General features: G+C 38.7%; 3 protein-coding genes across 6 annotated transcripts; 1 reads left to right on the forward strand and 2 right to left on the reverse strand.

Moving 5' to 3' along the window:
• Nucleotides 1-9521: 9521 nt before the first annotated feature.
• LMBRD2 (LMBR1 domain containing 2) lies at nucleotides 9522-33124 on the reverse strand. The gene is made up of 18 exons (XM_039710044.1): nucleotides 31365-33124; nucleotides 28833-29059; nucleotides 28307-28386; nucleotides 26076-26171; nucleotides 25051-25218; nucleotides 23995-24205; nucleotides 23510-23584; nucleotides 23094-23207; nucleotides 22340-22523; nucleotides 21832-22013; nucleotides 20924-21057; nucleotides 20609-20714; nucleotides 19825-19922; nucleotides 17937-18040; nucleotides 16343-16389; nucleotides 14458-14560; nucleotides 13161-13290; nucleotides 9522-10636 (listed from the first exon to the last, which is right to left on the reverse strand). The coding sequence occupies exons 2-18, from the start codon at nucleotides 29004-29006 to the stop codon at nucleotides 10576-10578; spliced, it is 2067 nt and encodes a 688-aa protein (XP_039565978.1). The 5' UTR covers nucleotides 29007-29059; nucleotides 31365-33124; the 3' UTR covers nucleotides 9522-10575.
• Nucleotides 33125-35481: 2357 nt separating this feature from the next.
• SKP2 (S-phase kinase associated protein 2) lies at nucleotides 35482-47505 on the forward strand. Of its 2 annotated transcripts, XM_039710046.1 has the most exons (10): nucleotides 35482-35713; nucleotides 36407-36663; nucleotides 38153-38264; nucleotides 38549-38692; nucleotides 39180-39314; nucleotides 40531-40629; nucleotides 42092-42219; nucleotides 43786-43837; nucleotides 44490-44597; nucleotides 45560-47505. In XM_039710046.1, the coding sequence occupies exons 1-10, from the start codon at nucleotides 35706-35708 to the stop codon at nucleotides 45771-45773; spliced, it is 1257 nt and encodes a 418-aa protein (XP_039565980.1). In that variant the 5' UTR covers nucleotides 35482-35705; the 3' UTR covers nucleotides 45774-47505. The 2 variants fall into 2 exon arrangements, with proteins under 2 accessions (XP_039565980.1, XP_039565979.1); XM_039710045.1 differs by lacking the exon at nucleotides 35482-35713 and having other exon boundaries at nucleotides 36312-36663.
• Nucleotides 47506-48038: 533 nt separating this feature from the next.
• Nucleotides 48039-66119, reverse strand: NADK2 (NAD kinase 2, mitochondrial). 3 transcript variants are annotated; one of them, XM_039709769.1, is made up of 12 exons: nucleotides 65942-66119; nucleotides 65291-65379; nucleotides 64800-64888; nucleotides 63206-63287; nucleotides 61812-61895; nucleotides 58698-58834; nucleotides 57840-57918; nucleotides 55457-55600; nucleotides 53316-53371; nucleotides 53180-53233; nucleotides 52595-52718; nucleotides 48039-50821 (listed from the first exon to the last, which is right to left on the reverse strand). In XM_039709769.1, exons 4-12 carry the CDS (start codon nucleotides 63274-63276, stop codon nucleotides 50683-50685), a joined length of 888 nt encoding a protein of 295 aa, XP_039565703.1. In that variant the 5' UTR covers nucleotides 63277-63287; nucleotides 64800-64888; nucleotides 65291-65379; nucleotides 65942-66119; the 3' UTR covers nucleotides 48039-50682. The 3 variants fall into 3 exon arrangements, with proteins under 3 accessions (XP_039565703.1, XP_039565701.1, XP_039565702.1); XM_039709767.1 differs by lacking the exon at nucleotides 65942-66119 and adding an exon at nucleotides 65828-65852; XM_039709768.1 differs by lacking the exon at nucleotides 65942-66119 and adding an exon at nucleotides 65828-65851 and having other exon boundaries at nucleotides 55457-55552.
• Between the last annotated feature and the right edge of the window lie 4648 nt (nucleotides 66120-70767).

Consider the following 70767-nt stretch of genomic DNA (forward strand, 5'->3'; position numbering starts at 1 on the left):
TTTAAAGTAACAGAGAAATCAAAAGTATCTCAAGTGTACATATCCAAGGAAACAACTTTTGAATCTAATACTATACTGTTGGAACCCAAGAATAATTTTGCAGACTGTGATAATTTATTGTTCTCTGCAATTGCTAAAAGATTTCCGAGCAAAAAACAAAAGCTCAAATCTCTTCATTGTGACATTGGGCCAGCTATTCTGAGTCTTCTTCCTGAGCATACTTTTCTGGAGGGATGCTGGTTTAATATTTATCAGCATATCTACTCCAAAGTAAATGAAGTGTCATCTTGCCCTATGGTAGATAAGTTCAAATTGCAACACTGAACTTGGATCTCTTTGAAGGATCAACAAGCTCCAATGGATAGAATCTATAGCTAGTCTAACGACTGGTTTAATATCTGTTCTTTGTTCAAATATACTAATGAGCTCAGTCAAGCCCATTAACAGTTCCCAGAGAAATAACCACCTAGAACATGGTTTGCTACTGCTGCTGACAAAGGCCTTCATTTCAATGAGAGCAGAATCAGGCTTATTAATTCTTATAGCTCATTAGTAATTATGGCTCCTGGCAATTCCTAGAGCTCATTAGTGTTATTGTTCCCAGTAAATTGTGATGGAATAGCTGATTATATTTCAGCAGCCTTTCAACAGGAAACAAGTTCATCCTATTTTCGGGAAGTGTTTTTAAGGTTTTTTATTTATTTCTAGCTCTAAATTAATTCCAAATTACGAAAGGGGTACACTCACCATAACTCATGCTGTCATCCTCTCTAGCAGAAGGCTTCCACCTCTGTGGGTACGGGGGACAGACCCTGCTGCCCTGAGCATGCAGATCCCAGTCCTGCTGTTCTGTACTTGCTTGGCTACTGCTTTACACTCCATCAGTGTTCTTTAAGTAGAGTCTCTGCAATGTTTATTGCTCAGGGAAAAGTTTCTGGTGATCTGTGAAGCCCTTCTAAGCATTAGCTCAGAACGCCTGACTCCCAGTGTGTATGTCTTCCCAACCCAATACTGAATTGTCTGAGAGGCAAACCCACAAATATTTTATTTTGGTGCTCTGAATTGCATGATTGCTCACACTCCTAAATAACTTCCTCAATTTCCCTGTGTCAGGATATCCCTAACTTCAAGCCATGAACTGTGCTTGGGTTTAATACCAGAAATGAAAGGCAAAAGCTACAAGGTGGTGGCATGGTATGAAGCCCAACACAGGCTTTTGTCACTCCTCTGCAGTGAAAGCTGCATATTTTTAGGCCTTAGGGGCCAGAAAATACATGGTGAGGCTGGGAGCAGCAAAAGGTGATAAACTCACCCCAGGAGCCAGCAGAACTCACACCTCCCTTCCCACCACTGCTCAAACACGCCCCCCTATGCTTCACTTTGCCTTTCAACATGCTTCCTTTGTCCTGTCTCTCTCTGCCCTAGGTTGGCTTAACCTCATTCCTTTCCACACACGAGCTGTCTCTGAAGGGAGTGGTGCTATACTGCACTGGCTGCCACGGGCCTCATGCAACAGACCTGTGTTATTTGTGAAACCTGGGCTTGAAAGCTGTAGCTTGCTCACTGGAATGTGTTGGGAGTCATACACCACTTTCACATTATCTTCATGATTCCCACAGATTTTTGTGGCAGTGCACCCACTGCCATTCCTTTCCAGACTGCAGCGTGATCAGAGAAATGCTTGTTAGGCCTTTCCTTGAAAACACCACCTGGGCTCAGCTCTTTCTGAGCTTATCAGAAACACTGTCTGTTCCCAGGAACTCCTAACAAGCTTGTTTTTCTCATAACCAGCCTTGGAAAATATCTCTCGGGCCTGAATGGCATAACATTCCTATTCTCACACTTTCAAAGAAAGTGCCGACCCAAACTGTGGCCAAGATGAAACATTGTTATGACTAAAGCCTTTTTTGCAACCCAAATAGCAGTCCAAGACGGGGCCCTTTGAGCTCTCCTGGACCGCAGCGGGCCTGTGACCAGCAATGTCCCTCTGAGGGGGACGCTCCTCAGAGCCAGCAAAATTCCAGGGTTGCTATACCTGGATGATCACTGAACCACCATGTGTCCTGGGCCGATACCCTCACTCCTCAAGGCCCAATCTTTCTCCTGTCAGGAGATTCAAAAGCATCCAAAGTGAGTATTTTCATTGAGCTCTGAGGAAGATTTTTCCACAGCTACCTTATCTTGCACTGACTATGTCTGCCTGCATACCTTCTGCACATATGCTACAGCAAATCTGGAAGTTAGCTTAATTTACAATTATAATTTAGACTAAATGCTAGCAAGTGATTTCTCTCTTAATTGTTAAAGTTAAGATATAAATTAAGGTATAAGTTAAGCTAAAGCACTGTCAAGTTAGTGTTGTTAAACTTTAGGCCACATTCCTTTTCATCTTTGTTTACACTGTCTTTACACACACACACATGCACACAATACCCCCCTATGTAGTTTTCAATTAATTTCTGTTTTGATTGCCTGGATTTTGTTTGGTTTTGTTGTTGCTTGCTTTCCCGTGTTGTGCCTCAGTTGTCCTTTGTAAGTAGAGTGAATCTTATCAATGCATTTATTGTGCTTTGTAGTTCTGACTTTTGCTCATACCCTTGTTGGTGGTTTTTTTAGGCAATCTCAAGCATGTTTGTTCAGGACAGATTTTAAACCAGCAAAATCTTCCAAAATAAAAAGCATGAGTACAAATGCTTATGAAAGGAGCAGCCTCTGGGGGAAAAGATGAACAGAAAATTCCTACCAGCATCTGGTCTTTATGAAGTTTACTTAGAATAGATGACCTTTCCTAAACTCTGGAAATTATTTTTTTGACTATGGATGATTTAACTATAAGCATTCACTTGGATTTCAAAGGCTTAGCAGGTTTCCACAGACATGCCTAGGCACTGGCTCAATTACAGCACATCTTGCTGAGCAACTCGAAACACAAATTTTAACCAGACATTTCTGTGGGAGGAACCTGAGAGCTTTTCTTGTGTTTGTGTGCAGCCCACATTCATAAATCACTCCATTACCTGACCTCTGTCCATGAGCTGAATCTCTCTTTGCAATCCAGGTCATGCTGCCCGTGAAGGGAAATTGTCTCCTCTCTCAGCTGGGCCCTGACCAACTTTGGCTTTTTGATAAAGCTCTCAAAAAATCCCAAAGGCATGGCAAGTAATGAACCAATGCGGAATACGATGCGAAAGACAGGATGTTTATGGAGAGAAAGGGTAAAGATTTTTATCACACCATGGAGAGCAGACACCAGGATGAACAAGCACCATGGCACTCTGCAGGTGGAGCTGCAGAGGGAAGGGTAGAGTTAATTCAGAAGCCTGGTAATTTCACAGTCAGGCAGATGGTATTTCAGAAGATGTAAAACCCACCGAACAATCAATGTAGTTTCATTAGCAACTGCTAACAATTAAACACCAGAATTTATATTGTTCTCTGAGCAAATAAACATCTGACAACAAATAACTGAAAGTTAGTATTGAATAAGGACAATTCCCATCAACTGAACTGCATAGACAGATTGGTAGATTTAAGAGTAGTAACTTGTCACACTAAGTCTGGAGGAAGAGTGTGGCTGGTTAACCATCTGGAAAATTATTCACTTCCCTATTCAAACCACTTCTAAAAAAATATGCACAGATCACTCACAGAATCACAGAATAATTTGGGTTGGAAGAATGTAAAGGTTCCAACTTCACTGCAATGAATGTGAACACCTTCAGCTAGATCAGGGTGCTCAGACCACCCTCCAGCCTGATCTTGAAAGTTACAAAGGATGGGACATCCACCACCTCTCAGGGCAACTTGTGCCACTGTCTCACCACTCTCATTGTGAAATACTTAAATTTTTCTTCAATCCACCCTCTTTCAGTTTAAAACCATCATCCCTTCTGAGCCCTATCTTAGTTGTAAACCTCACAGAAGTATTGAAAGGCTGCATCCTCCTCTCCAGGCTGAACAAACTCAACACATCCTTTCGTCACAGAGGAGGTGCTCCAGCTTCCTGACCGTCTTTGTGTCTCTCCTCTGGACTTACTCCAGCAGATCCACAGCCCTAATGCTGGGGACCACAGAGCTGGATGCAGCAGTGGTGGGTCTCACCAGAGCAGAGCAGAAGGGTAGAATCACCTCCCTCAACTTACAGAGATAGTAAAATATTTACATTTTTTAAAAAAATTCTCTTCTTCCTTTACCTTTTTTTTCTTTTTTTCTGTAGGGAAGATAAAAGCAATAAACGTGTAAGCATTAGAAAGATGAGATGTAGTCAACTCCTTTGCTGTGCCCATCTCCTCACAGCTGCAGTGGATCAGTATCTTCTTTTATTCTCACCAGTGGCCTGGATGAACTAGAAGGAATTATGTCCTAGTATGAGTTCTCACAGAAAACAAGAAGAGATGTACAGACCCTACCTTTCATCCCACCTTATGCCCCACAGGAATACTCAGTGCCAAGTCAGTCCCAGAAGCACAGAGGGTACTCACAGGTTTCCCTGACAACACCAGGTATGCAATATTCTTCTTGATTTCCTTTCTAAATCTGCCTTCAAGAAGATTCAAAATGATAACCAAAACAAGGTTGTATTATCTTCTAAAGTATGAATATACTTTTAATAAAAGTATAACTTTCACCTGGAAAAAAGAAATAGGTCAAGTTCCTCTAAAAGACTACTTCAGAGAAGTATGAATATCTAAAATACACCAGGGAAAATGTATTGCAGAAATTATTTATTTCATGCCAATTTAATTATTTGACTATATATATTGTAACACACATTTCAAAAATATAATCCAGTACAACAGTAATTCAGAACACTAAAAAGAAAAATGTTTAACTCTGTGAATTTCAAAACAAGGTCTTTATGCATACATACTTGTATCATAAGGCAAAAGAAGATAGTCTATCCATAAGCAGCACTCCTACAGCCTATCTTGATATACACTGGAGAATGGAGGTCTATTACTAAACCTCTACTTACAAATGAATTCCCTTACCTTCCAGATACCTCTACAAAAACATAATGTATTTTTATTGAAAATAATGAATTTCTACAGTGACAGCTAAGGTATCACTCTGAAACTACTAGTTCACAGGAATATGTCAAATATAACAACATTATCCTGAGAAAATAACTGAAGCTGCATACTAAAACACACACATGCACACAAAAGCATGCTGAGGACTTTGTTCCAATGCATTCTAAGAGAAACGAAGAACAAACCTGATTGGGCTTATGATATGACCCAAACAGAGGGTACCAAATTTTTTTTTTTTTTTTGCTAGGAATGCTGAATTTCTGTTAACATAATCAAATGGTGTAGGAGTGTCTCAGCTTCAGATTAGACTACTTAATTAGAGGCACAGCTAGTATTAGGTGACTGCCATGAAGCAGCACATATTCCTGCAGAGCCCATTAGGAAAAAGGAATGTAAAAGTTTCAGAAAGTTTACAAGATTCACAACTAAGCTGCTCTAAAAAAGGTAACAATTTTTTGAATTTCAAAGAAAAATTAAAAAGCTAGGACACGATATATCCCCTTAGTAGTGTTATTGTTAATAATTAAGATGCACCTATAGGTCTGCAATAAACCAGTCAGATTTTCTAAGGAGCTTCATAAAAAGTTTTCCTTCATAAAGTGTTCTCTATTTGGTATTATGAATGCCCCATAGATTTCAAGTAATTAAAGCAATAATGAAAATTGAAACTAAATGTAGTATTTTTCACATAATATTTACAGCATTCCAAGGCAAATTTAATAAAATACAAATTACCATAATAATAGAAAATCATAGTAATATTTTTTAATATTTCCTATGTAAAAATCATTGTTCATGTTGTATTTCAAAATAGCACAAATAAATATTGAAAAGGCAGCAGCTTTCCACCATTCCTGTTAATACTGTTAATGACTACTTTACATGTGCTTGATTGCAAAATAAAGTCAGATTAGATACCATCATTTTTCCAGTAGTGTAGTTTATAGAAGCAAAAAGTTTCTTTTTTTCTTAACACTTTACTGTAGTTAAATAAGAAGCTATGTCATCCTTTGCCCAAAGCAAACTATCACTATGAGCACAGATTAGAAGTTACATATCTTTTACCTTCCCTCATAAAACACTGCCACTGCCTCCCTTCACAGCTGACAGATGCACCCCTCCTTAGCTGAGTAGGGCACATATTTCCCAATATACGTATCAAAATATGTATTAAGAAAAAGAGAACTACAAATCCAGTAGGAGTAATAAGTTTGACTACAGCTTTTTGCCTATCCATACTTTTTAAGAATTCCAACACTGATTAGGTACTGTTTTCACACTGCTTTTTGAAGCTCATTGTGACTTGCACACATTATTTTACTAATTTAAATCTTTGACAGGAAGACATTCAAACATTTGTACTTAACTTGGGTGGGATTTCTCATGTTTTGGTGTTCACTGATAGAGAGAAAACTGCAGAAATTATGGCAAGAAGTATACACTAACTGCTCAGTAATTCAGAAAGTGAAACAATAAAGAAATATATAATTGACATTCTTTAGCAGCAAATAAGTATGACTCTATATATACACTGACAGAAAAATACATTAACACTCAAGTTTCCAAAAGCACAGTTTGCAACGGAATTGTATTTAAAACCACCTAATTTGGAACATCAGAAGTGATGGAGGAACACTGTTAGTCTAGAGTACAGTCACCGCTTAAACATATCAAAGCTAGTTTTAACTTCATTTAGCTGCAGGACTACTGGGACTGGAGCTGCAGCAGGGAAGAACCCATCAACGGTTGCCACAATCTGTCTGAGAAGCACCATGGAATCCCAGAACAGTTTGGGTTGGAAGGGATCTGTAAAGGCCACCTAGCCAATGCTCCTGCAACCAGCCAGCACATCTTCAACCAGAACTGAGTGCTCAGAGCCATGTCCAGCCTGGGCTTGAACATTTCCAGGGACAGGGTATCAACAGCTCTCTGGAGTGGGGTAAATCCTTAGGGACACAGCCCCCAGCCAAGTTCTGCATTTTTTGTTCTAGCAGTAACCAAATTTGTTTGAAACTAGCTCAAGTGAACAGCAAATATTATTCTTCTACAGTTGTACAACATATTTCTTTATTGAAAGCATTCCAGATTCAGTCATATGAACCCATAATGAATTTTCAAAACATACATTAAGTTAGCCAATAAACAGCATTTAATTAGAGCCTGGATAACTCCTGGTCAGCAATACATACTACGGAAAAAAACTTGACTTCACTTATCAACTCCTTGTTCAGCTGAACAGCATCCAGGGAGTATGTGACACCAAGCATGATACAGAGAATTCTTTAGAGCTTTTCAGCGCTCAAAAAGCAGCCATTGGTTCTCCCTTACTCCACTGCAACATCAAAAATGTTCAGCTCAGAATGTCTATGTTAGAATCTGAAATCCCACTGCCATTAATTTATACAGTTAACTCTTCAAATTACTATATTCCAATGAAATCTGCACTAGGGACTAATTACCTGTTATATATAAAATCTTGACCATGTTTCCCCTGAAAATTCTGTTTGCAGCCATTTCACTGAGGGGGGGGGGGGGGAAACAGGCCCCAAGAAGGCTCAATCCCATTGTCTGGTCACCAGGGAGTAGGTAAGGTTATTTCACAGATTTTCAGAAAACAAGACTCTCCTTCTAATAGCTTTTCTACTGGCCCTGAATTAGATCCCTTTGAAGTGACATCTCAAGAGTTAAACAAAGAGTTTGAATTTTATTTCTGCCAAAGATTTTTATAAATAAACTGCTGATCCAAATTTTTTAAACAGAAATATAGAGTCTAAGAATATTCATGTGGATGGGTGCCCAAGAACATATACAACACCTTTCATATAAGGATGAATTCAAGATAGCACTACTAAGTAGTTAAAAAAGAAATTAAATAGGTGCTACCATAGAATTCCTAAAGAAATCTCTGAATAAAGAGACTAACCTTCTCAACTTCCAGTCCCTGATAAGACTCAAGCCTAAGACTTGGAACAAGCTTTTACAAACATAAAGTACATAAACTAAAAAGTGACCTCATCTGAGTAGTCTGGAAATTGCATGAGCTTGAATGCCTGTGGGTATGGCTGACATTCACCTAAGAACAAAACTGACAATTATTGTATGTCTGCTAATTTATTAATATAATTATTTCTATACAAATATTTTTTTTTCCTTCATAATAACAATTCAGTGTTTCAAAACAGGCAGATCAATGTATTACAAATACCACTACTGTTACAACACATGTACTAAAATCACAGGAGGTAGAGTTAGATCCCCATTAACAATTACTTGAGAAAACACAGACTATTTAAAAAAATTACTAGAATACGTCATTCATGAAAACTTACTTTTCAGAATAACTCATTCCTAGCTGCTTTAAGGGATGTGTTTTTTAAGCATGATAAAGAATGTATGATAAAAACATGTTCTCTTTTAGTTTTCAACATAACTTTGCAATAAGCACATAAGAAAGCTCCCAAGTGGTAAAGATTTTAGACAAACTGGAAAAAAGCAACATTTTAAATTATTCAAATTACCAAAGTTATCATGAATTTGACCGCATCTTTTACCTTATGATTATATTTGAAAATTCATACAATTAACTATGATTTAAAAATATGCCTACACTAATGAAATTAATGTGAAGCTTTTTTACACTGTTAATAATTGGCATTTTTGAATGGCAAAGTATTACTCTTTTTGCAACAACTTACTTCAAAATACAGGCACCTTAAAAACTGATACATAATGCAACCAGGGTACTTAGGATATTAGAAGTGTTTACCATTACCTAGTCATGCTATGTATTTCCCTTCTTTTAAAAAAAATACTCTACAGTTTGAAGCCGTGCCTGAGGTGCGTGCAAATTATCATATTTCAGTATTTAAGTTCATCTTCATAGTATGTTTCTTTTACAGTTACAAAAACACTAGAGTGCCATGATTTTGAATCATTACATCTGTAAAGATCTTAAGCAGACATTGTATCTTCAATAATGCATTCTTGCTATTGCACATATGTTCATATGACAGTGACACTCGGGTCCATATTCAATTTCAACTATTTACACATGCTAAAATCATATATCTGCATATAATGTTGGAAAAGAAAAAATACAGCCTTTTTTAACCAACACACATTGCTCCAAAATTTATACCAAAAAAGATTCATGGAATCACAGAGTATCAGGATGGGAGGAACCTCAAGAGCTATCTGTTGACACCAAGCTGCATGGTGCAGTTGATAGTGGAGGGAAGAGAAGCCATCCAGAAGGACCTGGACAGGCCCTACTTGAGAGGTCAGTCTGTGCAAAGTAAGGACAAGGTCTTACGCCTGGTCATTGCAATCCCAGGCAAAGCGTACAGGTTGGGCAGAGAACAAATTGAGAGCAGCCCTGCCCAGAAGGGCTTGGGGAAGCTGTGGCTGAGAGGCTGCACATGCCCCGGCCATGGCACTGCCAGCCCAGAGAGCCAAACGTGTCCTGGGCTGCATCCAGAGCCCCGTGGGCAGCAGGGCAGGGAGGGGATTCTGCCCCTCTGCTCTGCTCTGCTGACACCCACCTGGAGCACTGCATCCAGAGCTGGGCTCCAGCACAGGAGGGACAGGGACCTGCTGCAGTGAGCCCAGAGGAGGCCACCAGGTTGGTGAGAGGATTGGAGCACCTTCCTCAATGAAGACCAGCTGAAAAAGTTGGGGCTGCTAAGCCTCGTGAAGAGAAGGTCGAGTTCCTCACAGGAACCTTCCAGTGTCTGAACATGCCTAAAGGGATGTAATAAACTGCATTTGGAAGCACCACCTGGAGTCCCACATCTCTCATTTAGGTTCTTAGGGAAATGAGTGAAAATTAGAAGAGGACAGATTTAGATTAGTTATGTTAAGAAATTCTTTACTGTAAGGGTGGAGAGGTACTGGCACAGCTTGCCACATAGAACTTGTGGAATGGATGCTCCATTCGTGGGTGTGTTCAAGGCCAGGCTGGATGGAGGGCTGAACAACACCAGAAGGTGTCTCTGCCCATGGCAGAGGGGCTTGAAATTAGATGATCTTTAAGGTTCCTTCCAACCCAAACCATTCTGTGACTATGATTTTACAGTCCAATCTTTCTTGGCAAAAGCACAGATGATATAACTGCACCTTGGATGCATCAGTGTGCTCTCACAGCATTGAATTAAAATTAAAATTTAAAAAAAAAAATAATTAAAAATTCCAAAAATCTCTTCCCCTAACTTCGACTGTTACAGTTCAAGTTGAGCCCTAGGTATATTTATGAGTTTACCATCTATTAATTTTAAATAGTTTTCTCCTTTTGGTCATGACACAAAAGCCCACACTGATGCACAACAGTATCTACAACAGCAGAAGCATATTCCTATCACAAGTGGTGAAGTTATCATACACGTGCATCTCCAAAAGAGTTGTTCCTTCATGTTTTTTTTTAAAGAGTCTTTAAACCTGATATATCAGGTTCACTGATGGTTCAGTGATATATCATAAATACAGTATTTTCCAAGCAATGAGTAGGAGCTAGATGACCACTGTATTTTCCTCAGCTTTGATAAGCTTAGACATCATCAAATATTTTGCTTCGAGACATGGACAGGTATCTTCCACCAGGCTGGTACCTGCAGAATCAATTTCAGAAGTGAAAAAGTGTCACAGGAAATAGAAAAATAAAGACCCATTAACTCATCTAACTCTCTTTGCAATCTTACTCCTTAACTCCAGTGAATGATGAATTTGATGTTCGACTAAATTAGTTTCCATGAGAATTTGAGAGACAGTCATTAAATTAAACCTCATGTGACCAAGTTATATGAATACTGAGAGTCTTAAAGAACGATATTTCCTAAAACAAAGGAAAGAAGTTGGATGTTTTGGTTGAGCAGGACCTTTTTTGAAAACCCCAACCACACCAACTAAACAAACAAACAAAAACCCAAAACACAATAAACCTAAACAAACAACGGTACCCCTAAAGTAGCTGTGGATGCTGTTTAACAGTACATATCATGGGGTATTCTTAGAAGAAATACAGTATCAGTATACTGATACTGTATTTCTTCTAAGAATACCCCATGATATGTACTGCCTGCATCAAACAAATACCTGCATGCTTATTGGTAAAAGAGAAACTTCACAAATTGTTGATCAAATATATTTTAGAAACACTTTAAAGTCCAACACAGGCACAATGAAGCTGCTCACTGTAGTATTTAGTAAAATCTGAATGAACACAAAGCCAAAACCTGGTGTCCTAACTGTCCTTGTTGTCCAAAAATGTTCTATTTACTGCAGAAGCTCCAGTTTTGAAAATCAATGTTACATAAGCTACTTCTAAACTAACTGAAATTCCATCTGCAATGACTTTTGACTTATTGTTTCCATTAAATGAAATGAAGGTTACAGGGCGAAGCTCAGCTAAGCTTTGAAGCTCCTGATTTTCTTTTTAAAGAAGAAGTTTAGAATGTTCCACTTTGCAAAGCATGTATAGATTCCCAAAGACTTCTGACACTGTGCTTGAAAAGTATTTGCTCCAGAATAATTATATATGCATACTCCTCTTTTTAGTAGACAATCCCTTTTACACTGCATGGAAGCCAACTGCTGACAGAAATTCTAGGGTAGAATATTCTCTTTATAAAAAACTTTTGTGTTTAAAAACATACAAGTGTTCAAATGTGGTGATGAGACTAAACCAGTTGTCTGAATCAACCTGTGAAACCTGGCAGTGCCATTTTGCAGCATTCTTTACATGTTTCTGAGCTGGCATTTGTTTATTGACATTATAGATAGAAGTCCACTGAAACAATTACTTTCTGTGACTCTTTTTGATGGGGGTAAAATAGTTTTAGCTGAAAAACAATTAATTATAAGTTTTTATATGTAAATTTGGAATTATTTTTCATTTCTACACTATAACCACCCCTCCAAAAAAAAAAAGCACCCATACAATGTATTGCTTGTTTCTTAAATATAAGCACAGCTTAGCAGTTACATAAGGTGCTCTGTGACTGGGGAAATTTGATGTTGCAGTCACAACCACAGAATCACAAAATTCTCTGCTACAGACAGAGCTACATAGTGCTATATCAATGACATACTCTGTTCAGGAAGTTCAGATTTTAATTTATTTTAGTAGTTCCAAGATCTGATTCCCAGCTGTATTCCTGCAGCAGATCCTCTAACATTCCGTTTTCTTTCCTGCTGCCCTTTCGTAATGAATTTTATGCTGGGAAATCAAGTGAGCTTTCTCCAGCTAAGCTTTGTAGGAAATCCAGGTAAACCTTACACTGTATATCTGTCTGTTGAGGCATACATCTAGACCTGGTTGCTCTGTGTGCAGCCGCAGGTTGTGCCCTGGATGTCAGGAAATGGGAGCCCCAGGCAAGGTACCATGAGCAACAAACAAAGGGCACAGGGAACTTTGTCCCTGCCACTGGACTGGACACTCGTAGAGCGTGCAGGAGCCACGGGCTCAGCTGGAAGAGTCTGGATTACAGAGCACATGGGCTGTGAGGGTGTAAAAGCTCAGGGATTCTTCTGTTTGGGGTTCCTCCCCAGAGGCACCAATTTGAGCTGTTATACCGTCACCTCACCATGATTAGAGGAACCAGGTATCCGAGACTTTGCTATGGGAAACCTGCGGTCAAGCTGGAAAGAGAAAATTTTCTGACTGCGAGAGTGGGGTGAATAGGGAGGGAAAGGGGGGCTTGGTCCCCCTGGGTCCTTGGGTTATTGGAGCTGCCTGTGGTGATGGGGCTTCAGTCCCAGCAGTGGAAGTCTGGGTGGCACAAGTGTGACGCCCCCCAGACTGTGCCATGAATGGTCACACTGGGATGTGTCCTTAAGATGCATGTCATTCGCTAGTTTTATATGCTGAGGATTTCAATTATTCCATATATAACATTATATCCAGCTCAAATCTTACTCTGACATTTCTAAAAAACCTGGAACACATTCAGGTTTTAATAGGTCTTAAAATTATTTCCTTATTATAGGGGAAAAGAAAGAAAGGAAAAAAGTTAGATGAAATTATAAACTTCATTTACAAAACTCTTATTATGAAACATTTGATACAGCTGTCATAGGTCAGAAAACAGAAGACAGTAGAAACTTTTAACTGAAATTACAGAAACTATTCCTCACCTTCCCGAGTCCGATTCAAGGGGGTCATCATTAACAGAGTCTGCATTAAAATCCAAAGGTTCTGCATCCTGGAGGAGTTCTATTCTATCTCTTTCAGTCCTACCATTTGAACGGGTATATTTTGATAGTGCTGAAAAGTGAAAGGAGTCAAAGACACTTATTTTTTTGTGAACAGCCTGGAGGGTATGGAGACATCAAATTTTAAAAACCATTATGAATAACAAAGCAATCTCACCCACTACAAAAGTGCAATTATTTAGAGTAAATTTAATATTAGGCTAAACTTGCTCAAACTATTTCAATTTTGTATCTCCAAAGAAATGCAACTACAACTTTCACCCCTCCAAGAGGTTGAGATCTATCTTGCAAAGAATCAAGGAAAATAAGAAACTACTGGCAAGCATTACTTTAAAATCATCCATTCATCCTCCCAGCTTCATGCTTTTACTAAGCTGTTCAGACTGTTTTTTTGTTTGTTTTTGTTTATTTATTTTTTTTTAAATCAATCTCATGAGTTGTTTTGCAGTTCACTCTGTGACCTTCACTAGGTCAGTACCTATGTCTTGTTTTAGAGCTGGAATGCTACATAATCACATGATGAACATTAGAATGCAACTGCAGTTAGTCTACCACTAAAAATTTGCAACTTTGTACAGAGGAGAGAGAAATCTACCAGTGTTTCTTAAAAGCATATTCAAAGCTTCCCTCCTCCCCTTTTTCCTCCTTTTTCTTCAGTTTCATTTTACTTGTTGTAAGCTTACAAGAGCACAAAAAATACAGAAGAAACCATACACATTCTGACAGAATTTTCTGAAGTCTAAAGCATTCAAAAACAAAGTATTTTACTAATAGACATTATTAAATGAAGGTATATACACTTATGTGATGTTACATTTGTTGGTCATCTGATTACTCCATTATTCCAGTCTGGGACAGCTCACTTGAAAGCAGAAGAGGTAAATTTTAAGATTTACAACACCCAGCTTCAGGATGTATAATGAAGTTTTTTTGTTGACAACTGCTACTCTAATGGCAATCATTATATATCCCATAAGACCAAGTAATTGGTCTGAAGAATAGTAAGAATCTCCGATCCCAACTAGTTGGAGATGGAATGAAATATAGTACTCTTCTGAGTGCCTTAAATGGGAAGGTGACAATGAGCTACAGAAGCGAACATTATCAGCACAGCATCTAAGACAAAAGGAATATTTGAAACTACTTTCACATCCAGTGCTGTGAAGAAAATGCACTGAAACAAAACAAAACGAAATTCCCTCCAACCCACAAAGCTTACGTCTGTTGGTGTTGGTCTCTGAGAAGCTGGATTCTTTCTGGTCTGTGTGGACACCTCTGCTTCTAGTGGAATCATCTCTATTTCCATACCGCTCCTTCCATTCCTGGAAAAAACCACCAAGAAAAATGTAAGCTGGGAGGAAAAAGGAACACAGTGACTGTTCAGTATCTAAATACAGGAAGAATTTTTGTTTCATTTTAAACTCAAAATGTGCTCCTTCACTAAACCAGTTATCAAAATTGTTCTTAAGAAAAAGACTTTTATAAAAGAAATTGCATTCCAAATCTGCTCTCAAAGTTCAGCCAACTGCTCTAAATTACGGTGGGAACTGCTGCTTTTATTGATCACTACTTCCATCTACTGGCAAAATGGAAAAATAACAAGATGCACATAGCACAGAAGAATTTGTAGCATAGTGTCAGATCATTTCACTGTATATTAAATGTATCATACACTTGCTATTTTGCTTCCTAACGAGTTCAAGTTTTAAAACTACAAGATGGAGGGAAAGGATCTGTTCTAGGGTGATGCTATGATGCTTGTATCCCCAACTGTGTGTTCTGTTTATGCTGGGTATTATATTCTGCGCCTTCCAGACTGGCTCTGAGAATGAATGCAGGGAGAAGAAGCACGGAGTTTGTTATCAGGGACTGCACTCACTCACTCACTCCTCCACATTCAGTGGGACTGTGCTGTCTGGGCAAGGACAGGGCAGAACAGGCCCTCCTTTGCTTTTTAGTTAGTTTAGCTGGCTGAGGCAGAGAAGCTCCCTGGACTGGGGCTCTTTCCCTTTTCTTGGAACCATTCAGACCTGCTCCAGACGGGCCCCGGAGCACCAGAGCTCGCACTCTGTGGCCTCCGGGGCCTGCTCTGGGCAGGGCCTTTCCCAGCGCCCCAGGCCCTGATAACAGAGCGACCCCACAGGAGAGACTTTCTGAATTTCTCATCTCTTCAGAGCAGTGGGTGAGTTTTGTCATCTGGTATTGTTCATTTTGTGTGCTGGGGAGTGCTTGGCCTGTTAAATAAACAGGTTTTTTCTACTTCTCTCCAATGAAATTTTTCCCAAGCCAGTTTTGGGGAGGGACCGTGTAGGTTTGCTTTCTGGGGGGGCCCCTTTTGGAGGTTTTCAACCAAATTTGCCCTAAACCAGGACAGGATCAAAAGAAAGGTCTATGCAGTACTGGCTGTCATCTAGGATTAAAGTATACATGATCTTGGAAAACCAAGAGGTTTTAGTCCCAGTACTGTCTTGCATGCATCCTTTCTCTCATCTGCCTTTTATTGTGACTTTCTAGACTAGATTTTGTTATAAACTAGTGAAAAACTACAGCTTCACAAATCTTTCCATACAATATGCACAGAAAACATGACTTTAATCAAATATTTTGTTTGTTATTCAGTGGAAATTATGAATTCTGTCTTAAATGTAATTCCCTCCTCTGGCAAAAAATAAAATAAAACCTGTGCCTATGACTTTCCAATCAGCAAACAAAACAATAAATTTGGGAGGAGTCCACATTTCAGTATGACAACTCTGCAACTGCAGTTATTTCAAGCAGAGCAGTATCAGTATAAGAGACTGGTAATATGCCATTCTAGATTATTCTGTATCCTAGTAATCAGGACCCTTTTTAATGCTTGTTGTACATATTGGCATACACCACATCATCACTAAGTAACAGTAGTGTCCAAGTAGTGTAATTAAAATTGTCCTCTAACCTTCTATAAATAACTCCTAATCAAGACTATTCAGCAAGATTAAACTGATTCCATAAATTATTTGTGACTCTTTTTTGTGAAATAGGTAATTCTGAATTAAATGTCCATGATAAATCCTATCAAATATTGCAGTATAATGTTATAATGAGCCAAACAAATCTCATACCCTTCTTCTGTTTTCACCTTCCTCCTGCCTCTGTCGTTTTCTTTTCTCTAAAAATGAAAAAAGAACTTTGTCTGAGCTCCATATATGGAAAATCATTAGCATTTAAAAAAATAAACAATGAAAATCTGAAGTCAATTAATGAAGATTCTTATTGAAATACATGACTTTTACAATTAAACAAAAACAAAAAGCTGCTTGTCTATCATTATGGAATTTCCCATCCAAATTATTTTGTCATGATGTTATCTTGGATCACAGCATAACATTTGGATACCAGCTGGCAAAGCAAAAAAAAAAAAGAAGAAAAAAATCAAACAAACCCTTAGAAATAACTGGGAAAGTGTGATATTAAGAAAAAGAAATTAAGGAAAAACTTCAGCATTTTTGAATCAAAAACTTCATGAAATTCTGTGAGGCCCAGCTACTTTGGGGGATTACCCTGTGACCCAATTACTTTGTGTCCTATCTGTTATAAAGCTGGAAGTATAAAATTACATATCAATGTCATCACCTCTTATTTAAGGGAATGAAACTTTGGTCTTTCTCCAAAAAAAACCATACTACTATAAGTAAACCCAGGTTTTGTTTTTCATCGACTGTGGGAATAAAGGTATTCCATAATATAGCACTGTATCCAGAAATTTTAATTTCTAAACATTCATTCAAAAATTACAATGGCTTTTTGCAACTTTTTAAGAAATACTTTCTTTTGCAACTTTAAGAAATACATGGACAGACACAGGTCTGTGGGGCCAGATGGGATCAACCCAAAAGGACAGAGGGAGCTGGTCAAAATGCTCACCAAACCACTTTCCTTTAAATTTTCAATTGGGTCACAACAACCCCATGCAATGCTGAAGGCTTGGGACAGAGCAGTTGAAAAGCAGCCTGTTGGAAAAGGACTTGGCAGTGCTGGCTGAGAGTGGCTGAGCATGAGCCAGGGTGTGCCCAAGTGGCCAAGAAAGCCAATGGCACCTTGCTTGTATCAGCAGGAGTGTGGCCAGCAGGACCAGGGCAGTGACTGTCCCTCTGTGCTGGATACTGGAGAGGCCAAATTTCAAATCCTGTGTCCAGTTCTGGGTCCCTCAAATCAGGAAAAATATTGAGGTGCTGGAGTGAGTCCAGAGAAGGGTAATGGAGATGGGGAAGGGTCTGGAGCATGTGTCTGATGAGACACAGCTGAAGGAGGTGGAATGGTTTAGCCTGGAAAAGAGCAGGCTCAGGGGAGAGCTTATCACTTAACAACTCCTTAATAAGAGGGTGTAGTGGGGTAGGGGCTGGTCTCCCAAGTAACAAACAACAAGGTAAGAGGGAATGGCCTGAAGTTGTGCTACAGAAGTTTGGGTATTAGGAAAAAAATTCTTCACTGAAAGGGTTGTCAGACATTGGAATAGGCTGCTCAGGGAACTCTTGAGTCACCATCCTTGGAGATATTTAAAAGATGTGCAGGTGTGGCATTTGCGGACGTAGTTCAGTGGTGAACTTGTCAGTGCTGGATTAAGGGTTGGACTCTATCTTAGAGGTCTTTTCCAGCCTTGAGGACTCTATGGTAGTATAATTTTACAGGGAGATTATGACAGAAGGCCTAATTTACCTCTTCTGATTAGCTCTTTTCCTTCATCAATCAAATCAGAGGTCATTTCACTATCACCCATGAACTGCTGGAATCCCAAAAGATTCAAACAACGAGTTCCTAAACTGGTAAAAGAAGAAGCAATTTCCTTTGTTAGTTTACAATTAGTAGTTTATATACATTACAGGACACAATGTAAAACAAACTATTCAGAACTGTATGAACAATCCAAGTAAGAAGGAAAAACAAAGAAGGAAAGATAGACTATTATACCAGCTGAGAAAACAGAAAATTCAGAACTCAGAACAGTAACTGGTGACCTAGAACAGCAGGATGACCTAGGTGACCCAGAACAGTAGCACACTCCTAAATACAATTGGAAGTGATAGAATAACCCTATTCGTACAGACATTAAAATGCATATAGTCTGAGAGTAGTGCAAATGACACTTGCTTTAAATGTGTCTAATGTGAGACGCTTGCTTTAAATGTTCCCAGATACGATAGAATTTGTACCTACAATATGTCATCAACTCTTCTTTGCCAGAATACAATTACTATAAAAATTCTCTTTATTCTAACTTCTCTGTTTTTCAAACAGTAATAATACAGGAAATCCACTTTCACCTCAGGGTTTCACTCAGGAGAACGTGTTCTGCATACTTTTAAGCTGTAGGGATGCTGGCTGCCCTTCTGGATACCCATTGGCAGCAGTCAGATAGCAAGCTTGTTCCACCTTTTTAAAGCCAGTCCTGGAACTACATAGCATGAAATCACTTCCATCTTTTCAACTTCACAACAGAAAACACAACTGCTGTTTTAGTACTGTTTTCCTTCCTCCAAACTGGAGTATTGATATATTTTTTTCCTTATACTACCTTAAGACTACTGGATTAAACACAGGAGACTCAGCTTTCCTCAACAGATTTTAATTCAACCTTTGTTTTTGCATCTATCTTTACTAGCAGAAGTCATTAAAGCAACCCTCTCTCCTTTAATTTCTATTCTTCCTTTTCACTTTGGCATTCAAGTTCCAGGATGATCATGATGGACAAGAGGTCAAACTTCTCTTTTCTTGCTATTTGCTTTCCTGTTTGTTGTTTGTTTTGTTTGTTTTTTAGCTCCACCACCACTTTTGTCACTTAAATTTAAGGTAAGCAGGGAAAACTCACAATTAGATACTTGTTACTTACTATCTATAGATATACGTACAATATTAATGCATAACCAAGGTATTTCACTACATTGTACTTGACTGAAAACACAGAGATTGCTTCTGACTGAATGGTAATGTAGAATTGAAGACAATAACATAAATGTGTATTTCAGCAAGATCAGACTAAAAGTATCTCATCCCTTACAGTGATCAAAAGCAGACATTTTGAAATTATAAAGCAAGAATGTACAAATGTTTTCCACAATTACCCTTCCAGCCTCCAACAAACTGTGGTTTAGGGAAACAAGATCAAATTACTTAATACAGTATGTGTTACCAGAAGTCTGATAACATCAGAAACTTGATATGAGTCTGTTAGAAAGTTCAATATCTAAAACTGCTGCTAGTGGTCCTTAATTTATTAGAAAACTTTGGTGAAAACAGCTTTCTCATGATAATTTTAATCTCAAAAGCACAATCTAAGTGTCCCCAGGCTCCAAAGTTTGAACAGATCATCCCTTAAAATCTAGCAATGAAGTTTAAATTAACTCAGTTATGAATTAATCCAATCTGTATTTTTAAATGCACACGTTTCACCTATATAAATAGCAATCTGTGGATTTAGGTTTTGCATTTTTGTTAGAATGACACAACTCAACTGCTGAAAAAGGGGTACTGAATCTCTTCCCGAGTTAGATTAAACTAGTTTTATAACGTAAAGAAGCATGGAGGCTCTATCTTGCAAATCACTTACCTGAAGTATGTAGCAATACAAAGAATGACAACAAGCATTGGGTAGTATATATAGAATCCATCTGCAATGAAGGACAGCACTCTCATGGATCCCATTATCTAGGGAAAAAAACACACAAGAACAAGATCTAATTAGCTATATTTTACATAAACCCATGAAGATTGTGCCTTCTCACATAAATACACAATCCTTCACAGTAACTAAAACAAAGGCAATATTATCACAGATCTGCCTGGGAATAAGCAGATGAAAAGGTCACCTCCAGCACTCTGAGGTTTCTAAAATGCTAGACAGTGTAGTCTCACTCACTCTTGAACAAGGGCAAATCTAGTGGATTTTTTTCATCTGCTGTGAAGAGTCTCTAGACAACACAAAGAATCTAGTTACTAACAACAAAGACATGAGACATAACTTGCCACAGAAACCAATAAAACCAAACTCACTGGTTTTCAATAGGAAGTTAGGATTCCCTATCTATAGGAATGCCCTATAGGCTAAAGCCACTAAAAGCTAAAACAACGGGATTGATATTAGGAAATTAAGAACACCCTAAATTCTAAAATACAATACTTTACTTTCTTAAGATAAAGAGAAAAAAAAAAAAAGCTATTGATGACTTCTAGAAATCATTACTAAACTCCTTGCCTATAACCAAGTATTTTTTACCCTGTTGGAAAAATTGAAAAGATTTGAATATCTGAATCTTACTATAACATGTATTTAAAAATACTCTGTCTATTCTCCAAACCATAATGAAAGCTCAAACCCATATTTTCTTACTTACAGATGTATAAGCAGTTGGCTGAGTCTTTTTGTGAGAGATTGTTGCATCCATATGGGTCAAGCCCAGAAAGTTCAAGCACAATGGTGGAGTAAGACGGCAAAATAACCTGCACAAATGCAAGAGGCAACAGCATTTAAGAGAGTTTCTTACATAACCTACAAAATCATAACTGGATCTATCATAAAACAACCATGTAGAGCTCATTAGGAATGACATTCATAAATTACAAATTAAAGGATGTAAATGACAGTTTCATGGACATTTTCAATTCAGAATTTGAATGGAACACCTGTAAAACATACACCAAATACTCACATGCCACTGAAAAGGAGACTGTATGCATCTGTCTGATGATGTGAAGCTAAGTAATAATAGTTAAATACACGGATCCTGAAGACAGTAGAGTAAACACAGATACTTAAGAAAAAGATGGTAAGAAAACAGGCCATCTAGGGGGAAAAAAAAAAGTGTTGTTAAGTTGCTTAAATGCTGCATTCCATTAAAGGTTTTAATGTGTTCAGCAGATAGCCTCTCACATGCAGAGACCATCTCCAGACTTTATTTTTCATTTTTCACCAACTCTGAGAATAATTTTGGGAGTTTTTCAGAACTATTTAAACCAGAAATTCTAATAAGAACATTCTACACATAAGCTAACACAACTGTCCCTAGAAACATTCTACTATTTCTTGTTGATGTAAATAAAATTGCTGTTATTGCTTCAATAATTACCATGACTGAGGTAGCATTTAGTCCCACAAAAAAAGGCATAAACCCAAGTGTTTTCAAATCAGCCTTTGCTAAGTATACTGGAATTTTTCAGCTTGGTATCTTTACTGATAAATTTGTGCACACATATGCTAGCCACACCTTTGACTGGATTCCTGGTCATTTGCAAACTCCTGTTTAGGAAACTGAGGTCACACACATGGATTTTTAGACAGAAAGTCTAATTAACACCTATCTTCCAACCTAATGTTTCAGAAATTACTCTACACGATATTCAGGCCAGCTGCGTCATGCCTGCACCTGGTATTTGAGTTTTAACAAGTGGGAAAAGGCAGACTTCCTCCACACAAACAAAGTCTGGTATTATATATTTAGAGACCTTGTGAAAGTTGACAGATTATTTAGAGATTTATTTTTAATTAAATTTTATCTACTGCTGTTATCACAACCATTGATCTGAAAATAGTTTTTTCAAGGGATTATCTCCAACTTACCTCTATGTATATATAATTGTATGTCTTTTCTGCCAGCTGTATGAAAACTGCAAATAGTGACAGAACTGGTTTTGTGCTGAAGAATGTGCACTCTGACCACACCACAATTACAGAGAACGTGGCCAGCACAACTGCAAGCACTCTGTAAAACCATGGTCGGAGAAGGCACTCCCAGTACCACTCTGGAAAAAACAAACACACATATGTATCCAGAACAGGTTAATGAAAATTATACAACCAGAAACAGAACTCTCTCACAACAGGCTTCAAAGTTTGCTGTTGCTTTATTGCAACACATAACTGCTACTGAATTTGTAAATAAAATTGAGGCTTATGGCCAAGAGCATAAATTATTATCTGATAGCTCTTCCGTTACATAAATACATTAATATTGCGGACTTGTTTCACTCTGCTGTAGCTGAACTTTTTACATAAAACAATTGGTTCTTTTTACAGAATGGTATCAGTTATGCCTTAACATACCTAAAATCTGCATGACAGCACTTACCAACCGTTGGTGTGTAGAAATACTGAATAATTTTATTTTCTGGTTCCTGGGAATGAAAGGTATGAACAAACTGTCGAGTTGCACTGCTTTCATTTTTTGCCACATCTTCCAGGTAAAATGCTTGCTCTAAAAGAATTTGCCACTGGACCTGTGTACGACGATGTCTCTGCACTGAATAGATTACCTACAATAAATTGCAAGAAATTAGGGTTTCAAGGTACTTGTTTCAAAAAATGGTGGAAAATCCTTGCAAAATCCCTTGAAAATGTGTGCATTGCAGAACTGTAGAAACTGTATCTTCAAAAAAGCAGGTAGGTAATTCTCTAAAATACATAAATCATGGAAGTACTACATACGCGATTACTGAGTTTTGCAGCTCAGTCATCACAAACCACCTGCAGCAGTTAAATCCTACTCTTCCCAACCTACCACTTCATTTTTGCATCTCAGTAAATATCAAGCTTTTACTGTAATTTCTTTTTCAGAATGCACTGTCAGTCAACCATTACAAGGCTTATTCACAGACAGCTATAACAGTGTGAAGATACAACACAAGAACACTATTTACACATCCAGAACTTTGATCACTTGGGATATTAAATGTCTGTGCTTTCTCTCACCAAAAAAAGTTTCTGTTAAGTAGCATAAATCCACTGTACTCAACAGTCCAGATGAAGTGCATTCAAAATCCTTGACCAGCATTTACTCTCACTACAATAGCATAAGTGAGGCATTCTCCCATCTATTTATATACCTGCTTGTGAAGTTTGGCCAAACTTTTTTCACTGGGATAACTGTTTTGTCTTTCATCAAAATCTTCATAATCATCCATGTTCCTACCCATTCTTTCCTGGTACTCAGTAGGGCACTGGAAGGAAAAGGGAAAATTAACTGGGAGACAAAAGAGTAGCAAGCAGCTTTTATTTGTAAAAGTTTGGGGCATTTCATGCAACTGAAAAGCTCACTCTAAGCTTTCCTCTCTTTCTACAATGCTATGTCAAAATACATCTGATTCCATACGTCATAAGGAAATATTTCAGTCTCAACAGAAGATGTCAACTAGAGATTTTATATTAAGAGCAAAAGAAAGTAATGTACAAGTATTCTGCATATGCAAGAAGCACCTCCTCCCAGCTGAATAATTATGGTTGAAGATAAATAATTGGTTACCTTTTTCAGTATTGTATCAACACATTTCCTCAAGGGGTGGTTATATTTGATACTCTCACTTACTTTACGGACTTCCTGTTGAGAGAAAAAATAACAGAGTAGTTTAACTATGCCATATTAAAAATGTCAATTAAAAACATTTTTCATTAACCATAAATTTTTACTGGTCAATTAGAGTTGCAGCCCTCCCAACAGACAGCCATCAAAGCTTAAAAAAACCACAGCTTCCTAAAAGCCATAGTTTTACTAAATGTCTCATAAAAGGTAAGTGAACTTGCTATGACTTTTAAGTTCATCACAGCAAGGACTACTTCTGTTTTGACTTTTGCATAGGATTGAGAGTTATAAAGTGGCACACTGTGATAATTTTCTTAGTTTACAGATATTTCGCAGTAAGCTCACGCTACAAGTGTCCAACACCAATGAATTTAGACACAACTAACAGCAGCCTTCACTTTTTTCCACAGGTAAAGCTAGTTACTTACCTCCATAATATCCTCTAAATTCTCCTCTGCATCTGCTTTTTCAGTCATCAGTTTGGCAGCTTTGAAGTAAGTCTTCATGAGAAGATAACCCCTCTTGGCCCCATTCCAGTGAGAACGAGGGATTTCCACCAAACCATAACCCAAAAGCAAAACAAGAAGGAACAGACCCCATGTGTTTGCAGCAGCTATTCCAATAGTCTGAAGCTGGTTCCTAAGGAAACAAAACAGTATTAAAAACTCAAACAAACAAGACCCTCCTATCCTGGCTGCAAGAAACCAGCTTTGAAGTATCAATATGAACCAAAATGGCTTTCAAGTTTACAGGAACAGACTGTCATCACCTAGATTTTTGCCTGGAGCCAGTGTGCTCCTTAGCCGTATTTAAACTTGCCACAATTTTCCTGTAACTCCTGTTCTGCCCACTGTGGATGGCAGATAAGAATTTGTTTGTTGTTCTCAAAGAAACTGTTCTCCTAAAGGAATATGTTCCCTTAGGAAACAAGATGAACTTACCAAACCTACTGACAGTGAGGTCAAAATAGCACAATGCCAGTCACTGTAAGATACAAACTCAGAACCCAAGATTTGTCTCCAGAATATTGCGTTCAGAAATTTGTATTCAGATTTTTAGTCCATCTGGTATGGAAGACTATAAGTAATTTATAGATGCCAGTTATTTTAACTTTCCTTTTCACCTTTAAAGTCTACAGTATTTAGATGCACTACATAGGAAATACTGATTTTTCGAAATATATTGTTCTGAAAACACTGCAAGTTTTACACTAACTTTACAAATGTGTTTGTATGGAGAAAAAAAGTGGCATTGTAAATACAAGATGATTCCTCTGCTGTATATACGAAAACCAGAAAAACAAACCCCAAGTTTCTAAAAATATTCAAAAAAGCCCCTTTCATATAAAAAGATAACAATCTTCTGACTAGCAAAATACTGTAACTAAAACTAGTTTTTTCAGAAAGACGCATTTTGTCCACAGAAGAAATTGCCCATAACAATTCTGTAAGAACTCATGGAAATGTTTACAACATTATTCTTACCATTGTAAATTGAAGTTTGGATTTACAGCCACATATATTAGAAATGCTCCAAAAATCAGCAAGTAAGTGCCATAATAGATGGCATTCTCAATCAAAGCAGTTTTTATCTTTCCAGTGATGGAGAACCCTCCTGATCTAGCATATGACTGCATGAAAGGTAGCAGAATCCTAGGGAAAAAGGAAACAAAACAAAACAACATCAACCAATTAAAAAAAAAAAAAAAAACAAAAAAAAGAAAACAAAAAACCCACCAACCCCCACCAAAAAAATCTCCCAAACACCCAAACCACCAACCTCCCCAAAAAAGAACTTTAGCAGTGTCAGGTTACTGAGGCAGGGGTGTTAAGTTTGAGATTCCCAAGCTTCTAAGAAATTAGCTACTTAGATGTTTTTATTCTAGATGTACCTGTCTGATGGCAAACCTTACACAAGCTGCAGATAAAAACAATACAGTTAGCTTTGCTATGAAAAATCTGTGATTAATAAGAATGAACTACCAACCCTGATATCCTTGAAACTACAAAAATAATTATTTGATAACAGGTTGATCAGAAACCGCACAAAGCACAGACAACCCAAAACCCCACAGACAAATCTTTCTTCTGTAGCTATAGCCAAAGCTTTATGCAATATATATGATAAAACCAACTAATTTACAATATCACTTAAAAATCACCCAAATTATTAATGGAATTATTTTGGTATCTGGTTGCCTAAAACACATTTTTTTTAGACAATCTATCAGTAAACACCGACACATATAAATTGCTTAATTTCAACTACAAAAGTGAACCAAGGATAAACGGCTGCCACCTGAAAGTTGCTTCCACAGAAGCAAGAAAAAAAAAAAAAGAATATGACTTAGTATAGTAATTATTACCGAAATTTCACTACTAGCAAATAATATACAATTTAAATGCTCTTTGCCATACTGATATACATTTTTAAAGAATGCTATGACTGTTAAGATGGTCCATTTAAAAACTGCATCATACTCTTTGCAATATTCTTTTGCCTTACTTACCATGTTAAAAACTGAGATGTCCAATATACAACACGCCAGAAAATTGGCATAATTCCATCAGGAATATAACTCCATGGTTTGAAACATTTTTGCTTGCTGTTACAATGTAAAGAAGACTATTGTTAGTTGTAGAGCCCTGAGTATAAAAAGCAACTTCAATAAATTCCTATCTAGAAAGCTTTTTGAAAAGAACATAGAAGTAGTACAATACTATTCAAGTACATAGTCAACAATCAACCATCTCCCGAATAAATAAACTGAATAATCATTTGAAATATTTATCATTTTCCTAACCACAAATAATGTATTTGGACAGGACATCTTTAGAGGAGAAAAAAACCCAGAAGCTCCAAGACTGAATACCACAGTTTTTGGGTTTCAGTAGTAATTATTTCATGCATAGAAAGAACACTTGTTTAAACAGAGAAGCATTAAATTTTAGCTAGTGTAGATTCTTAAAAAATATCTAGGCATATCATCATCCAGAGCACTTAGTCATACAAAGAACTTATTAGTTGCTTCTTCTGCCACCCAGCTGGATTAAGTCAGTCTTATATAAATTTTGATTCAATAAGCCAATACTCTTCTGACAGGTAGTGTTCACTACAGAAGACAGAAAAGTTCTATGAGCACTTTTAAGAAAAAGAAAAAAAAAAAGAACAGAGGAAAAGGTGTCCATCTAAACTAAGATAGTTTGGTTTTTTTCCACACACCTGTCTGGGCAATGAAGCCAGGGTGAGTCAAGGGGCAATAAAGTCAACTTAGATGAGATTACCTAATAAGAAATAATTGGTATTTTCCAGGGTCAAACTAGTTAAGCCTGAGTTGTAAGTTTTTATGTGCCTGGCCTAAATATTTTCAAAACTATCAACTTAAGACAGAATGACAGGTAGTATGACTAAAGGTTTCAGCACCTCTCCTATGAGAGCTGCTGAAGCCTCTATGACAGGCTGAGAGAGCAGGGGCTGTTCAGCCTGGAGAAGAGAAGGTGCCAGGAGAACTTACAGCACCTTCCAGTAACTAAAGGGGTGTTATAAAAAGGAAGGAAATTGACTTTTTATATAGGCAAAGTGACAGGACATGGGGCAATGGTTTTCAACTGACAAAGGGCAAGTTTAAATTAGAGATTTGGAAGAAATTCTTTACTGTGATGGTGGTGAGGCACTGGCACAAGCTGCCCAGAGAAACTGTGGATGCCCCAACCCTGACAGTGTTCAAGGCCAGGTTGGATGGAACAACCTGGCCTAGTGGAAGATGTCCCTGTCCCTGGAAGAAGATTGGAACTGGATAATATTTAAGGTCCCTCCCAATCCAAACCATTCTGTGATTCTAAAAAAATAAGTTTGTCTGAAGCTATAGATAAATTGAAAGGTTACTAAATAGTTTTCAAATTGTGCATATAATTAAATAGGTTTAATTAACATCCACTGGGTGGTCTTAAGTATAGGGTGCAATATTGTGTGACTGTCATTTCACCATTCTTCCAGTGCCCTCTTTGGGGCAGAAAGACTGGCAAGACTTTGCACAGATATCTCAGCTGATATCTTAAAGGCTCAGATCATCTCACAGATAACTACACTGTACACATCAGTAACATGGGGAACAGCCAGTGTAGGATGACGGATGGGCAGCCATGGAATGAGCCCACCTTAGCCCACCTACTTCTCCATGATTAGGGATTACTTTCTTCCTGCCAGGACACACCTAGCAGGCTACCATTACTTTGGTGTAATACAGCACATTTCAGACAACTGCAATTACCATATATATGAAATCATAAGAAGAAATTAGATATGCCCCTGACATATAAGACAAGCAGCTGATTTCATTCATATGGTATAAATTAAAGGTATAAAATTAGATTTTCAGGTTTAAAGTCTTTAAGATTGTAAAGGATAAGCATTCATCAAAGCCTCTCCTCGTAACCAAGATTGCTCAAAAAGCTTAGTCCTATTGCTTTAACAAAAAAAAAGGAAATCTAGTGACATAAAAAAGAACAGTTGGGTAATCATCTAGAATTATTACATAATTACTAGGTAATTACTGCCAGCAGGTAAAGATCCACTTTTCATCACCTTTTCCCTCACAGTTCTGTGTATTTACAAATTTCAAAATTTGCATCACACAGATAACACTTATTCATCAGTGTTAAAAACACAATATGCTGTCAATTAAAAAAAGAAAATCATAAAAAACAGTCTAAAGAAAAAAACAAAACATGTAGTTCATACCTTGGAGCAAGAGTAACATAAGAGCCATTACTTTCTGCAGGACTGGAGTTAACCGCAAGCTTGCATCGATTATAAATAGTCTAAAAGACAATTTATTTTATATCAGTGACCAAAGAGGTATAGTACTTATTTAAAAGTAGTAAGTCCTATTTTAAAGACATTTCCTGTCCTCCAGGTTTACATTTGGAATTAATTATAACAATACACATTCAAATCAACATGCAATCAGCAGTCAAGTAAGTAAAATGCTGAAAGTGTCCTTATGCTGCCAAAAAAGATTAAAAAATTGTTACAAATGAGATAATTTTTAAATTTCATTCATTTATTTTGAAAAAAATTTATCTGATGAGACCAACAAAAAGTAAAATTAATTATGAACACAAGGCATTGTTACGTTTAATTTATAAAGACATCGTATAGAAGATTTCTTTGGTATTTCTAAGATATGTTCTCCTGCAATCATTAGTTTAGAGAAATACCATAAACATTTGATGCAATTAAGCAGGAAGTCCTGCACATTTCTTACCGTACTGACATCCAGAGGCAGTATGAATACAATCAGGAAGCAGAGATACCAAGCCAACAATGTTGCTATGATCACCAGCCTATGCTGTTTCTTGAAGTCTCCATACCGGTGAAGTAGGAATAAGGCCAGGAAAAAGACAAACACTATCTCAAGGCCCAACGCTGCACCACTCATTGTTAAATGTTGGCCTTGGCCACACCACACTCACTTGGGAAAGCAGATCAGAACTGCACGACAAAAAGACATTGAATTACATTAAAATCTCTGGAAGATATTTACACAGAAGAGTTGTTCAATGAACACTTCAAAACATATTAACCAACTTTTCATATTTCACGTGACCTGATAAGGATTCTTATCAGAAAAAGATTTTCAGCAAGATGTCCTGAAGTCCTCTGAAGAAATCAAAACATGTCATTTCAATGCTGTTGTTTCCAGCAACATATCCAGGAGAACTGCTGTTCATCATCTTGATATACAATAGATCCAGGAGGCAAATCTGTCCTTAAATAGACTACTAGCCCAACTTTAGGTCCAGGACAAATTTCAAGATGAAAATCTATTCTGCTTTTTTTCTCTCCTTTCAGAATCACCTAATTTTTTTAAAGGGTTAAATGTTTAAATTAATTGTTTCTGGATAGCTAATGAACAACATTGTAATGGAGTGTACCTCAAATACATATTTAAAATCTGTACATAAGAGTTAACAGAGCATAAAAACACAGCAAAGAATGTGTTAGTCTACTTGTAATGCACCTCTTTGAGGTCTGAAATTTCAAGAATTTCAATTCACCTTCCTACTCCTCAGGTGCTATTCAGACAAACAAGGGTCTCAATTCATTTGGTATAGTTTGCCATGATGTATTTTTGCTTTGCTTGTCCTTCTGTGTATAATTACTCTGTTACAGTCAGGACGACTGTAAGAAAGTTCATACAGCTTCATACAGATAAGCTGTGACACAAAGGGACAGTGAGCTGCACAAACCAACTACAGAAAATTTCACTGACTTGCTACATTTTTATTTAAACTGCTTCAGACCTTTTTAACAAGCATAATTTTATCACACAGATTTTATGCATTATTAAAAAAACCCGCATTTATTACTGTGGCCAGTGTGACTTGTCTCTCCATCAAGATTAACAATTCACTGATTTGATTTAAGTGAAATAGTTTTTGCTATGGCTTTGCTGTTAAGACTTCCAGCACTTTCACTTTCCCAGAGATTTAAAAGAAATGCTATTACTGAAATTCCCCTCTACTTACTTTTAAATCTCTTTAGAACTTGGTAAAGTGAACCATTGCTTTTATTAATTTCTCAGTAAACTGCTTAAGCAGATCTATTACGCTTCAGGGCACTATGCAGGGAAAACTCTCTTATTTACATTAAAAAAACTCTTAAAGTTTGTGATGCCATTACTACCTTGAGGACACAAAGACACACAGGAACAATTATTCTGTGACTCTTTTTTCTCCCCAATGAGTTACCTTCTTGTTTCTAGTCAAAGATTCACACACTTTTTCCTTTCTGCCTTTCATCAAACATGTTTATCAAGCTATCAACACTTCCATTAAGACAAATTATCCCCTTATTATTTGTCTGTACTCTACTTTAGCTAAATCACTTGTACATTAAAAACTCAGAATATCTCATATATTTCTCAATCACTTATTCAAAGCAAGTCCTTGACTATTACATTGTATGATTATTGTTTCCTCAGAAAAGCCTTTTCAATTTACAGTATAGCAGCCAATTCCACAGAAGCAAAAGTAACAAAAAAATTACATATCAGCTTCATTAAGGCACTACTATCTGGCATGCAGCTTTTCGTGTCCATTACAGCCACACCTTTTGCTACATAAACAAAAAAATTATACAGCATACACTTCATTAGTCACAAAGTTTTATTACAGTCACACCTAAAAAGCTTCTACCAAAACAAAAGGCAAAAAGTTTTTGTGCAAGATGCTGCACTCAGCTACGATCACGAGGGTACTTCCAGAAGTATTATAAAAATGTACTGAATATGCTAAAATAAAGGGGGAATTGATTCCTACTGCAACTTAACTTGCTTTCAAAGACAGAAGTGACTTTGCAGTCATCAGTAAACTACATCTTTATGTTCTTCTCTGGTTCCTATTTTAATCTCAAAACACAAAAAGAAAGGCCTGTTTTTCAAAAGACTGAGACTAATAACAGAGTTGTTTTAAATTAATGTATTCACATTTTCAAAATAACAGTTTAAAATTTTTAGATAGAAACCATTTAAAACCAGCTCTCCACATAGAAAGATTAAATGGAAGAAAATCCACAAAGTGAGAAATGCAATGCCTGAGAGGAGTTCTTCAGTGAACTAAATCCAACTCAACAGTGCAGACACCTCTTTGTACTATGAGACATATCTCTAGGACCTGTGCTACTAGAATGAAACCTTAAAATACATTACTGCAGGTTATAAAGCCATGCCCTCCTGAGGAAAGCAGCATTTGCCACTGAACCTGGTGGTTAGCTCAAAGAAAGGTAAGCTTCTTACCTATCATCCTGTTTCATCACTTTATTTAGACAGCCATCTCACTATTGGCATACGGCTACCTAGTATCAGCTGACTGAAATTCCAGAATTGCTAAAAAAAAATGTTGTCCTGAAATAACCACTTCAGGAGAGTTCTCTTGTACTGTAGAGCCTTCAATGGCTTAGAAGATGCTCCTATCAAAGCAATGACAAAGAAACAAGAGCCCTCACGGTGAATGGAGAAGTATTTATGGGCATACTCAGTTTCTGAACAACCAGGCAACTACACATTAATACAAATAAGATTAAAAGCTGAAACATTGGCATGAGAAGTGCAACTTAACCAATAAAACATAAGGACATGCTCTTGTGTTAGCTTAGGATTTTCCTGCTTCTTTTAAGGCACAGACAAAATCAGCTAAGTTTTTAATTTTACCCACCTACTAACACTGCATGCATCATAAATAGCTCAGTTCAGACTTAATTCCCTTTATATGACAGACTCCCTACTATCAACAGTATTAAATTACCCTGCCAACCTAAGAGTAACTGCACTCATGATATCTACATTACAAATTAACTAACTACCCTGCCTGGTACAGAAATCTCAAGTTACTAAATGAAACAGCAGAGAATTAAAACCCCCAAACTTTCTCAGAGCTTTAATACAGCACCAAATTTAACAAAGACCCTCCAGTACTATATTCTTAAAGAAAGGCCAGAAAGAGTAAAGCATATCTATGAAGGATTCCCCCAGTCTCCCACCAAATGCCTGAGGAGGCTTGAACAGACATTCTACACTGCTTCACATGCCTTACTATAAAGTATAAATAGAAATAGAATGTTTCCTTCACACATTCAGCTTTCTTAAGGCCTCCAAATTCTTTCCCTCCAGGAAACACAACATTACTTCTCTATCCTGTGTTTCTGTCGTTGATTGCTCCGGCTTAACACAGGAACAAAACTCTGCTCAGGTGTACCCGCTCCCCCTTGCAAGTTTCCAGATCTTTAAGGTATTTTGATTTACACTACCACTTTCAGAAAGACCTGAAATCTCTCAGGTTTTGTGCCTTCTATAGTTTTAATCACCATACTATTTCATTAGAGAAACTCTGAAAAACATTAAAAGTATTTGACAAGGGAATTCCCTCCATAGCCGCAACAGTGGCTCTTCCCGGCTTTCTTTCCCAAGAAAAAACACCCTAAGGAACAATCAAAGTCCTACTAAGCAATACATAAGATTATAAACTGATCCTCTTGAATACAGTAGGTCTATCAGTCATTACTTAAATAGATTAGATTACTTCAACTATTTGTCCTTGACAAACTCATGCTGTCTTTTACTCACCTATTCGTAAGTACATATTCTATGTACTTACAAATAGTTTTAGCACCAGAAATTTTTTTTCAGGAATTCCAGAAGAATTGAAGAGGAATCTGTCAACCTGTAGCTCTGCCTGTCCTTCAAACATTACTAATAAAGACAGCCACCATGCTTCTGGTTTTCCTGTCTGGTACCTCAGACATTTCTAGAATACTAACAAATTTTTTTTTATTGTTCTTCAAGCATTCTCAGGTAGAGATCAAACAAATTTGGAAAAGCTGCATTTCTAGACATTTTGGATATTTCAGCTGAAACACCTGAAAAACCAAGCAGCCTTACTTTGTATTTTTAAAGATCATAACTACATCTGAAGAAAACCTGTCACCAAAAAAGCTGCCAAACTATGAAAGGGATTATCAGATACAGTCAGCAACAGAACTGAGAGCCTTAACATATTAAAAAAAAATATCTGGGCAACAGTATCTGCCACCTCAAGCTGAATTCCCAGCTCACCTGCAAGTACAAAAGTCGCCATCTCCAGCAATATATCAATGGCCAGCTCAATTATGACCTTCTACCTTTCTGCAGAGAATAATCTGCTGGTTCTTACTCTTACTGAGCACATTTCACTTGGCAAAAAAAACCCAGTGTTCGGATGATGAAGCCTGCCCTGCTCAGCAGAATTACACTGCTAAGAATCATAGAGAAAGATTTTTTCTCTACCAACATGCAGTAGTAGACTACAGCCTTTAGTACTGATAGAACTGCCCCACACTAAGAATCCTTGATACTTCCATCTTAAAACAACAAAATGGGCTAACATATTTCAGAACTCATAAACAGAGAACAACAAGAGGCAAAGAAACAACACAAGTAGTCCCTTCAGCTATTTTAGTATTCAAGTCTGCATAGTGTGTTGTGGGGATTTCTTTTACGTTGGTTTCAGGTTTAGGGGAGGGGTGGCATCGTGGGTTTTGGTTTTTTCCCTTTGGTTGGTCTGGGTTTTTCTGTTTACTTTATTATTACACAGTGGCCCTTACAGCTTGGGGGTAATAGTAAGTATTTATAAACAGAAAACAAAGAGCTGCTTTATATCTGTACACTGAGAAAGCTATCAAAAGAAAGAAAATAGCCACAAACTGCCCAAGAAAACCAACCAGAGAAATTATCTGACTGCACTATTTGAGAGAAAAAACCTCTGAGATTAGTGAAGAAAGCAATTTGCATGGCTTTGTTCTTCTAAGACACACTAGTCAGTCTATATACTAATTGATACTTTATTAGTACCTGTTAGTTCAACTATTTCATAATGAAGAGAAATTCTAAATTGCCTAAACATTTAATCAATATAGATAAATCTATATTTAATTGATAATAGTTCAATGTTTAGGGAAACAAGTTTTCCATATTTTAATTGAAAAAAAATGCTATGCTGATATCACCCAGAATAGCAGTACACTCTGATTTTGCAGGAGACTAGGGTCCAGACAGTAGCACTAAAAGCAAGACAAATGCTTGACCAAGGAACACAGTACAAAACAACAGCAAACTCATTTGCTTTACATAGTGCTGCCTGGTCCTCTACTAAGGGATCACAGAATCTTTACGGTTGCAAAAGATCCCAAAGACCATCAAGTCCAATTTTTAATATATTAAGTACCAGAGAGGCTGAAGGTTTTACACAGTTTAGGGAAGTATGCTGAAAATAACACATAGAAGAAAACAACTCATTTATCGGAGGAACTGAAATAGAATCACATACAAGCACTGTACAGTTGCATGCAGAATCTAAAAAAAGAACAGAAATCACGATCTGGGCTACCAGACTAATGAACTCGCACAAAGCAGGTGTCAGTAAGGCCGTCACATGACTACTGCCCCAACACTGCATTCAGGCAAACAGACTATTTGTTAATTTCCAGACTGTAAAAAACACTTGGATTTTCCACAAAACACTCTTCTCATTTCCCATACATTAATAAAGAAGAGTGGCATGATTCACAAAGAAAAAAGGGACTGCAAAAGAGGTGAATAAACTCAGCTTTTTTTTTAAACCAAAACTCCACCTCTTTTTCATCAGATTATCTGCTTAAATAATCTTAAATAACTACTGTTCCATGATTTAAGTTAAAACCGGAAACGTTTAAAAGATACTTTTTTAAAGATTACATGGATGTTAAATTGAGTCACATCATTCTGTGCATGTGACTGGAAGCTGTGCGCTCTTCGCTACGGGCTCCATTACCACCCTCAATTTTACAGGCACGTCCCTCCATCCATCGCCATGCAGTAAACAAAGAACAGCATTTGCAAGGAAGTGGTTGACTAAGAGCGGGGCTGTAGGTGTGTTCAGAATTAGCTCTCCAAAAAAAAAAAAAAAAAAAAAAAAAAAAAAAAAAAAAAAAAAAGAAGAAAAAGAAAATAAAAAAACCCAAAACGACGCGCAGGGAGAGCTGCATTGCTGGAAGTCCCGCGGGCTGTGAAACACGGTGTGGAAAGACGGCGGGTTTCGAACAAGCCCGGTGAGGGTCAGGACCAGCCACACAGGGCCCGTTTCAGGTGTTCCCGGAGAAAACCTTCCAGGGTGGAATGTGCCAGCGCTCCCCGGCGCCAGGCCTGTGCGGCACCGCGCGGAGCTGCGGGCACACGGAGCCAGCGCCGCCCCGCGCTACGTGCCCGGGGTCCCTGACGGGCGGGCAGTGCTCGGGATAACGGCCTGGAAACGAAGGAGCCCTCGCCCAGCACCGCCCGGCGACCATCCTTCCCTCCGCGTCCTTGTCACAGCGGTCGCGCCCAGCGGCTGCCGCGTGGCGCAAGGAACGGCCGCCGCTCCCGGCTTCTTCCGCGTCCGAGCCGCCGCCATTCGCCGCCCGCCGCCGCCGGCCCGGCACGGCCCCGCCTCCGGGCGGGCACGGGGCTGCGAACTACAGCTCCCGGCAGCCTCTGCGCTCCCGCCGCTGCGGCTTCCGGCCGGCGCCGGGATGGCGCGGTGCTGAAAGGCGGGGGGCGCGCGGCGGCGCGCGTGGGCCTCCCAGCGCCATGTACAGGTACGGGAGCGCGGGGCGCGGGAGCACCGGGACACGGGAGCACCGGGACACGGGGATGCGCCGGGACACGGCGATACGAGCACCGCTGCTGGGCTGCGCGGGGGCCCCGCGGTGCCGGGGCTGCGAGTGAGCCCTCGCGGGTGCTCTGGGGCGGCCCGGCTGCGCGGGGGTGGCTGAGGGGCTGCGCGGGGGAGCGGGTGTGGGAGCCGGGGGAGCGGGAAGGAGCTCCAGGGCGTGGGAGCGGTGCCGGGATCAGACCGCGGGTGGTCCCGGGCAGCGGGGGGGCTGTGCCCGGGCCGGCTGTGTCCCGGCAGCCGCGGGGACAGCTTCCCCTCCCGCCCGGGCGCCCCGTCCCGCCGAGCGAGGGCTCTGCCCGCTGCCGTGTCCCGGGTCGGTGCTGTTGGGTTGGGAGGCTGCCGTGTCCCGCCGCCTCCATTGGCTCCCTTCCCCGGTCCCTCGCCCGCCCCATCCGGGAGCGGGGCGCGCTCCATCCCTGGCGGGCTCTTCCCGAAGCCTGCCAGAGCGAGCGCACGCCTGCGCCGTGGGCGCTGCCTCCGCTCCCGGTCCCGCACTTAGTCGCCCTTCCTGTTGATGTGGAGTGCGAGTGACTGAAATGCTTCAAGGATCCCCATCCTGTGTTTGGTGTCAGTCTGGCAGTGCCCTCAGAGCCTCTGGGTTTTGCTGTGTCTGCAGAAAGCACCTCCAGGAGATCCCGTCCTCTAGCGCTAATGTTTCCACCAGCTTGGAATGGGACCCCGGCAAGACCTCGGAGCTTCTCTCGGGTATGGGAGTGTCAGCCCTTAAAAAAGACAAGCTGGGCAATGAAAACACACCACAGGACCTGCTGGTGTCGTCGTCCTGTCTTCCTCCAAAACGGCAGAAGGTGAAGGACAACGAAAAGGACTTTGTTATCGTGCGCCGGCCGTGGCTGCTCCGAGAGGCAGAGTCAGGTACTGTCGCCCTGGGCCAGGTGCTGCTTGCCCTTTGGTTGAGATGGAGAGTGAGCATCACAAGTCTGCCCTGCTTTATTGTTTAGTTCTTTTGCTCTTACCCAGCAGAATGTCACTTTTAGACCTAGTGGCTTTCAGGCTTGGGGTGGTAAATCCTATTTTATGTGTGCCTTTAAGTAGGGGAGGTGTGTCTGTCTTCAGAATTGCTTTCATGGTTCTCTGCTGCCTAACCCTGTGAACACCTCTGTGTGTGTGTGTGTGTGTGTGTGTTGGGGGGTTGTGCTGCATGTCCCTGTGCCTGTTTGCTCTTATCTGTGGGACATAGGTGGCACTTTGGCCCAGCAGGCTGTGTTGTGAGTCAGTGTTTTAAGGTAGCTCAAAGAATCAGCAGCAAAAGTAGGTTTAATATAAAAGCAGAAGTGTGACAAAGTTTGTTGGCGGCGTTCAGTCTAGTTACCAGGTGGTTAAAGCACACAGAGAAAAAACAAGCTAAAATCAATCAGTCTAAAACCAAAGTCAATCCAAAAACTACCTGTTTGGAGGCAAGAGGAGAAGGGTAAGTAAAGACTGCAGGCTGAGGTATGCCAGCAGTGTCCCAGCTCATGATGGAAACAAGCAACGTGAAGGACTTTGCCAGAGAGCTACAGGATGAGCACATCAAAGGGTGGAAGCCTGCAGGGCTGGAAAGGGAAAGAGCAGGGCTCTTGGACTCATGAAAGGGGTGTTATAGAATACTGGTTCCTTTCCCAGGTGACAAAGTGTGGTTTTAGTCTGGATGAGTATGGGATGCAGAATAAATAAGCAGCTCTGTCCAAACATTATGCTGTCATACAGAAGGTGGAAATGCCTGCAGACATTGCTGTTTTTATATAAGGCACAGAGCTGGGTCAAAGACAGCTGTTACTGAGCTCCACCATCCAGAAATCTCCATGTGAATCATGACACCTTCTGGAGCTCTGAGAGAAGCTCTGATTTGTACCACACATCATTCTTGGAGTGGTGATGGCATGTATGTTTTAGGAAGCAGTTTGTAGTACCCAATTTTTCCTGTGTATCGCACAGAAGCATAGTTTACCTTGAGCTCCCTTCTGGGTCCCTTGTATGCATAGGAAGAGTGGGCATTTCAGCAGAGGCGAAAAAACCCCAGCGAATCATACAAGCGTTAGATGACAAAGGCAGTAATTAAGATGCTGTTGTTCCTCAAGTGAGTATGTGAGCAGTGTCCATGGCTTTACTATGTATACAAAGTGAATATTACAAGAACATTTACGTTTACCAGTCATGCCTAGGCGAAGATGGTAAAAATGTCATCCTGCAATGATGAGCTGCAAGGGAGATGAACAGTGAGGCTGATGTCTGGTGTAGGCTGATATATTGCCTACAGAGAAACTGTAGAGGGGCTTTTAACAACGAAACCAAAAAAGGCATCTGACCAGCAGGCAAAAATGAACTAGCTTTAACTAGAATGTGCTTTGCTCTTTCCCTAAAGGTATTTATTTGGATGCACTTCCAGATGAATTGCTTCTGGCAATCTTTGCCTATTTGCCCCTAAAAGATTTACTGAAAGTTTCTGTGATTTGCAAGAGATGGCATCGACTTTCGTAAGTATTATTTCTCTTCATTTAGTACTAAGGGAAATCTTTGTTTCTGTAGATCATTAAATGGTCTGGTTCTCATCTTATTTATACATATATAGTTCAGTTTAGACCATATGTGGGTATGTATAACCAAAAGATGTCTCATATGTTTTTTAACATTATTATAGTTATTAAATAGCTTTCCCTTCTCTGTCTGTTTTTGACACCAAAAACTTTCTGTGGTTGTACTCACAGACTTGACCTGTTACTCATTTGAACTCACTAACAAGTAAAATTCTATGCCCCAGATTTGATGAATCTCTGTGGCAGACTCTTGATTTGACTGGTGGGAATCTGCTGCCAGGAGTGCTTGGACAGTTGTTGCCTGCAGGTGTTACTGTGTTCCGCTGCCCGAGATCTTGCATTGGGGATCCGTTGTTTAAAACAAGCAAGTAAGGCTTTTTATGCATGTTCTAGATCCTGAAACTGTCTCAAATACTTAGTCTGTGTTTTTAGTGTTTTGGTTTAAGGTAATAGCAACCAGCAGCAGTGTTGGTGCTGTGTCTGGAGTGTGGAAGAGCTGATCTGTAGTTAGGCATGTGTTGAAACAGGAGAATCTGCACTCACCTGTCAGTTATTTAAAACCAAGTTGATGTGATATTTTATTTTTTTTTAAATATCAAGCACCACAAGGCCCTTGCAGTTTGTATCTTGTAGAGGCCTGAATTATCATCATCCCCAGCATTTTTCCATGGTACACTCAAAAAAAATCATTTAACTCCAGCAGGATAGACTTTCAGGTGTATGAGGAATTAGTAGAAATATTTTCTGCAAGTTGTGCTTGCTTTTAGTGTATGGGGTATATTTGTGATGTGGGGAATTTATGGAGCAGGTTTTAATGCAATTTTAGTAACTTTGGTTGGTTTTTTTTTTTTTTAGTCTTCTTAAAATTCAGCACCTGGATTTGTCAAACTGCACAGTATCTGCTGCAGATCTCCACAGTATTCTTTGTCTGTGTACAAAGCTGCAGAACCTCAGCTTGGAGGGTCTAGTGCTTTCTGACAACATCATCAAGTGAGTGACGTGTTTGGGAATATTCTTCTGTTTGGTGCCATCATTTTGTGCAGGCTAATGGAAGAATGCAGTGGGAAGTTGTTCATTGGGGGTGTATTTTGAAATGGCCAGTTTAAGGTGGCCATTTAGGTTTGTTTTTTTTTTCCCTCCCAATTCCCCAGAATAGCAGGAGGTTGAAGAAACTGCTCACCTCTCTGTGGTTTCTGTGTCCATATTCCCACAGCTAAGCTGTACAGCAGAGCTACTTTTATTTTTCCATTTTTTTGCTCCCCAGAGAACTTTGTGTTTGGTGTGCAAGTTCTTTTCTACTCCAAGGGCTCTCAGTAGCTCTCCCACCAGGCACCCATTGTGCTTCTGCACTGTTGCTCACTTTGTTATTGAACTTATGAAGTCCTGGAGGATTACAGATTCTGTCAAGCAGATTAAATGTTTTTTGGTTCAGCTGCAGAGGCACTGTAGGTGTGTAGTCAACCTCCTGTTCTGCCACACCAGGGGATTGTGGAGGTGCCATGGACCGTAGGCTGCATGGCAGGACCCTGGCTTTCTGAGGCCTTCCTCACTCCACAGAGGGGGAACCAGAACACAAATAAACCAGTATAGTTTGGGTTTTTTATACTAGCAGTAGTAATAGTTAAAGCTATTAGAAAATTGGGTACTAATCAGGCAATAATGATGGAATTCTATTGCCTTCTGAACAAATGTGCATACTGAGTGTTCCAGGTTTTGCTAACTGCATGTGTGTTCTAGTCTTGCAAACAAATGCATTCAGGGGATGCTATTTGGACATGGATTTTGTCCTGGAATAACTTCTATCTCGCAGAAGGCTGACATCAGAAATGGGATAGTTGCTTTGTCTTTTGTAGAGCTGTAGTCATCTCTGATAAGCTGTGATGTATGTTTATTGGCATACAACAGGAGAAGGTGAAAAGAAACCATTTCCTTGTAAACTTAGTTGTTTATAAATTTGCAGACTTGTCAGCAGTGTCAAATACATAGACAGGTATCCCTTTTATTGTTGTGCCTTGATGCAGCAAGTACAGAGTTTAGACCCTTAGGAACTCTGGTTAGTCAGCTGATTAAAGATGCAGTACTTCATGTTTAGTGAACAATTCCCTGTCCAGGAAATTAGGTCTTAAAAATAGTCACATCCTAGCTAAGCAAGCAATGTTCCAACATTTAAATTTTACCAGATTTTTCTTTTTTCTTCTCTCTACAGGAGCATTGCTAGAAATCCCAATTTGATACGACTAAATCTCTGTGGGTGCTCAGGGTTTTCCGCAGAAGCCTTGGAGCTGATGTTGAACAGCTGTTCTATGTAAGACAAAACCAGGCTTTGCTATTCCTGAAACAAATTATTTATTGTTTTCTTTGGGCATCCCAATTATTCTTGTATCTGTTTTTTTTTTTGATGTGCCTGTTTTTGGTCCTAAATGCTAACAGCTTATTATTAGCTGAATAGTCAGGTAATTTCTTTCCATCAAGCTATTTTCTTCTTTAATAACAAAGATGTACTTCAGTAATTTTTCATGGGTTTTCTGAATCATCTTCTTAGGTGTGTAAATCCCATTTATGTTCCTTTGATATCATGTCAATGTATGAAAATAGTATGTGATTCTCACAAAGATGAAGTGTGTGTTTTGAAACTGCTAAGTGCAGTTGCAGAGCTCACTTTGCAATCAGAGTACAGCATGAGTAGCAGAGAGCACTGTGCTTTCCATGGTAGAATAATCCTTCAGTAACCTTCTAGTTTATGAAGGACTGTGTTCAGATTGACAGCTCCAGTGATTAAACCATCTGCTGGCAGAATGTCACTGAACTGGGCCCCAGTGAATTCGGGATTTATATCCCAATCTTTCTGCTGACTTCCTGTGATCTGCAGGACAACGTCCATAATCATTCCTTCTGCAAAAGCATGTTTTTTAATCAAATTGTGCGTTAGTGGGCAGCCAAAGCCTTAATCTTTCTGCTGCTTGGTCTGATTACTCAGATCATGAGCTCTGTAGGGGATGGCAGTCTGTGCAGTGCACAGTGAATACCAGATGGCAAATCTGATCCTAGGAATGCTAGTGGCAATTTAACTGTTTTTTCATTTTATGTAGAGAGTGCCAGCTAAATGCTCTCGTTGTGCATTCACTGTCTTTGTCCCTTGGTTACAGCTACAACACCTGCACACAGAACAATACTTTGTCCCAGCCCCATGGTGACAGGGTATAGGTAATCAAGCACATAAAGAGAGTTAAGCTCACAGCATGACCAGCGTTTATATAAAACTATGAATTATTTTATGCTAATTAGGATTAATTGGTCATCTGACCAGTACTAATAATGGATGGTAATTTTTCCTCTCAATGTGACCATCTGTTCATTTATAACAGATTCAGGTCACAAACCTGATGAAAAGACAGTGTCTCCTTGTGGCAGTTCCTGGAGAGAGCCTTTACTTCCTGACCCGTTACTGAATCATTCCAGTTGAAAGTGACTTTGGGGAGTGACTTTAACCCCTTTCCCAGACCAGGGTCTAAAATTAGCACTGCCCACGTGGATGAGGATGTTCTCTGGTTGGATCTTGAAAATCTCCAGAGACAGATTTGGCTGTGTAACCTGCTCTGTTCACTAGTGCTTAATTACTGTCATACTAGAATTTCTAGGCATGAATACAGTAAGTTGGCCGTTGGCATGTTACAAGTATTTGCTTTAAAAGTATCAACTGTAATGGAAAATACCACAACTTGAATTGCATTTCAGTCATTCTTATTAACAACTCTGTCTGTGTGTAGGCTGGAGGAGCTGAACTTGTCCTGGTGTGAATTCACAGCCACTCATGTCAAAGCAGCAGTCAATAACGTTACTTCAAAGATCACCCAGTTAAATTTAAGTGGCTACAGAGAGAATCTACAAATAGCAGGTAAACAGCAGTGTGACAAACCTTTATCCCACTATGGGATGAAGCAGTAGGCTTTACATTTTCTTCTGCTCGGCAATCACTCTTTGTATGAAGAGTCAGGTACTAACAGTAACTTTTGTGCTCTGTATAGTTTGAAGTTCTTGCTATCAGAGACTCTTACTCTTAGTTCTAGCTGCGGCATGAAGGGTGAGATGATTTCTGAATTTAGGAACAATCAAGTGAAAACTAATTTCTTCTTCAGCTGAAAGCTTCTTCACTTTACTTGTGAAGCAAGCCCTGGAAGCAGGACTGTGTGCTAACAATTAGCTCCAGGAACAGTATCTGGAAGGCTTTCTTAAGGCTTCTGCTGTTGTGTCTGCTGAAAACATCTAAAAGAGAACAGTCGTAGTATGTGCTTGAATTGCAGACTGACATCCAGATACAAGTTAATTTGGAAGGCAAAATTGGCAATCGACATCTAACCATTTACTTTCTACTAGTTCTAGGAAGAAAAGTTTTATTAATTTGGAGGGTTACAGGGGGAGGTACATCAGAGTGAACAAAAGCATAGCTAAAGGGTGAAAGTCCTTCTGTAATAAAGATAATTTAATTTTTGCAATGAGTGAATATGACAGTAGGGCACAGGATGACATGCAGGAGGTGAACTCTCATTTCTGTTTAAATATCACAACAGACCCCCTCAGGCATTCCCATTGTGGGGAAATAGGAAAATCTTCTTATCTCAGCCCCAAACCTGTAAACAAATATGCTACAAAATCTTCTCCACATCAGAAATTTAAATCTTGGGTCCTCTAATTGAACCATTAGAGACCATGTGCTCACCTCTTTTGTTTGTCAGACACTTTCTCTGAGTGACTTTACTCTGTTTGAGTGCAATTTATCAGGCATAAGACTTGAATAGTACATTAATCGTCATAATTAAGGTATTGTTTTGTTTAGTCTCTGCACATGCATTCTGAAATACCAAAATTCTGTTGCTTGTTGTTGAGCACTTTGTAATGGCTTTTAGGTAATATCTGAACTACAGCTGATTCCAGTGCTACTTGCAGACAATGAAAAGAAATTAAAAAATTTACAGTTTAAATCAGAAAAAAACATTACTTTTTGTCATAATAACTTTTTGTGGGTAAAAATGGAGATGCCTAAAGGATTTGGTGCTCTGAAAGGATATTTGATGGGTGGAAATTTTTCATTACTTTTCCACTACATGTAAGTATTTCAGGCAGCCCACCATTACTACGTCTCAAGTAGATTTCACAAAAATATTATTTGAATTATTGTCTTCCTAAGTTGATGGGGTTGATGCAACTGACTTCTAGGGATAATTTGCTGAACTAAATGTCTGTTTTGCTGAGGATTAAAAGAAGTCCATATAAGGTATCTTCATAGGCAGACTGTATGCTCTAGCTCCTAGGCATATACCTTTTCGTTTAAACATTGTGCTTCAGTTGTGGGGTTCAAGTAAAAAACATATAAATGAATATGTGTGGACATCAGCAGGCTGTGTGTGTAAAGCACATCCATCCTGTTACTGAAAGAGGGACTGACTCTGTGACCTCTTTTTAGATGTGAAAACGCTGGTGGAGAGATGTCCTTTGCTTGTCCATTTAGATCTCAGGTAAGAGGACCTGTGCAGCCAGTCCTTAAATCCTTGTGGTTCAGGGGATTAGCACTGAGGCAAGGTTGTGTAGGTACCACTGCACATCCGGAAAATACTGTTCAAGCTAAACCTACTGAAGATTTGCTATCTGGCATGACCTAATCTGGAGGGAACTAATTGAAGATGTCTTGTTACCCCAGCATAAATGTCAGATACCTACAGGATTTCTTAACTAACAAGAGATGGTAATTCATAGGTGGAATGGTGGATGGAAGTATTTAGATGCCTACAGTTCATTAGCCTAGCATCCTAGAGAGGGTTTAAGTCATCTCTAATATTAATTTGTTACTTGGCCATATAACTATAAAGTAAGTTATATTTTGGTTTTGACCTAGTCAGTTACAGTATTTTGAAATCTCTGGAGAACTTGCCTATTCATGGCATAAGTTCTGCTGCAGAGTATCTGTGTGAAGGGAAACTTCTGCTTCACTTGCCCCTTTGCATGCACAGCATATACGTGAGAGATGGGTGTATATATATACTTTTTCTACCACATACTTTGGTGGTAGAAAAAGTAGATATTCAATTAATTCCTCTGGCTAAATTTTCAAAAGAGCAAACTTACTACTGCTGTATACTTAAAACTTTATTTAATGTGTTCTCTGTACAGTGACAGCATGATGTTAAAGCCTGAGTGCTTCCAGTATTTTAAACAACTTGTGTTCCTACAACACTTGTGCCTTAGCCGATGTTACCAGATATCACCTGCTGCCTTAGTGTAAGTAACCTCTAATTAGCTTTGGTTTGCTGTTCATACAGAGGGTGAATTAATTTAAATTTGCTTTATTTTAGGTTTAGAATTGCAAATACTGTTTCAAAAAACTTAATGGTATGAGGAATCAGGAATAAAACTAAGATAAAATAACCCATCAGTATTGATGTCAGTAGTAGACTTCTGAGTGTGGAGGAAGGTTTGGAATAGCTGGCAGAGTTGACAGTGCTGGCTGGACTAGTAAGCCGTGTATATCTGCTTTTGTGTGCACCTTTATCAGTTAGTGATTGTGATTCAAACATGGCTTAGAGTGACTTGTTCATGAGGTCTTTCTGCCTTTTATTAGTATAGAAGCTTTCAATCCCAGCACTTTCAGGAAAGATGTCAACACAAAGGAAATCGCCAACAACAAGAAAAAAGGTTGAGAGGAACAGGGCTATTGAAAAAGATCTGAAGAACCTTTGCTGTGGCAGCACGTGCCTCAGCCTTTTGATTTTGGTCAGTACTTGCTTGGAAGACACACAGTTCAGATGATGATTAGGAAAATGTAAAGCAAATAAGAAGCTGGGTCTGGCTACTCACTGAAATACTGCTACAAACTGGTGCTCAGTGGCTTGATAGTACTCAGTGGATTGATGGTACTCAGGGGCTTGTATCCTCTGAGCCACATCCTGGAACTTCCTCTGTGCAATTTACTTCACTTGTTCCAGATTTTTAAGTCCAAGGTTAGGAAAGGGAAAGAATCAGTTTGTTTTCAGTCTGTGAGAGAGACTAGCAGAAAAGTAATTTATTCAGCCAGTTTGCTGAAGTACCAGTGCTGAGTACTAGTTCCAATTAAATATGTGCTTATATAGTTTACCCTCTTCTAAAAAATCAGTAAAAATTGAGTTATGTAGCTTGGGTACAGGCTGAAAAACGACAAAAATGTTTTCTGTTTCATAGTTCATTTCCTATCTCTGTCTTTCTAGAGAGCTTGGTGAAATTCGAACACTGAAGACTCTTCAGGTATTTGGAATAGTGACTGATAGCTCCCTGCAACTCCTTGAGGAAGCACTACCCGACATGAAGATTAATGGTTCACACTTTACCAGCATTGCAAGGCCAACTGTTGGCAATAAAAAGAGCCATGAGATTTGGGGCATCAAATGCAGATTGACACTGAGAAATCCTAGTTTCTTGTGATCATGTACAATGCATTTGATGCCATGGACACACTGTGCATTGAAGCTCCTTAGGGAAAAAAAGTGCTGGAGCACCTTTTATCATAGTACTGTTACTGTCTAACTTGGTTTTACACCCTAATGTTTCATAATATTTTATATCAGTTTTTTGTACTTAAAGCCTTTAGAAATTTGATGATCTGTGAGTAATTACAGAATATTTCTTTCAGTCTTTTTTTTTTACAGGGGATCTTTGAAAAAAATATGAAACAAATCACCGCCAAGTGATTTGATAAGTAGAAATGAATTACTTACATTGATAAGTAATGTCAGCCTCTAGCAACTGTCTGCAGCTTCTGGAACAGCTTGCAGAGGTGCCAGATATCTTTGTAAGGTTTATTAAGGAGTTTGCGGAATTCCAAATGAATACTTCTATATTAAATCTATTCAACTACGTAACTGAAGAGTAGGTACTGCAGGATGAATGAATCAAGCTTGAAAACAGTAAATTGGGGATATCTACACAGAAGCAGCTAAGAGCTCAATACCTTACAAATTAAGTAGCATAAAGGAGCTGTAGTGAAGTTTTTATTTAGGAGGCCACAAAGGAAACTTTTGTCTTTAGTAGCCTTCATTTTTAGCCAAATACAGTCTGAGAAGCCCGTTCAAAATTAGCATCTGTGAAAATAGATGCTGGTTATCCATTATTTCATGTTGTGGTCCTGGGTTTTCTGATTACACTTTCCAGAAACTTAATGTAGCTTCTGTGAGCCTGATTGTAGATAAAACTTTCTCTAAGATCTTTCAAGTGCAACTGATACATTGGTAGAATTTTTGCAGGAAGAGGCTCAAGGAGTTCTAGATATGACCAAAAACCAGAACCTGGGACTACTGTGTAAGAATGCTAAAAGGGAGAGATGCTTTGGTGCTATCAAGAGACATACATTTCTTTTTTTATATTAGTTTGTTTGTAGTAGCACTTGTATTTGTATCACTAACCACTATTGTTTAGTGTTGATTTTTTTTTAAAAGTCATAGGAGAAGCTGAGTAAATGTCCAAAAAGAAAAAAAAAAAAAACCAAATAAAGGATATGGATAGGTAATGACTTAAAATAAACCTTTCATTTGCATCTGTTATCAGGGTCCTTCCTCATGCATAAGCCTAAGCTGTTCCAGCAGGTGTTTTAGCTGGTAATTCCTAGGGCAAAACTTGGACCCTCTGTAGGACATAAATATGCTGCTGTTTTTCCCATGAATGCAGTAAGCAAGCAGCTGAATTTATTCATGGATGTTTTTATAAGTAGCCAACATATTACTCTAGGCCTTTGCATAGATACAGCTTTTCCCACTGCAGTCTTGAGGAAAAGCATTCAGGAATGAATACCCGGTAGTGCAGAACAGATTACTTACTGTGGAAAGATTGTATGAGTTTGATATTTAACTTTACTTTCTAGAGTTTAGTAAATAAAGCATTATCTGTTTAACTGAAGCTGGTTTGGTTTTTATTAAATTTAACAGTATAAGTAACAGGTGTTAATAATGGGCTTGTATCCCTTACGAAGGACTAAATGGACAACATGCCTTGTGGGAGTTGGAGGAGTCACAGGAAGTTGGAGGATACAGAATATTCTACCACCTCAGTTTGCTGCCTTAGAATTATACCTTAAATTTTTTCAAGAAAAAAAATCTTTGCAGCACAGCATTACTGTAAATTCTTCTTATGCACAATGTAACTCCATGAAACTTCTCTTGCATTTAATAAAGATCTAAGAAATTGCTTTATTGTACAGAATGACTGATGGATGGGAGAGTGCTTTCCCTGGTTTGCCACCAACTTTGTGTCATTGTCAAAAAGAAATTTCTCCAAGCAGTGGTGGTTTAAAGGACAGGGTGTTACCAAAAATATTTTCAGCATTCATTAGACTATGTTTTAAAGTCTGTGCAGAACTGGAACAGTAGTGGACCTTTTAACTAAGAAGGAATAATTTTATATACTAGGTTTGCTGTTGGAAGGGGAAAAGCATCACTGCTGCCTGTCTATTTCACAGTTATAATGATAGCTCTAGTAGATATGAAAGCCCTTTGGATAAGATGCTCAACTGACCCTTTCCTAAGGGAAACAGCCTTAAGCACTCCAGAACAAAACCTGGCACATTGATTAGTCTCTATACTACATGTAAATGCATGAAGGCTCACAAATCATTAAATCAACCTGAAACAGTAAGCAAGAAGAAACTGAGCATATGAAACACTTTTCAAGGTTGAAATCAGGCACAGGACAGCTTCATTTATCAATTAACCTTTTAATTTTTTATTATATAATGTATAAACACCACTTGGGAAAAAAAAAGCAAAGAATAACAGGTCTAGTTTAGCAGAACACAGTGTAGACTAGCATTAAATGAAAATACATTGACTTGACTCAGCAGGTAGAAGAGGTGCAAAAATCACTGTCAGTCCACAGTAATTAAATCAGTGTTAAACCAAGACTCAGTCCTGTCCTGGAATAGTGTCTACCAAGTAAGTTGTCTGTACTGCAACCCTTCGTCATAAAGGAACCTTAAAAAGGGTCCTACAGTTGTTTAATAAAAAAAGAGTAGCTGCTTACTATTAATAATAGATTTCTGAATCATCCTCCTCAATTTTAAGCATTCACCAGTAAATGCCTCAACAGAACTGCAATTAAATACAGACAAACCCAGTAGAGGCCACTCATGAGTAGGTCAGGCTTCCATTTTGCTAAATTATTAATTTGACTGAAAATTTACTAAGTAAGTCCTAATCTAGATCATACTTTGGGGCTGTAGGGCCTGAAGACATTACCTTTTAGTCTTAATATTCATAATAAGGAATGACAGGCATGTTTAAGAGGTATGCTTGCTGATCTGACTAAGCAGTCTCCATTAAAACTTCACAGCACACAAATATCTAAATAAGCAATTGTTGGGATTTCTGCTGTACATTTGCTGTGCACATGTTCAATACCTAAATCTAATCTAAGAGTAGTAAGAGTCCTAGGAAGGAATACATTAGTGTTAATGGCATTGGTGGACTTGAGGATTTTTTGAATCCTAACAGCATATTGACTAGTGTACATGACAGAGGCACGTAATAGACAATCCCTAACTGGTTACAGATAGATTGAGAGTAGCTAGAACATCCTAGTCTGTGTGCACACAACTTTTAGAAAGATTAGTCTTTTGACTCTTTACCTTTAGGCAAGCTTTGCACATTATTTTAGACTGTAAGAACTTTATTCTGATAGTTCCTGAACTTACAAACTTTTGAAAGCTTATTTGGCTACTTTGCTTTTCCTCTCTAGGTTTACAATCAAGACAACCAGACAGTGTAAATAACTCTGCAGCACACTTAAAAGGTGAAATGGACACAGTGATAGCTTATTCAGACATCTCCATCAATTTCACATTTTCCTAGAACTGAATGGCCTGGTCAAATCTATATCCTCTAAATTCTGTTTTAAGTTCTATTCACTCTAAGTCTAGAGGGAAAAAACCCTTTGTCCGTTTCCTCCACCAGTAAAGAGCAGTTTACATTTTGAAAGTGGCCATAAATACACTGATTGATTGGCCACATTGGAGAACATTTCCATTAGACCTGAGAACATCTGTTACAGAAGTCTCCTCATTCAAAAGTCGTTTTCTTAAAAACTCTTGGAAACCAAGCTGTAGTAGACAAAACATACTATTTTCAAGTTATGTAGCAGAAGAGTTCCTGCTGTAGGAATATTTGTTTTCCCAAATTCTGCCTCACCTATGCAATTATAAGCACAGATTTCAAAAGGCAGTCACAGTTCACAGTTTTTCTAAAAGATTTCAAAGGTCACTTGCTATTCTTTCATCAGAGCTTTTTTTTTTCTATTATCAACTTGATTACCTAACATGAGCAGAGACATGTGATTTGTTGTCATTTACATATCAATAGAATTCAACATAGGATTGGGAATTTAAATTTTCTGGAGAAGGTAAAAACATGCTGGGAAAACTGGAAGACATAGGTATTAGCTTGCACTCTAACTCCTAATACCCAGCATATCTCATTCTTCTGGAAATATAAGAAATTCAAAATCTAAAATTCCAAACATTCAACTAAATAAGGCCAAATATATGTCTTAATGATAGCCACTTACATACACTAGTAGTGTTCTGATCATCTGCTTGCCAGTTAATCCATTCAGTGAAGGAATATATCCCACTACAACATGATTTCTGTAATTTGTATATTCTTCATAAAGGGCTCAAGAAAACCTTTGGATTTCAAGTCCCTATCTAGCCAAACAGAAAAACTAAAAGCTACCTTATTAAAGATGTACTAAACCAGACTTATACTCTTGATGTAAGTCTACAAAGTAGAAAAAATACTGGAAGAACAAAAAAAATTGTCACAAGTTGTATGAAACTACAAAGTTGTACAATTTTTGAAAAGCATACAAAAGATTCGTATTTTCATTTCTTTTACATCAACATAATGGTTTACCAAAATCTATATATCCTTGCATCAAATTGCTAGTTTGACAGTCAACTTTTCTACAAAAGTGTATGTATGAAGTATTTAGTTTTATCAGTCCCAGACTGTTACTAAAAAACTGTACATCTGAATATTTAATACTACTGACTTAATACTTGAACCCATTTACCTGTGTTTACAAAGCTTTCATGTTTGCCTTACAAGTTAAAATGTCAATTCTCACTGAAGTTAGAGGTAACACTTCAGACATTTACACTAGATGCAAAAAAAGCTTAAATATCAGGCTAATGATTCCCCAACCCAAAGGAATGAAAAGCATTTCAAGCTTCCTCCAAATGCTCTTGCATCCGAAAAGGCCAACTTCCAATATAATGCAGCATTGTGATATCCCCATGGTTTTCCCTCTATGGATCCATAAATGTTTCAGCAAAAGACATCAGGGTCCTTCATTCTTCCAGCAGAACAGTGCACAGTGAATCTTCTGTGTCAATCAATATTGAAGCTATTGCCCCATCATTGAACTCAAAAGATGTTCCTCCATCTACAACCATACAAGCATCCCAACAACGGGAACGGACACAGACTCTGCAAAAAACCAGCAAGTACGTTATCACAAAACAGCTAGAAAATTAAAGTACTTCACACAAACACTTAACAATAAAACTGGTTCTGGGACATTCTTTTGCTTGGGTCAGTAAATGCTTACCTCCACTTAGCACAGTACTAAGCAACAGAACCCCCCAAGTTATCAGTGCTTTGTATGGACTCGGCAGAGTCCAGAGAGGACAGAAGGACTTGGTCAATACTCCCAGAGTCTGAGCACAGCCTGTAATATAACACTGGGTGTTGAAAGCTAAAGCTTAGCTATTATTTTCAAAGAAAGCTACTGATGATCCCATTCACTTAAGATTCTAATATGTGGTCTTCATGTGAAAGATATATTTTCAAGTAGCAATGTTTGAGGTTCAAATAATTTGGACATTAATGTAATCTTTTGTTACATCATTCAGAGAGAAGAAAAGTAATTACAAACCCAAAGCTGAAGGTCAGGATGCTTGCCAGCCAACTTCAAGAACGGCGGCATATTATTGTCAAGACATTATTATTAGAGTCTGACATATTTAAGTTAGTAAGTTTAAATCTAATCTTACAAAATTTAAGGCATCTCTTTTAGAGCAGAACAAGACAGAATAAAGAATTTGGCTCAGAGCTCCTTTAGACATTTGTTTTGATATAAAAATATTGAATTGACAGTTGATTACAATTGCAATACTGTATTGCTTTCAATAGTTTATATGTTATTGTTCGTATGTTCAGTTATTCTGATCATATAACTAATGGCTGTATGTGTTTATATTTAATTGTGGCACACTCCACATATCATAAAATCATTTAGATTGGGAAAGACAAGTAAGATCATTGAGCTCAACCATTAAACAAGCACTACCACTATGTCCCTAAGTGCCATGCCTACATGTCTTTTAAATACCTTCAGGGATGATAACTGGATTCCACCACTTCCACAGGCAGCCTGTTCCACTGCTTTAAAACCCTTTCCATTATGATGATTTTCCTAATATTCAATCTAAAGCTCTATTGGCACAAGTGCCCAAAGTTAAAATAATGAATTAGCAAATAATTCAGTTTGGAAATGCATTTAGTCCCACCTTCTGGTCAAAGCAGGTCTTACTTTAAAGATGGGTTAGGTTGCTTAATGCCTTGACCAGGCAAGTTTTGAGTATCTTCAAGAACAGTGATAAGACAATCTCTCCAAGAACAGTGATAAGATAATCTATAGAGACAACCTGCTCAACTGCCTGACTATTCTCACTGAGAATTTTATTTTTTTTAAATCAGAATCTCACATCCTATAAAATCATGGCTGTTGCTTTATACTCTGCTCTGAAAAGAGTTCAACTCAAACCTCCTCTGTAACCATCCTTTGGTAGCTGAAGAGCTGGATTCCCCCTTAGTCTTGTCTCCTCCAGGCTAAAGGAAAGCACTGTTTGAGTTTTTCCTTTACAAACCACTTGTTCCAGCTGCCTTATCTTCCCAGTGGCCCTTTCCTGAATTCACTTCAGTCTGTCACTGTCTGTGTCTCATCCTGAGGGAAATGGCACATGTCCAAAACTGGGCACAGTGAGATTCTTTTATTCTGTAAGATTGTGCAGGGATCAAACATTAAAAAGCCATAACACAACTAGGAAACATTTTCATCCTGCTGTTACAAGAACAATACTCAAGTCATTCAAAGCACAAACTGGATGTTGAAACACTTCAAGGGAAAGTCCTGGATTGCTCATACTTTGACAGATACACTGAACGAAGTAACTCTTTGCTATTGCAGCCAACACTTACTTTGAAGAGAAGCCACGCTGACGGCTACTTGAGAAGACTCTGTTTACAATAGGCTCTCGAACACTGAAAAACATCTTTGGTTCCTCTGGACTGTAGAGCAGAGACTCATTGTAATCATTTGTTACTGTAAGCAGAAGAGTCAGCCATTAGTTTTTCCAGAGAAAATTATTTACTCTCAGAAACACACATTCCTCCAGGGAAGACTGGCTTCTCTATCAAGAGGGAACATCGAGTCTTGACAGATGTTTAATAGTCTTTACATGCAAAAAAAATTACTTTTAGGGAAAATTTCTTTCAGTTCTACTGCATGATAAACACTCAACAGCTCTCTTCTAGTGATTGAATAGTAACTGTTTCAAATTTTAGGAGAACTGAAATTCTCCTAAAGAGGATAATTTAGACAGAAGTCTAAATAAGTGTTTTCATTTCAAGTAAGACATTGTTTGCCAACTGTGCCTAATTAATGTCTGTAAGAAAGACTACCACTGCAAGAATGCTAAAACATTGAAAGGTGAATAGTACAGAATACAAACAAAATGAACTGGCCAAAGATACTTTAAAAAAAATCTTGCCTTTTTCACTAACCTTTCTGTACCAGTTCCGTGTTCAATGGCATATTCAAACTTCCATGCTTTTTCGCTGTTGAGCCGAGAGAAAGAGCCCCAGTTAGACAGATGTATCAACACAGAACTTGGCTAGTAATGCCACATTGCTCACTCACCAATCTTAAGGATCTCTTCAATAGCTTGATGTGCAACCTTGTTAATATTATAGGACCTAGACAGAGAAGAAGTCTTGTTTGCTATAAGCAGTACAACTTAGGAAAAAACCAAGCAAAACCAAAACACCTTTCACACTGATGAAAACCTAAATTCAACATTTGGGGAGGAAAAAGAATGCTATTAAGTATGAGCTGAATACAGTTAATTTTTAAAAAAGAGTCTTAAATAAACTCTTGCTTTGGCATTTAACTGTGGCTTTGTAAAGCTTAAAAATCCATTAAGTGAAGTCTTCAGGAAAGAAGAGCATGGGATGTAGTCTCCTTGTCAATAATCCCCCTGCCTTAATACCCCAATAACTGCTGCATTAAGTCTGCATTTAAAAAATGAAGCTCTAGAGATTGTGCTCTTACCTTGTCTGTCCAATCCTTGCTAACTGATTTATTCTCTTAGTTCTCATCTATGAACCCCAACACTTCTTTACAAATATTTTACCTCTTTATTTATACCCTAAGGTGTGGTCTCGAATCTCACAAGAACTGGTGTATATAGAAAATCAGATCAGACACTTCTGATTTGACACATCTGGATGAATAAGTCAACATAGCCCCAGTCTGAACTAAGGCAAAACTCAAAAAAAAGTCTCCTTCCTCTGCCCAGACTCAAAAGTGAGTAGGTGCTAACCACAGCCACTGTGCAGCACTGCTGTGAAGATCTCACATGCCCAGGTCTCAATTCAGCTTAAAATCCTCAGTCCAGCACTTCTGTCATGGCAGGAAAACACCCCAGACTGCCATACAGATCCACTACACCCCTATCTGACCCCAGAGCTGCTGAGGGTGTGCCCAAGGCTCTCTCTTTTTTTACACTTACTGCCTACCTGCAAGCCTGAGCAGATGCTATCAAGATATCCTTTTACACAAGTTCTGGCAGCTACAGGAAACACCTGGACATTTAAATGTCTCTCAGTCCCAGGAAGTCTGAAATTCCAGGAAAGCCCCTGGACAACAGGCTAAGGGAGATCACTCCACTGAGGTCTGGCCTCACTTTAGAGAAGTCCAGCAACACATACTGATTACAGCAATGGAGACAGGCAATCCTGGAACTTGGTCCCTGGTTGTGGGTTTGCTCAGCAGAGAGTGTATGAGCAAAAGAAATGCGTAAGAACAGCATTGAATTAAGACTGTACTTTCCCAAGGTACTGAACACTAGGAAAGTTTCCTAGCAGTCTGCCAATTTCATCCTTGGCAGACTCCAGAACTAAGCTATGCTGCCTGAATACAAAATTCTGAATTACAATGAAGAGTAAAACCTAGTAACCATGGTTACAGCATGAATACTTATTTTTGAATTTCATTAAAAGCTTCTGGTTTAGTTCATCTTAGCCTACCCCATAAATCCAGTGCCTATTGTACAACTCTAAATTATGAGCACAAACACATCTCTCACATCTCAAAACTAAACTGATTAGACTTATATGCAGTAGTGCAGCACATTTAAACTGAAGTTTAAATATTTTCCCCCCTGATTAAGCTAGCACAGTTCTGTGTAGATAAGGCCATCTTTTTTAAGGGGAGTATTTTGGCAAAGAGATTATCCCATGTCAATTAAATATGAAAGAAACAAGAAGCTTGAAAGGTGAATGGACAGTAGATGTGCCAGAAAATATTTAACACTGCTTCCAAATACATGTTTTCCCATTCTTCTTAGAGCTTAGATTTTTATAAGTTTACTAGGCTACATCATCTAAACATTTTAATTTTAGACAACAAGAGTAGTTCATAGATCACCTCAGTATGCTCTCTGCAAGTCACAGCAGAATCTGTTTCCCTCACCACTCTCAACCACCCATCTTCACGTGTGGCATGCCACATTTTTCACTGAAATTACACCTAAGGCAAACTTCTGTCTCAGTGCCACAGCTCCTCATCCTTTTAAGGCTTCCCTCCATACCCACAAGTAATGAGTGCCCTGCTCATCTCGTACATCTGGAACAGTTCTGAGCCACACTGACAGTGACAATATTAGACTGACTTACCCAGAGCCCAACAGAGTCTCAGCAAGGGGAAAATGCATAGGCCAAATAGGTTCATCTAGCTTATCAGAAATGGTATTTTCTGTCAAAGCAGCAACATGTACTCACCATGCTTTTGATCCTGTTCCAGTACACACATTAAGCCCTGAACTCTTCTGTTTCTCCCAAGGACCATCATCAACTGATATTTCATAATAGGAGGCCCTATGAAGCGAGAATTTAAAACTGGGTTTGCAGGACTTAAAGTTCTCCCTGAATAAGACAGAACACAAGCCTTATCAGGCACATTACAATTTAGAGGGGCTACTTTCAAATCTGGATCACAATTTCACAGGCTTTGTACAGTGTTACCATTTGACAGCAACTTCTGATTCACCATGTTATATCAGTTTTTATAATGGACCGAAATGATTTCTACCATGAACTTTTAGGCACTTTTTCTGCAGTCACTTCTCATGTTAATTTATGCACAAAACTGCCTCTGTGGTTCATCTGCAGGGCTTGCTGGACTTACAAATAAAACTGTAAATAATTACCTTCCCTGCATACCTGTTGCACAAAACCTGTGTTTATGCTGTGATTGGGTCTCATTAAGTTATGTCAAGGAACACTAAACATTTCAACATAAATAAGTAATAGCATAATTGAACCTGAATTCTTGATCACTACAGTAACTAAAAATCCAGTGATTCTTCATTAGTAGGTTTACACAAACAGCAGGCTTACATTTCTCTTCAGGGCAAATTATTCCTAAAACTCAAAAGTACTAGGTCATGATGTACAATCATCTTCTGCATGTTACTGTTCATCTGTCAGGGGATTCCTAGTGTTAGGCCTAGAGACCAAAGTTTCTCTCTACAAGCTTCAGAATATCCAACAGTATGTTTATGAACGTAATTTGCTGATATTTCATAGGGCCTAATTCAAATTGTGATAAAGGCTTCAGATTAATAGATATCTTCTCAGAAATACCACATTTGTTGTTTTATGCACGATTGAGTTTCACCATTCTTAGTAAACAGATTATTTCAGTCTAGAAACAGCTCTTGGATGTTTGGTGCCAAGCAGTTTTACTCTCAGTAACTAAGGGCATGTTTTGTAATCACTCTTGAAAAGATGGGGAGATTAGAGAACCGAAAGTAAATTACGAACACAGGTGCACCGCTTGATTCAGTTTAATGTAATTTTTGCAAGCTGGGTATGTCAGGTTTTCTGGGGTTTTTTTTCTTCAATTTACTTGTTTTCATCACTGACATGCAGAATAAGACCTGACAAGAAGCTCCTGAAGTTATTTTTTCTAAATAAATAGCAGACCTATATATTTGAAACTAACAGAAGATTTGTCTTTATGACATTTAAGTCTTCAAGAGTAAGATCCAGTAACATACTTATTTCTAGAGGTATTGTGTTCCTCAGTGGTTCTCACATACACAGGAACCAAGAGGACAACGTACTTGTGACACTCATAGCATTGGAAAACAGCTTTGTGTTCCTCTATCACTGTACATTAAAGAAACGTTTTAGAATCTTGATAAAATTAGATTCTATTTAGTAGAAAGCAGGATTTGTATCTCTTTGAGATTAATTCCTTCTGCCAGTCTGAGGCTGAAGTCCAGAAAAAATAAAGCACTCACAGAACATTTATATTGTTTGCACCAGCAATCAGTGTCCCTGGCATTGTACAAACACAAGCTGTTAAACGCTAAAGTGGCTTTTCTGTTGTTGTTTTTGTTTGGGTCTTTTTAAAAGATAAATAATAAAGTGAAAACATATAAAATACAAGTAAAAGTTTGATCAAATCCTGATTAGGGATCATGTCTTTCACCACAGCCCCAGTCATAATCCCAGTGTCCTTCTTAATGTCTGGCTGCCAAAAATGCATTGATCTCCAGGACAGAAAGGACAGTCAAATGTATCCTGGATAAGGCAGTACCATGATATGATACAGACACAGTTCTTAAACAAAGGAAATAACTATATTCCATCAATAACAAGGTTTCTGCCAAAAGGAGGCTGATACCTTTGCCTCTAATGACAGAAAGGCAGAAAAGGGAATTGTGATAAAAGCTATTTCTGCTTGGTCATGCTAAAAGCTTATATCTAATGACAGAAAGGCAGAAAAGGGAGAAAAGAAATGATAAAAGCTATTTCTGCTTGGTCATGCTAAAAGCTTATGAAAAGATATTTAAGACAGGCAGGAGACAAGGCAGTTCAAGGACTGATATTTAAGTCATCAGTAAAAGGGAAAGAAAAAAGTCAGGAAAAATGAAAGAATAACCGGAGAGGAGGCAGAAAACCAGAAATCAACATTGCTGCACTTACATCTTTGAAAATACACTTTGTAATCCACAATAATGCAATCAGTGTTAAATATTTATGAAACAGAAGTGAAATTTGACAGTAAAATCTCACCACTGATTGTCCATTGCAATGTCATAAAAAGAAATTAAGTTAATTGTGCCTTGCTATAAAAACAAACAATTAAACATACCTGGATGAAAGAGATTCCCCAATGAAGACTTCATTGAGTGCTCTCACTGGTAAAAGATGTGGGCCAGAAATGTCAGATCCTGCAGATATCAAATATAAGAGTTTAGAATCATGGATTTAAAACACAAGATTTCAAAAACCATTCACAATTCACTGGAAGACAGACCTGCCTGGGTTTGTTTTCTAAACCAAATGCTCCATTTTTTTCAAAGACTCATTTTTTCACTGATTTACTCTGTGGTCAGTCACTGTCCTTTACTGGAGACAATAAATATTTAAACCAAGGTCAGCAATGACACTTAAGTTCAGACACTTTTCCTTGAAAAGTCACAGGCAACTAGGCAGAATGAAGTCTTCTGTCAGTCACACTTCCAGCCAAGTTAAATTCACTGGCAGTGACTTAACAGACATTTCTGATGAAGTTCAGAGAATTAGACTTCATACCACAAGGTAATTAAAGGGGATTAGAAGTTGTTCATGTTGACAAGGACTTCTTAGTGAGCAAATACAGTACTGGACACAGGTTAGGCACAGAAACATGCATCTTTCAACCCACCATAAAGAAAAGAGCTGAAGGTGTTTAAGAATTATCTACAGACAGACTCTCACATCTAATATCTTATTTGCTTGCTGGTAGTCCAAGACCAGCTTTTACAACTCTCAATTAACCTAACTTAAAAGTTAGCATGTGTACACAAACACACACACATGCTCAAGTAGTTACAGTAACTCTAAGAGACAACATTTTAAAAAAAGATCAGGTATTTTGACAGCAGCTATTTCAAATACCACAACTTTTACTTTTCTATTGCAAGTTATCATAGCAAAGTGACTATATTCTTGTCAGATTTTAACCTACTTTGATCCTGGAATCTTTCATTTATGTGAGCCCTGCTGTGTTGCTCTTGGCTTAGCTGCTGTTCATGTAAATCCACTGGGGTTGTGTTAATCCCAGTTCCTTCAAGATATAGTCGGATTCTTTGCCGCCACTGCCACCTAAGAGAAGAGAAAGAAGTCAATATGAAATATTCATTACAAAATTAGATAGGACCTGAGAGTCTCCACTCTCAAAGCAGAGCATCTTAATAGTAGGAGCTAAATATATTCAAAGTCATATTTAAAGTTTTATAGCTTCTACTATAACTTCTAAATTTAAAAAGTTAGTAATATGTAATTGTAAATTCTTTACATTTACCAATTTGCTACCTAATATTTTTTGCATGTGTAAAACTAAGAGGACAAAAGTAGTACTTTTGTAGGCCAAAAGTAGCCTACAAAAATTGTGAGTAACAAACTCTCCTCTTGAGGCATGTGATTCTAACATGTGAATGAATGACTGATAGAATACTTTTAAGAATAAAAAGCTCTCAAGAATTCACACAGAAATACATGCTGTATTTTTGACATCTTTTGTTCATATTTGACATGTCCAGAAAAGCAGCTCTATGCATCCCTTTATACATAAAAGTCCCAAGTATCCTCTCTTTTAACAATCCCTCCTGGCCCAGGAATTTAAGGTGCTTAAGAGGAATTCATCTGAAGCAAGAGAAGGATACAAAAGCCATGTTACAACATTCCAATTTTTTAATTTTTCCCTAGAGATATAAATTCCTTTTCCTCTTACAACCTAAGGTATTTCATAAAACAAAACAGCAATAGTTTTGACTAAGAAAGCAAATCATAAGAGAGTGTTATGAGCAAATCTTTTCCCTTTTCATACTGTCGATATCCAGGTGACATTAACCAGTTTTTCCTAAAATTACAAGAGACTTACACTTTACATGACTACATTGCTAGTTTTTCCTCTAGTCATCTTTATAGAGCCTCATTTACACACCCTATCTGCCCTTGAATTCCAAGTGTGACTTTAGGTAGTCAGGCAGAAAGCATGCAGTGAGTATCACTATACTAGCCTCCTTACAATGGTCCTGGCTAGAACATGTCACATCCCCCACAAAAGTAGAAAATGGGACTGTACCATCCCTATTCTGAGAACCTACTACAGCACTGACCACCAAGACAAAAAAATGTGGATGGCCTGATATTGTTTGTCCTTTCTGGCAATTCACCATCCACTACAACTCCAAGCTACCAGAAGCCCTTCCAGACCAGGATTCAGATACCCACCTATTCCAAAGTTTGCTTAGGGCCAAACAATCTAAGAACTCTCAAATGAAATACCTGCTCATGTCCTTGCCTAAGAATAAATTATTTTATTATCTCCTATTCATTAATTTATTATCTCCTATATTTCAGAAATATAATTAGCCTTTCTGTTTGGCTCTGGCGAGGTTTCCACTCCATAATGAGTAGTAACAGGAGTGCCAGCAACAAAACTATAGCTTTGTTTCCAACAAAACATCAAAACTGCCAAATGTCAAGGGAAGTTATCTGAATAAGCACTTTGAGTTTTTTACTTAAGCAAATTAGAATGACGGAGACTAAAAAGCTTCTGTTTTCTAAATCTTAGAATATGTGAGTAGAAAACACCTGCTCCTTTAGCAATACATATTGAAACTCCTTCAGTTAGTTATTCTGGCAATTGTATTAATTTAATTTCAGAACTATTCTATGGCACAAATACAGTTACACTTCAAGTTACAAACTTAATATGCTAGAAGTATGAACAAAAATCAATTGCTATATACTTTCACATGAGTGACTGATTTCTGTTTGATAGTTTGTCATCACAAAAATATTCTGTAAAGTTATTATACTACAGAACAGTGTCTCTTCATAAGTAATTATTTAAAACTTTTCTAGTCTGTCCTTTAAAATTCAGCTTGTTTCTTTTTAAATTAAGTGAGATTATTCTATTTTAAAAATATCTAGTACTGGAAACATCAAGCTATATTCAGCATGAAGAAATGTTTGCTTTACACTAATTTTGTCAGCAAAATTTAAGCCACTCTATCTCAATCACCAAAACCCCAGATGCAACACACTGACCATTTCCTAACTGTACGTGTTTCATTAGCTTCTATTCTTATGGCATCACTGTACTACATGTTTTTGAGTTCTTATAATGCTTGTACCCCCATTTTCTGTTCAGTTTATGCTGGATGTTAAGTTCTGCACCTCTAAGACAGTTCTGAGAGCAGAGGGGAGGGGAGAAGAAGCGCAGAGTTTGTTATCAGACACTGCACTCACTCTCCTGCACTCCTGCTCACAGACTGCATTGTCTGCAGCACGGACAGACAGTGGGACAGAGCTCTCCTTTGCTTTTAGTCAGTTTTCAGCTGGTTTAGGCAGAGAATTCCCCAGGCTGTGGCTTTTCTTTTTCTGATCAGCCCTGCTGTGGACTGAGCACCCAGAGTGGCACTGGGAGCTCACCCCTGGGGCCCATCAGGGCCGGGACGCTGCATTCCAGCGCCGCAGGGACGGGACAGAGACTGAGTGAGCCGAGCTGCAGCCACGACACGGCTGCCTCTGAATCTGCCGTCTCTTCAGAACAGCGAGAGGCTCCACTGCTTAATACTGTTCATTTTTTCATGTTTGTGAGTACTTTCCTTGTTAAATAAACAGTTTTTTCCACTTTTCTTGAAAGAGATTTTTCTTTACAAACCAGCCGGGGGAGGGGCACCTTGAGTTTGCTTTCTAGAGTGTTTTCACTTCAAAAGTTTCCTCCAAAATTTGCTCTAAACCAGGACATTCCTAAAATACATAAACCAATATACCCCTTACAAGAACACAGCTCCTCATTTATGAATTTGCTAAGTCGGACGTAAAAATCAATTATTGCAGGTCATCCCAGAAGACTTTTTCTGGAACTGGCAGCCAATTTTATCATTTGTATTCCAGTCTCACGCTTGACCAAAAACCTCACTTTTCAACATTATAAACATCTACACAGAATTCACAATTTGAGCCATTAAGATTTTAAGAAGCTTCAGCTACTTCTAAGGAATTGCACATGATTAGGTGTTTCTTAATCCCTCCACGTTTTTGAAAACCAAAGATCAGTGAATCCTACCTGAACTCACCACGATAAAGCTTCTGTAGTGCTTCAGGAAATGAGTATGTGTATCTCACAGGCAAGCACAGATGACCTTCTGATCTGGTAGTAAAAAATGACAATGAAAATTATAGTATTACCGTTCAGATTTGGTACCTTTGGAAAACAAAACAGATCTCCCTATGTGTTACATCTAGCAAAGCTACACTTAGACCTTTAGGACTCTCTACTGTTCTTGCATAGTACCACATCAGCAACAATACACTGCTCTCAGCTCCTGGAGTCTGTGTGTCTGAGACAGGCTATTTCTCCCACATTTCCCCTAAAAAAATGTCTGTCCAGCTAATAATCCTGCAGGAGCTCCTATCACCATTCTAGGCAAGAAATTTAAGCTTAATAAACCTGGCAAGCAGGTGAGGAAAAAAAAAATCTTTCTCCACTTATACACAAGTTAGCAACACGAACAGCTAAGCAACAAGCCTAAGATCAAAAGAATCTCATGTCAAAACTAGAAGACTAAGCCCTGCTCCCCTTCATGAGTAATATGTGACAATTTGAAGGCACTTGTTATTTAAACCCCACTAGTCAGGCTTGATAATGCAGAATAGCTACTCAGAGCATTTGAAAAGTTTTGGAAGAGAAGGTATTAAAGGAATTAAACCTTTTGACCACCACTTTATGTACTAGGAAAAAATTAACTGTCAATATCAAAAAAAAGCAGAAATATCACAAGCAGAAATCTAGATCTGGACTTCTCAGCCAGCAGAGCCTTGGCAAATTCTGAGTTTCACTTGCAATCCATTTGAAGGTTATACCAACCAAGCAATACTAACACACTGCATCTACTGAGCTGTAAGATTGATGTGGGCAGGTGGGTGCAGCTTGTGCAGAGTTCATAATAGGACAGCTAAGTGCCAACAACTGGTTCAGGAGTTTTCTGAGGTATCTTATGGTTTACATTAAGAAACAACACCAAACTTCTTCAACTGAGACTCTACTGGATCCACCTTCTTTACAAACAAATTAAGGTTCTCTGTGTTCAGGCACCACACTTAGCTGCTTTCACCAAGTCCTTCTTCCTAACCTCTGTACTGCCATCTCTAACCTCAAACTTCTGGTTAGTAATACAAGTTAACTAGCTGCAAGTGTTGTTACACTGGTGTGTGAGAACATCAGTGGCAATGTAACACAGGCATGCTTGTCCAATACTACTTAATGTCCTCTCAGATGAGACAGGACAACTCCCTGTGCAAACTTCTCTAAAAAAATAAAAGATTCCCTTGGTATCTACAACCCACTAAAAAAGGCATTTATGCTGCTAAATGCTAGAGGTATGCCTCAGGTACCACAAAAACATATGCACAGTGTGCCTAATATTAAACAAAGCATTGCTTTCCCAAATATGTTTTTACCTTTCAGGATCAGTATTTATTCCGATGACTGGTTTAAATTTATCAAAAACCTTACTGGCTGCCAACAACATTGTACCATCACCTACAAAGAAAACAGATCAAAAGTTAGTTTCACTTCACATTCTAGTACCCAAAACGGAATGTACTCCAGCATTAGCATTATGTGCATTTATATCAACAACAAATCAGGCAAGCTGGACAAAAATACAATGGGACAAAACTACTGACACCTTATCAAATAAGAGTAGTGACAACTGAATTTGAGATAGCAAACATGACTGGAAAAAGTACAACTTATCTGACAGCTATACATGCCCAGGCAATTGAATGTGGCAGAAGCAAGCTTTAGAAGAGATTTATGGGAATTTCTGTACGTTTATCAGCAGATAAGAGAAATTTTTTTAGCAAAAGTAAATTTAGAAAGTATTGCTAAACAAAGCCACAGGAGACAGGAAACAAAACCGAATGTTACTGTGAGTCACACAAAAACAATGACTTTAGCTTCACTCCAGTTGTTTTCCTAAAAAGCAATTTAAAGGTCTCATTTGTCCAAGTGTGCCAAATAGGCACACTTGGAAAAGATATCTTGAGCAAGTAGAAGTCTCAGAAGTAGAAATCTTTAAATGTGCTGGTTTCTCCAGATATTGGTATTTTTTCCTGTCTGTTAAACAGAAAGAAAACTATAACCTCATTCAGCCTTTGCAAGAAGATATAAGCTCTGAACAGCACGAAGACACAAAGCTCTGAAAACCTTAGATGATGTATTACTTCCCAACTGCTTGCCTCAACCATGAAAAATTTTGCCAAAGACAAACAGGCACTTTGGTGAAGATCTTTGAAATGCACAAGAGTGTGATAGGATGCTCCAGGAATAAACCTTTCTACCCATTCTTCATGGTGATCTAAGGGCAAACTGGACTAGTGGGAAGAGAGAAAGCTGTGGTCAAGCCTGTTTGCCACAGATGAGTGAACAGTGTGTCAGAGCCCAGCAACACAATGCTGTATTTGCAGCATATCCCAAAAAATAACACTGAATGAACTGCTGCAATCCAGTATTAAAGATAAACAATCAGGTTAATTGCTCTGTTGGTTCATCTGGAAAACACTGATCAGTGGCACAAGATGCTCAGAAGCTGCAGACTTTTTACCTGTACCATCCAACTTGATACGCCAGTCACTGGATTAAGTGTGAAAGCAAGAAAGACAGTTTGAGCAAGGGGACCATTAGGTAGAATGTTAGTCTACACCTCACATCCCAAAAAAACAACAAGTAGGTTTTAGAACTACATAAAACTACCTGACATCAAGAATTTTATCCTTTTTAGTTCATAACTATAGTAAATTCCACAGTTTACATTGTTTCACACATGAAAAACTTTTCAAGTGGCCATGCATTGGGATTCACTTCCATGGGCTACAATTTTAGATACCAGAGGTGACAAGATGGTCATAACCACTGCTTTTTGTCAGATTTTCTGACAACTAGATTAGCAATTTGTTTTCAGAATGTGCATTATTTCCAGTTGCTTCAAACACTGCCAAGTATTTTTGTGAACCATATCTATGAAAACATACTGAAACAATAAAGTCATACCTCCTGCTGATATAACAGCATCTGCCCACCGAACTGTCTCCTCATTATACTCTCGACGCTTAACAAGACGAACTTCTATCCTTTCATTCCTGTAAAGTTCAGAAAAAGTCTGAATTCCGTTCTGTACTGTTCCTTGTCACAGCCTTCCGAAAAGTTGTCCTGCAGCTAAGGAGTAATTGCAGTCATATTTGGCTTAAAAACACTTGACACACAAATGCTGTACCACTTTCTTGTTGATTTTCATGGTGATAATAGAACATGCTAGTCAACTGATCTGAGCCAGTTCACATGACAGTTCCTTCAGGAATGACTGCTCATCTGCACCCCTGTCTTTTCAGTATTTTATTATTTAGTACAAATTATTTTATTTATCTTATTATTTAGTATTTTCCTATTTTGTTAACATTTGTAACACAAGGCTTCCTTTTGTTTCATAGGATCCACAGATATTTGCACTGTGTCTGAAATCTTCAACATCCACACAATCTTACCGTAAGCTGTCCACAACATGCTCCACGTTTTTTGTATGAATGCGATGCCGTTCCAGCAGACCAGCATAGTTAGATCCCTTCAAGGCAAGCTGTAAGAGATAATTGGTATTTGTGGAAGTTAAGTACGAAGTTAAGTGCTCTCGAGCAATGCAAATAGAAGCTATTAGAAAACATGTTATTTTCTCTCAGCAGAGATACATTCTTATAAGCCTTCCACTGATTACATTTCTATATACACAGCAGTCAGGTTATACTGACTGTTCATTAAGCAAATCAAATGGCCACAGCAGTCAGGAACCATGGACTACACAAATATGCAAACAAGAATACTACATTGACTTCCATGCAACTTCAGGCACTTTGCACCTCCTGAATCTGCCAACTGATTTAAAGTCTATGTGAATCCACAGTTACACTAACTATACTTCTACCACGTGCTGAAACACCCAGTTACCTCAAAATTGTGCTGCAGAGAAGACAGACAACAAAAAAAAAAAAGAACAGGAATGACAATTAAGGAAACAGAGCCTGAAATACCTCCAGCATTACCCTTCAAATTGTATTTGAGCTAAAATGGAAGACTGCCAAGTGCTGACAAAGGTGACATTTTCTCTGCATCAAAAAAAAGCTTAAGGACAATCTACCTAATACCTTTGATACTGTTCCCTGGATTTTACACCATGTTTGTCAAAGAAGCTGATAATCATAACAAGACAAACTGTGTAGGTGCATTCTAGTCTCATCCTTCCTGGAAACTGGAGAATTTGAATACTTAATTAATCTCAACACACTCTTCAGACCACGGAAACATTTTGCAGTTTATACAGATACAGTCATAAGCAGGCAGGTGAGATTACTGACTTGTTGCAGATTAGTTTTGCAACAAGTTTTTGTGCAAGCAAAATTGAGTCACATGTTCCTTATCTTATTTAGCAAAGGGGGGGCCTCATCTGGGGTTGATACTGCCAAATATGTGTGCGCATGGAGATAAAGAAAGTGAAAGAAAGAGGGCGCAAAAGATGTTAACCAAAAGTAGTCTATAAATACATTCATAGTGAAAGTGATCCTGCTTTGAGCAGCAGGGTCCTGATGCTCCTTCTAGCAGGAATTAATCTACAATTATACTGTTACTGCTTCCTTTTCCATGAACAGTTAAAACCAATTTATCAGCAGAGAAACAGAACTTCTTCTAGAGTTTGTCCAGAGGAATTCATCTGTGCCAGAAGCTCTAAACAGCTACTTCCAGCAATTTATTCAAGTGCCTTTATTCAAAGTTTTACACCATTCCAAGAGAAAGTGGTGCCAGACAGCCTTGTCTAATCCCATTTTTGTACTTCTCAACTCCAGAGAGAAGGGGAGAGGACTGTAAGGATATGACATTTGAAGTCAACCACAGTCCAAAACCCAGGAAATGAAATCTTTATTCCTGACACCGATTAATGTCAAGCAATCTAACCATGAGCTAAGCATGCAAGATAGACTTAGCACCAAAGTAGTTACAGACAAGAATGCAATTGGCTGCTCTGGAACTGTTCCACTCTATGTATTTACAATTAACAATTAACTTGCAGGAACAAGATCTTCAGGTGGTCTTAGAGCTAGGATCAGGAAACCACTTCCAACAGAGACTCAGAGGCTGCCTGGATTTATCAAGAGCGGTGTGAGCAGCTGCCTGCCAGCTATGCATGATCACACACAGACTCAGGTATGTGGATGATCAGAAAACATCCAGATAAATATTGCAGGTTTTTTCAAAGATTGCTTGCACTGGTTTACTGGGATACAAGGTGTTATGTCTCATTAATTACCTCACACACTTAAATATTTTGTTTCTACTCCCGAGCCTGTGCACCCCGGACACCTCTTGGTCTTGCAGAGTCCATGGTGTTGCGCTGTGAACTTGAACGATGCCCTGTAGGCTCTGGGGAGTGAAAGATTACACAGGGCTATGCTAGTTACAGCACAGCCCATTGCCAGGTCTGCTGACAGCCTCCCATCATCCACGTGGAGGGGAAAGGAAAAGGTAGAAAGGAAAAAAGGAGGTATTTGCCTCCCATAGACATCTGCTGCTGAGCAGCATAGGTCTAAATTGGTAGAAAAATTTTCAATTGCACATTCGAAGCACAAGCTCACCTTGCCTTACAACAAGAACAAGAATTCCACAATCAAACCATTTCCAAAAAAACACCATTACTAAAATCAGGGTTCCTCTAGAAGTATCTGCAGCAAATGAAACAAGCACCTGACAAGCAGACTGCTGCGACAGCACACTTTTTTCAGGCTGCTGTTAGTTCTGCACAAAATAGAAACCATAAACTCCATCTTGCAATTTTATGTACCTCATCTATTTGGCTAATTTGTCAGCATGCTATCTTTCAACCTGATGGAAGAGAGCTTTTATCTCCGAACAATAACAATGTAATATCCTCTGTGTGATCATTTGCAGGTTTTTGAGCCATCAACACCAGTGGTAAACCAATAGCTAGCTTTTCCCTGGCATCACCAGGAAGGAGAGGTATGGGTAGTGCCATTGCTATGGAACAGAGTCTGTTCTGTAACTTATATTTGCCATAGCTGAGTTAAATTATTTCATCAACAGCTTCAGAAAACAGAAGAGGTTGCTCAGCAAATAAACTATCAGTATTCTGGATGAACCATTTCAGGAGCACACATTGAATGTGTAGATCTCCTCTAGACCCATAGAAGTACAGAAGTACAGAATACACATTTCTACACATAGAAATACAGAAGGCAACACAAAGCCAAGTGACATCAGAATACCCTCTGCTGTCTACCTATGTGGATTATGACTCTTGATTTAGAAAATGGAAAAAGCCATAGCTGCGTCCTACTGGCATTGCTCATTAAGCATTAGAATAAAAGAGTATGTTCTGTCAATACAGTAACATGGATATTGTCTGGAGTGAATTTGTCAACTGAGCACCTTCTGCATCTCATCCTAGCAGAATCACAAAGTGATTTGGTTTGGAAGGGATCATAAATATCATCTGGCTCTGGCTATCCTGTTCTAGACAGGGACACCTTTCACTAGACCAGGCTCCTTAGAGCTCCATCCAATCTGAACTTGGACACTTTGATGGATGGTGCATTCACAAGTTCTCTGGGCATCCTGTGCCCGAGCCTCACCACCTGCAACAAATACAGAAGGCAACACAAAGCCAAGTGACATCAGAATACCCTCTGCTGTCTACCTATGTGGATTATGACTTTTGATTTAGAAAATGGAAAAAGCCATAGCTGCGTCCTACTGGCATTGCTCATTAAGCATTAGAATAAAAGAGTATGTTCTGTCAATACAGTAACATGGATATTGTCTGGAGTGAATTTGTCAACTGAGCACCTTCTGCATCTCATCCTAGCAGAATCACAAAGTGATTTGGTTTGGAAGGGATCATAAATATCATCTGGCTCTGGCTATCCTGTTCTAGACAGGGACACCTTTCACTAGACCAGGCTCCTTAGAGCTCCATCCAATCTGAACTTGGACACTTTGATGGATGGTGCATTCACAAGTTCTCTGGGCATCCTGTGCCCGAGCCTCACCACCTGCACAGTAAAGAACTTCTTCCTAACAGCTAAGCTGCATCTTCCCTCTTTCAGCTTAAAACCATTCCCTATCAATACACTCACTGACAGAAAGTCCTTGTTCAGCTTTCCTGTGGAGTCCCTTCAGGTACTAGGAGGTGCTTATAAGCTCTCCTTAGAGCCTTCTCTTCCTGAGGCTGAACAGCTCAAACTGTCTTGTCCTCACAGGAGAGGGGCTCCAGTCCCAGGATCATCTTTGTGCCCCCCCACCTCCCCAGACTTGTCCAGTAAGATTAAATGGAACTTTTCAGATGTACTTTGGCCTTATATGAATGCATATATATTGCCATTACTAGCATTACATGCTTAATTTACAGCACTAACCTTCATGCAGTCTTAAACTGCACTAAGGTGGAGTTAATACCAATCACTTATTTTACAACTGTTGGTCACTGAGGAGTTAAACTAAATGTCTGACTAGAAAGAAGAAAAAAAATGGGGGAAAAAAAAGAAAAAAACCCCTAACAACAAAAAGCATAGATCTAGAAACAATTACTCTCTTAAATTTCCACAATGAACTTGCCCACACATGCACCCCAGCTCGAAAACAAGGACAGGTCACTGCTTTACAATCTACATAATTTCTACAGAAAGAACCACCAAACAATACAAACTGATTTAGAGAACAACAGCTGAAAAGAAAAAAATCTGTATTTTAAACTCAAAACAAAAATACAATGAGCACTAACATAACAATCTGTCTCTAAGCAGAGTATGGCACTTTAAGTCCTGTACTTTCAGAAACTGTCTCCTGAGATTTAACCATGTGTCCCAAGTACAGACAAAGTTAGTATTCAGTTTTGCTCTGCTTAAAAGAAACAAGATTTTGACAGACTTATAGAAAAAATATTTTTCTCAATACATAAAGGTTAGAACTAGAACAGCTTTGAATATAGGACGCATTTGAAGCCATCTCTTAGCATTCCTGACTAAACTTGACTTTCATTCAAAACTTCCTTAATTATCAAAGACTGTCAATCTACAGGCAAGTAATTATCATACGTTCTAGTGTTAACTAGTTAAGACAAAGCTTGATCTGTAACACTAAAAACAAATGCAGTTTTCTTCACAGGTCAGGCATACACTAAACTTCTGGATTTCTTAGGAGCTGTAATGAAATATTAAGCTTCTCTATTTCAAAATGTAAAAATAATCCACATACAAGTACATGGGATTAAAGCATGGTTCAGCTTCCGAATCTTAGATAATAAAATGCCAACACCAAAACAGATAAGCAAACTGAGAAGCTAGCCTTAACAGAACTTGCCCAACAGGAACCTGTACCTTGGAGACACATTTCAAGTGTCCCACAGAAAAGGCTCTCCTAGGGCAAGGCACAGCAAGCTTGAACCACAATGCCAAACAGAGTTTTTAGCAGCCATCAGCTGGAACTGATTGGGGAGCTGAATTTGGTGGCTGTACACAACAGACACCCAGGTTTGGACATGACACTAACCTTCATGGTAAGCACAGGGCAGCACACCTACCCTCGATTCATAGCAGAAAACAAGTACCATTTGTGAGCTTCAATTGTTGTATTCACATTTGCTGACAACACCAGACACGGAGGGTGGAGGTGTCAGCCATGGGACCCTGACAGGATTGAGGACTGGGTCTGTATAAACCTCACAAAATTCAACAAGGCCAAATGCAAGGGGCTGCACTTGGGTTGGGGCAATACCAATACTGGCTGTGGGATGAAGGGATTGAGACCAGCCATGGAGAAGGACAAGGTGTTGGTGAATTAACAGCTGGACATGGCTCAGCAGTGTGAGCTCACAGCAGGGCAAGGCACAGCAAGCTTCAACCACACACCACATTGTTAGAGTTTTTACCAGCCATCAGCTGGAACTGATTGGGGAGCTGAATTT

The sequence above is a fragment of the Passer montanus genome, unplaced genomic scaffold (assembly GCF_014805655.1).
Source record: "Passer montanus isolate IOZ18808 unplaced genomic scaffold, ASM1480565v1 scaffold22, whole genome shotgun sequence".
Classification (NCBI taxonomy): Eukaryota; Metazoa; Chordata; class Aves; order Passeriformes; family Passeridae; genus Passer; species Passer montanus.

Coding starts and splice junctions, on each gene's coding strand:
- LMBRD2 (XM_039710044.1), bottom strand. CDS start 29,006: ATGAGTGGTGCAGCGTTGGGCCTTGAGATAGTGTTTGTCTTTTTCCTG. Junction 25,219..26,075: donor ACATCTCAGTTTTTAACATG/GTAAGTAAGGCA, acceptor CTTTTTCCCTAG/GATTCTGCTACCTTTCATGC. Junction 13,291..14,457: donor AGAGACCAACACCAACAGAC/GTAAGCTTTGTG, acceptor TTCACTTTTCAG/CACTATCAAAATATACCCGT.
- SKP2 (XM_039710045.1), top strand. CDS start 36,327: ATGCTTCAAGGATCCCCATCCTGTGTTTGGTGTCAGTCTGGCAGTGCC. Junction 38,693..39,179: donor CCGTTGTTTAAAACAAGCAA/GTAAGGCTTTTT, acceptor TTTTTTTTTTAG/TCTTCTTAAAATTCAGCACC. Junction 40,630..42,091: donor ATGTTGAACAGCTGTTCTAT/GTAAGACAAAAC, acceptor GTCTGTGTGTAG/GCTGGAGGAGCTGAACTTGT.
- NADK2 (XM_039709767.1), bottom strand. Junction 63,288..64,799: donor TGCTGTTATATCAGCAGGAG/GTATGACTTTAT, acceptor TTTTCTTTGTAG/GTGATGGTACAATGTTGTTG. Junction 52,719..53,179: donor CACGGAACTGGTACAGAAAG/GTTAGTGAAAAA, acceptor TTCTGCTTACAG/TAACAAATGATTACAATGAG.